At 32.1% G+C, this 72,089-nt stretch overlaps 4 protein-coding genes across 4 annotated transcripts; 1 reads left to right on the top strand and 3 right to left on the bottom strand.

Moving 5' to 3' along the window:
• Positions 1-237: 237 nt before the first annotated feature.
• LOC115978309 lies at positions 238-858 on the bottom strand. The gene has a single exon (XM_031100328.1). It carries the CDS (start codon positions 808-810, stop codon positions 463-465), a length of 348 nt encoding a protein of 115 aa, XP_030956188.1. The 5' UTR covers positions 811-858; the 3' UTR covers positions 238-462.
• A 33,533-nt stretch (positions 859-34,391) lies between these two features.
• On the top strand, positions 34,392-36,589 carry LOC115978345. Its single transcript, XM_031100367.1, has 2 exons — positions 34,392-34,637; positions 36,371-36,589. The coding sequence occupies exons 1-2, from the start codon at positions 34,486-34,488 to the stop codon at positions 36,444-36,446; spliced, it is 228 nt and encodes a 75-aa protein (XP_030956227.1). The 5' UTR covers positions 34,392-34,485; the 3' UTR covers positions 36,447-36,589.
• A 4,677-nt stretch (positions 36,590-41,266) lies between these two features.
• On the bottom strand, positions 41,267-44,015 carry LOC115976416 (squamosa promoter-binding-like protein 16). The gene is made up of 4 exons (XM_031097684.1): positions 43,781-44,015; positions 43,089-43,536; positions 42,804-42,940; positions 41,267-42,296 (listed from the first exon to the last, which is right to left on the bottom strand). The coding sequence occupies exons 2-4, from the start codon at positions 43,499-43,501 to the stop codon at positions 41,671-41,673; spliced, it is 1,176 nt and encodes a 391-aa protein (XP_030953544.1). The 5' UTR covers positions 43,502-43,536; positions 43,781-44,015; the 3' UTR covers positions 41,267-41,670.
• A 12,334-nt stretch (positions 44,016-56,349) lies between these two features.
• On the bottom strand, positions 56,350-58,675 carry LOC115978219 (probable WRKY transcription factor 75). The gene is made up of 2 exons (XM_031100237.1): positions 58,220-58,675; positions 56,350-56,670 (listed from the first exon to the last, which is right to left on the bottom strand). Exons 1-2 carry the CDS (start codon positions 58,585-58,587, stop codon positions 56,493-56,495), a joined length of 546 nt encoding a protein of 181 aa, XP_030956097.1. The 5' UTR covers positions 58,588-58,675; the 3' UTR covers positions 56,350-56,492.
• Between the last annotated feature and the right edge of the window lie 13,414 nt (positions 58,676-72,089).

Here is a 72,089-nt window from a genome sequence, read left to right as displayed (position 1 = left end):
TTATTCCTTGAAGTATTAAACACATCCTAAATCTACTCAATTACAAGTAAAGTGCGTTTTGTCAAAGAATTAGCCAATTCTAAATGACATATGTTTATAACATGTTCCACATATGTCCTAATACAAATAACCAAAGAAAGCAAATTTAAATTGAGGCTATTGGATTCTAAATTAATTTTTGCCTTCATAATAACTCACATAATGATTTCCTTGTTGAGAATAGGTAAGCATCAGATATGGATCCGTAAGAATTTCTTTTCTTGAACTAGATGTAGTACTAACCAACACAGACTACTAAGCATGGAGATACATGAAACAAATACAATACACCTTAATTCTCTACACAATTAATACTCTCTCTCCGGGTAATAGAGGCCTTATTACAAGACTAAGCTATCACTCTAATACATGCTAGCAGGATAAAGGAAATCATGACCACTACTGCATTTCTTGACACATCTTTCATTCCGAGTTGATTCGTTCAAGCTGGAAACGTTCTTGAACAGAAGATATGTAACTTGCAGACTTCATATCGACGCTTTCATCACCAGGCATACCATAGAGGTTATCATATGGACTTATTAAGTCACGGCTGTTATCCTGTACTATAAATGCTACCTTCTGTTTTGGCTGAGCAAACACATAGTAGTCCTGGTGGACCAGAAACTCTACTGAAGCAGTTGATGGAGAAGACTGGCTTGGCTTAACCTTGGTAGTATATTGAACAGTTGAGGAAGGCTTGGCTGCTCTATAGAATGGCATCAACTTTCCCTTAACGAACCCTCTGCGCTTACCGCGATTTGCCTCCATGTTAACCTGAAGTTTGATCACTAATTCTAATTTGAGTACGTATTTTAGTACAAGATCAGGGGTCTATATATACCAGTTGTATGGGTACTTTTTTTGTGTTGCAATTTGTACTTTGTAGATAGATATGAAAAATCTGAATGGGTTGTGGTCCCCCAGCTAAATACATATCTTGAAGCATATAATCTTCTTTAAGATTATTTCCAGGTTAGAAATAAATATACCAGTTTTTTTTTTTTCTAACCGATTAAAAACTTTTCCAAGATATGGAGAAATACCAAAAACATCATATAATCAACATATATATTGTGGCATTTTCTTTATTATATCACTTGTTTTCTACAATGAATGTTTACCCTGTACTGTTACACTTGAAGGAATCAGACTTTGGGGGAGATGAAGGTAATACTTTCAGAGTAAGGTTGCACAGTAAACTCCTATCATGCAGAATAATCTGTTCCCTTTTCACCAGTTTTTTCTTATTTAATCATGATGACATGGTGATGTCAAATTGCAACTTACAATGTCGCAATAGATATATCTACTATGTGATTTTATGATTCAATTTATTGAATTGTATAAAGTAAAAAGTGAACGAGGATGTATATTGTATAGATAAGAATGATGTCTTTTTCAACACATTGTGCGCTTACGGATCATTTCTTTTCAGGTTGCAGGAAATGCTGAGTAAGAGATATAGGCAAGATGATCCAATTTCCACAGATTTGCATTTGGTTATGCAAGTGTGCACTTAACTATAATAGCATGTAATTATGGTCCATTTGGATTAAGAGAAAAAGAGGGGGAGTACAGTAGATTTAATTCAAAATTAACTTATTTTTAGCTAACTCTACTCCACTCTCCCTCCTTCCCACTTCTATCCAAACAGACCCTTAATTAATTGTACATAATAAACACTGTAATTCATTGAGTGACCTTCACATTATGGGTTCAGCCATTCAGGACCATTTGAGCTTGGGAAAGCTTTAAAGTTGTTCCACTCATGTAAGCTCTGAGAATTTTGAATCTTGTCCTCTCATTTTTATTTGGTATGTATATAACTAAATTGCCAATGAAGTTTTGTTATGTTTTTATTATAATTTTTTTTCTTAAAATTCAATAGTTACAATAAAGGAGGGGAATTTGAACCATAAATGTGTTGAAAAAATTAAGATGCCAACCATTGAACTACAAAACTGCCAATGATAAACCAAGTTTTGATGTTAATATATTAGTCAAACTACAGACATACACATACATATATATATATATATATATATATATACAAAATCTGTAAAATGAAATATAAAAAATATAAAATAAAAAGTGTATATATCTGAGTCTACTTTCCTACGATGGAGCAAGCTACGGTTGAGAATTTCTATACTAGTCTTGCAACTTGGGTTGCTTTGCTTTACTCAGAAACTACACCCTGGCAGCGATGAAGTTATTGCGCTTTTTAACGTTCAAGGATAAGATATTCTACTTGATTTTCAACTATGTCAAGTCACACATCGCACCACTGCTAGTGGGTATTTGTTGGGTTCTTTAATCTTCTCTGGAGTTTTGGACCATTTTACATGCAAACCTGACTTATATAATCTCTTTTTTTTTTCTTTTTTTTTCTTTTTTGAGAAGAATGACTTTTATAATCTAAAACTCTACATTTCATCAAGATTTCATGGCATGTTTGTGGAAAATACTGTAGCACTTTAAACTATATGAATAATTATTACATTACAGTGTTTATTATAGTTTACCAAACATACCCTTAATATTGTAATTTAAATGGGGTTTATAATACGATAAGTTGGTCTTTTAGTTCACACTTTTAACAAATTATGTGGTTTCCAGTTAACTCAACTAGTAAAATTTCTAATGGTTGAGTAAAAGATCTAGGGTTCAATTTCCGCTAACACCAAAAACCGATTGGTATCTTGGTATTATGATAAAGAGTTATCATCAGAAATAGATGTCGTAAGCTAAAAACTCTCTTTAAAAAAAAAATGATTTTCATAAGAAACTTAGTGATTGACACACTATCTTATAGCTAGATTAGGATCCTCTAGAGCTTTTAAAATTTTATCCATGAATAAATTGATATATATATTTTATATCATTGATAATTTACATGAATAGTATATAAAATATTTTCAAAAATATTGATAACCTATTTTTTTGAGGAAATAAATATTGATAACTTGATAAAATGAAATATTTAAAATGAATGAAATGATTTTAATAACCCTACCATAAAGTTATTTAAGAACTTTAGAAGATTGTAATCCCTATTTTGTTTTCAAGCAATATTTCCAAGAATGGCATAAGTACAAAAGGTTATGTCCTTCCACCAGTCTTTGTTCTGCTTTTTGATGCTTGGTAAAAAGCCAGAATCTTTTAGTGGACCAAAAGTAATAATGCTTATAATTTGTATATAATCTAAGTTTTAGCTTACCTAGCAAATATATTAATTACTTGATGATGACGCTCTTGTTCATCTGCTTAACTTGCGGGGCTGATGCTCTTTGTCACAATCGTTAAAAGAATTTCATTTAGTTGTCCCTACTACATGTAATATAAAACCACCCTGTCCCCCATTCATCATAAGATTATTATTATTATTATTTTTTTAAATTGAGAATCATTCAACATAGGATTTTAAACAAATACTTTATTTTATTTTTTATATTCTACTTTATACTCTATAAATTACAATTTGTCACATATGATTTGACTTTCTTGACTTTCTTTTAAAATACTTTTTCCGTCCTAAATTATTTGGCCTTTATTTTATTTTGGAATATCCCAAATTTTTTTATTTTTAAGAGAGTTTCAACTTATGACATCCGCTTCTGATAATAGTTTTTTATCATCAGACCAAAACACTAATTGTTTCAAAGCGGATATCCCAAAATTAAGTCCACTTTGAAACATCAAACCCCATTATTTTATGAGTCCAAAATTAAGTCCACTTCTGATAATAGTTTTTTATCATCAGACCAAAACACCAATTGTTTCAAAGTGGATATCCCAAATTAAGTCCACTTTAAAACATCAAACTCCATTATTTTATGAGTCCAAATTTGGCAAGGATGGGGAGTAAAACCCATGTTTTACATCATCCAATGAAAAATTGTCATATCAATTTTTTCTTTAAAACTCAATACATCCTACCACACACCTAATAACACCATATCAACATTTTATTGAAAACCTAAAATATGTTGTTTATTGAGATTTTGTTCTCTATAATCAAATGTATTTATGTTTTAATAATATGATTATGTAGCATATCCTTATTGGAGAGTGTAAACTAAAGGGTTTACACCAAGTCCTTATAAAATTTAATATCTTATTTTATTAACATTCTCATTATGCCCAAGAAGAATTTATTGGTAATTGTATTAAAATTTGATTCAAAGATTTTTTTTTTTTTTTAGAATCAAAATTTATTTGAAATTGAAGGTAAAGATTGAATTTGGATGAGGATTAGCTGTTATAGAATTTAAATTTGAAGATAAGTTTTTAATCTACAACCAATAGAGTTTGTAGTTGTAATAGTACACAAATAGAGTTTGTAATCTACAATAACTTTGAAGATTGAACATTGTAAAACTTTTTTATTGTTTTATATGTACAGTTGTTTAAATTTTTTTATATATTTGTTTAAGGGTAATTTAGGAAACTTTTAACTTAAAATTTATAATAAATAAAATAAATGAATAAATAAATAAAAAAGATAAGACAATTAATGATGTCATCCTAAATAGTTGGGTTTTCTAAGCACACCAAACATTTTGGGACTGAGAGACCAAAGTTTAAAATGAAAAAAATAAATAATTTGTGGAGCATAAGTGGAACACAAAAATTTAATCAGAGGATTTGTATTTGGATTTTACTAATACAAATCTTGTCCTTTTTTTTATAACTTTATACTCCACCAATCTTAACTTACCATGTAGTATTTCACTATTCTTTCTTTCTCAAAAAAAAAAAAAATCACTTTTCTTATAAAATAACTATAGTTTAAAATGATAAATAAATAAATAAAAACTAGACCTATGACATATCATAATTAGTAAAAAAGAATAAGGGAAAAACCCGGAAAAGGGATTTAAATTCCAAATTTACACATCCAGAATTCCATGTTTTGTCATTCACATAAATGAACACATTGGAATACAGTTGTACGATACCTCCCCCTCCCTTTCTGAATTCTCCACTAAAATATACCAAAGGGCATTGCTTGAAACTCAAATATAGGGTGTCCAGTGAACCTGCCAAAACCGACCTGATCCAACCCAATCTACTAGGTTGGGTCAGTTTTTAAAGGTTGTTGGGTTGGGCCATGATTTTTTTTTTTTTTTTTATAACAATGAGTCGGGTTTACAAATCCGCATAACCCAACTCGGCCCACCTATATTTAATATAATTTTAAATTCTAAAAAATATATTATATAATTTTGTTATTTACTTTTTTGCCCCTCTTCTTAAATAAAACCCACACCCTAAGTTCTTCTCATGGTTATTTGGTTATACATTTGCTCTTATTTGTGGTAGCGTTGTTCTAATGCTCAATTTATTAATAATAATAATAATAATAATAGTAAAAAACAAACTATCCAACTCGTGGGTCCAACCCTACCCATACACACCCCTACTCAGAGACATCATTTTAATGATTAGAAATGATTGTCATTTATTGTCTTAAATGGCTCATAGTAGAGGTATGCGAAAACAACAGTCGTTATTCTTGAGAGTGTTCGAGTCACTAATCGTTGTTAGATTTTTTTTTTTTAAATTATTTATTATGAATCTTCATTGATATATTTCAAATGAAAAATAGTCAATGGTTACCGATATTTTCAAATGGTTTGTAGTACCTATATAATTGTATAAAGTACTTATAAAAAAACAAAAACAAAATTCTTTAAGTCAAGACATTGCAAACTAATGGATCCAAGGGCAAAGGGGGGGGGGGGGGTGCCCCCGTAAACTTTCAAATTTTTTACTAATAATATTATAATAACTTGAAATACCTTATTTAGTAAATTCACAGTACCTTTCCTAGTAGTAGTAGTAGTATACTTCTACTCCTACTACAATTCTATATATAAAACCAATGGGTCCCACACTTAGTTATGATTAAAAAAAAATCTTTGCATTGATTCATTGAATAGTAGTTTGAACACAAAAACTTGATGGACTAGACAAAAATGTACTACAAGTCTACAACTATAATATAAAACCATGGGTTCCACTTGGTAATGATTAACAAAAAATAAAAAATAACAACTTTGCTACACATACACGGAATAGAAATCAATACTACTAGCATAGACCTCTGAAGAAAAAAAAGGTATATATAATGCAAATGAAGTACACCTCCCATAAAAAAGAAAAAAATTTCCTTTCATACCAGTCTCTTTCTTTGGACCTCAAAGTCTCTGTGGAGTTTTTAAAAGCATTCAAGTTGATTTTTTAAGTCACACATTCAAATATTCACAAGTATGTATACTCTTAATACTTTTGCTTTGATTTATTTATTTTTATTTTTTTTGAAGAATCAAATTATATGTTTAAACTGTTTATATTTAGATTGATCTCTTGATTTGACTATTCTTAACCATAAATTTATAATTCAAATTATATGTTTAAACTATTTGTATTTATAATGATCTCTTAATTTGACTATTCTTAATCATAAATTGTAATTGTTTTTCTTTATTTTAATGATATGACATATATATTTGTAGTTAATTGACATATAGTTGTTTATTTATTTTGTTATTAATATTGATTAATTTTTTTAGATTAATTTTTTACTTTGAATCTTGTCTTTTAATCTGCCCCCCCCCCCCAACCTAAATTCCTAGCTCCGCCAGTGGATCGGATTTAGTTTTGGAATCATTTCAACAGGGATTAGGTCTAAAATTTATTGGATTAAAATAGTTTGCTATTCCTATAATTTATACTCAAACTTCACACGTTGAGGCAACCCAGAATGACTAACATTATTTTCACATTAAAAATAAAAATAAAAAACTTTAATATACTTTCTAACCTCTTTTTTTCATATTTGAAGCAATACAAATAAAAGAACATAAAAAATAAAATAAATAGATAAGAGTTGAATAACACATAAATCCTTAATTCTATATATCGATAATTAATTCTAATATTCTACTAGTCTAATAATTAATTACAAAAAAAATAATAATAATAAACTTGCATACATGCTACACATAAAACATGGAATAAATTTAAAATAACCTATAAAGTAAGTGTGCTTTTGGATTTGCTTTTCTCTAAAAGTATATTTGTTTATTTGCTAAAAATTGGCAAATTTATAATTGTTTTTAGGCTTTTAAAAAGTTGTGCATAAGTAAATAAGTTAAAATTTTAAATTAAAAAAAAAAACTAATAAAAAATCACACAGTATATAAAACTTTAAGAATAAAATATAACATGTTAGCTATAGAAAAAATAATAATAATTAGCAAGAAAATCTATAATAAACTTATGATAATACTACTCAATGTTAGTAGTAAATACAACACTATATATATATATATATATATATATATATATTTGAAAATTGCTTTTTAATATGACGAGTAACATTATTAGTATTTTCATCTACAATATAAAAAAGTAATATAACTTTAGTACATACATTAAAAATGAGTCAACCAAAACATGAACTTTTATAATAAAGGCTTAAGAGCAGGTCAGGTCAAGTACATATTCAACCCAGTCAGGTTTGGGTCAAAAACTTATTAGACCAAAACGAGTTGGTATTCCTATAACTTATGACTTATTTTTTTGTTCTAAGTTTGGGTGAATTATTGGGTTCAGGTCCAATTATACCATGTCTCCACAATGGCCATTTTAACTTCTAATTAAGCACATGACAAGTTGTGACAAGTTGTTTCTCTTCACTAGCGAAAGGTGGCTCCTATCCATCTTCTCCTAGGCTGTAGAATAGTTGTCCCTTCTTCGAAGGTGATTTTGTACTTTGAGGTAACAAGTTTACCTTCAAAGTTTTGTGGTTTTCCTTTTCTTTTGAGGTAGGGGAAACACTTTCTAGTTCCTTATAGTTTTTTGATTCTATTCGATGGAGGATTTGGCAAAATCTTGGAGCTACCTTACCCTTTCGGATGTTGAAGATTCACAACTTAGCATTACAGAAGAGGACGAGATGACTGATTTTATTCTCGCTGCAAAGTTTCTCACCAAGCAAGCTTTAAATATTGAGGCCATTGCAAAAAAATTCACACCCCTATGGAGAATGAAAAATGGCTTTAAGGTGACAAAGGAGAGTGATCATATGGTCCTTTTCACCTTTGACAGCCAAGCAGACCTAGATTGAGTCCTTAATACCGAACCATGGAGCTTTGACAAGCATCTTATGCTTTTACACTGGTATGATAAGGAGGTTGATGTACTCGATATAGAATTTAACACTGTTACTTTCTGGATTCAAGTACATGATATACCAGTCCGTTTCCGAACAAAGGTATTTATTGAAAAAATCTATGGCACAATCGGTTTGGTGGACAAAAACACGAATGAAGGAGAGACATTGAGAGATGGTTTTATCTGGGTGCGGGTTAAGGTTGATGTTTCCCAGCCTTTGTGTAGAGGCAGAGTGATCTCTTTAGAACACGGTAAGGAGTTATGGGTATCTTTCAAATATAAACGACTATCGAACCTATGCTACTAGTGTGGTAGCCTTACACATGATGACAGGGATAGCGAGTTGTGGATAGAGAATGAAGGTTCGCTGCCTATTGAGGCTCAACAATACGATGCCTGGATTAGAGCACCACCCTTTGTGTAGTTAAGACGAAACTCAGTCTCTGTTCTGGGCTTCTATAAAACAAAACCTGTTGGTCAAAAGACAACCTCAACCACCAAACCGTCCGAGAAGCCACTGATGGTGATTCGAAGAGGGGGACCGACGCCAGAGATCATTAGACCAGATAAGGAAAGTGTGATACCAAATCAGGATGGAAATAACTTCCCTGATTTTTAGGAGCCAAATTCGATGGAATGAAGCCCACCCATACGGATCAAGATATTTTTTGTGAAGTCAAGACTAAAAATCTGGCCCAAAATTTGGGGAGTCTATCAGCTGACCTGTTTGAAGAGAAAATTGAGGAGATTAACCAAGATTTGGGGAGATTTAATGTTGTCACAGAATTATACTCAGAGCTAAACTCCTCTACGGGTAAGGAAAACAATTTGGAGTCAATGACTATCAATGAAATTTTTTTGAAGTCCACTCAATCACGTGCAGCACCATCATGTCAATCTCGTGTGTCACTCTCTACTATATCTGAAAATACAAACATCAACATAGGGAATACAGTTACTTGGAAACGTTTGGCTAGGTCCATCCCTGGAATAGATGTTATTATGGCAGAGGCAGTGGGGTCAAAAATGAGTGCTCGACATACTGGGGGTCAATCTAAGTTACAGAAGAAAAAGAAAACTGTTTCTCAGGATGGCAAAGGTAACAATCTGATATTGGCAGAGGCTGGTTCCCAGCCCTGAGAGGAGCAAAGAGTCTTTTATGTTAGAGCTGTTGGGGGCTTGGGAACCAACGTACAGAAAATCAGCTTGCGGAGTTAGTGTGGGCAAAAGTTCCCTCCGTTGTGTTTTTAGCCGAGACATGGATAGACAAAGCTAGGCTAATTTTAATTCAAGACCGTTTGAAGTTTAAACACAGGTTTATGGCACCTAGGAGAAATAATTCAGGGGGTTTGGTGATGTATTGGAAGGAAGAGTTCGACTTAACAATTGTGACCTTTTCAAAAAAACCATATTGATGCCATAATTTATAAAAACAAGGAAGGCAAGTGGAGATTTACAAGCTTCTATGGAGAACCAAACACCTAACTCAAACATGAAGCTTGGGCATGGTTGAGAAATTTGAAAACTTGAAGTCAAGCGCCATGGTTATGTGCGGGTGATTTTAATGAAATCACGAAGCAATTGGAAAAATTGGGTGGAAGAGTTTGACCTCATGTACAGATGCAAGTTTTTAGGGACATCTTGGATGAATGCGGATTTATGGATCTTGGTTTTGTGGGACCAAAGTTTACTTGGCATAAGCACTTTGACAACTTCACAATATGGGAACGGTGGATAGGGCAGTGGCAACTAATGAGTGGTTCTCTTTGTTTCTAGATACACAAGTTCACCATATAGATGTTACTACTTCGAATCATAAACCACTGTTGATTACTCCGAATGGGATGGAATGCAAGCAACAAAGGCCATTTTGATTTAAGCAAATGTGGATGAGCGAACCAGGACGTGGGGAAACAATAGAAGCTATTTCGCAGAAGACTTGTACAGACCCGGTGGGAGACAAAGTGATAAAAAAAGATAGACACTTGTGGGAAAAAATTGGCCAAATGGGGCAAAACTTGTTTCCGAAACGTTAAAAAGAAGCAGCTTGCCTAGGCCAAGAGACTAGCACACAATGGGGGGTCGATGTATTTGTTGAAAAAATTGGAAAAGGAGATCAATAAACTCCTTGACCGAGAGGCACAGATGTGGGGGCAGCGGGCAAAGGTTCAATGGTTAAAAGATGGGGATAGGAATACGAAGTTCTTTCATAGCAAAGCTTCGTAAAGAAGAAGAAAAAATTATATAAAGGGGCTGTATAACAACAATGGGCAGTGGTGCACAAACCCAAGCCCTATGGTGGACACTGTTTTGGAATTTTATCAAGCTCTCTTCACCTCCCAAAATCCGGACAGCTTTGATGATATTTTGGCACAAGTCCCTCAGGTCGTGACAACAGAGATGAACCATGATTTGATTACTAATTTTAAGGCCAAAGAAGTAGAAACAGCTCTAAAACATATGGCACCCCTAAAATCACCCAAACCGGATGGTATACTACCTATTTTTTATCAACACTACTGGTCCTTGGTAGGTAGCGATGTTGTTGATGCAATTTTATTGTTTTTAAATTACGGTAACCTCCCTCAATCATTGTGTCATTCATTTATAACTTCGATCCCTAAAGTTAAAAATATAGAATATATTTCACAATATCGCCCTATTAGTTTCAGCAATGTATTGTATAGAATTTTTTCAAAAGTGTTGGCTAACAGATTGAAAAAAAATTCTACCCCATTTAGTTTCGAAGCAACAAAGTGCTTTTGTGAAAGATAGGTTGATCTCTGATAATATTATGGTGGCCTTTGAAACCCTCCACTACATAAGAAACCACAGTTCCGGTGAGACAGGGTATGTGGCACTTAAACTAGACATGAGCAAGGCATATGACAGGGTGGAGTGACAGTATATGGAGAAACTGATGAAGAAAATGGGTTTCATTGACACATGGACAAATCTGATGATGCAATGTATCTCCAAAGCAACTTATTCGATATTGATCAATGGGGAGCCACATGGACACATCAAATCCATTAGGGGGCTGTGCCAAGGGGATCCACTATCTCCATATTTATTCTTGCTATGCACAGAGGGGTTCCATGGATTATTAAGAAAGGTAGAGGAGAATGGAGATATAAGGGGTGTCTCTATTTGTCGAAGTGCACCAAAACTAACACATCTTCTTTTTGCAAATGACAGCCTTATTTTTTGCAGGGCAAAAATAAACAAGTGTGAAAAGCTCTTGGAGATTCTAGCCACTTATGAATAAGCATCTGGACAACAAATAAATAGAGATAAAACAACTCTATTTTTCAGCAAATCTACCTCCCAACAGATGCAAACTTCAATAAAAGAGGCTCTTGGTGTACCCGTGGTCCAACAATATGAAAAGTACTTGGGATTACCAAGCTTCATAGGCCATAAAAAGAAGGAAAGCTTTGACAACATCAAGCAAAGAGTGTGGAAGAAGCTTCAAGGATGGGAAGGAAAACTCCTATCACAAGCCGAAAGAGAAATTTTGATTAAAGCGGTTGCTCAAGCACTCCCTACGTACACAATGTCATGCTTTAAACTCCCGGCTGGTTTTTGCCATGATATTGAAGCTCTTATTTGAAGATTTTTTGTTGGGGGCAGCGAGGAGATAGTCAAAAGGTCCATTGGGTTAAGTGGGAAGAGTTATGTAAACCAAAGGTGCAAGGTGGTATGGGATTCAAGGACCTATCACGGTTCAATGATGCGTTGCTTGCCAAACAAACTTGGCGCCTCGTACATGATAAATCTACGCTTTTTTACCTGATTTTTAAAGTGAAATTTTTCCCACAATGTTCGATCATGGAAGCCACATGTCCAAGTTCGGAATCCTATGCATGGAAAAGCGTCATTAAAGGAAGGGATGTTATTAAGCGTGGAGCAATATGGAGAATTGGCGATTGGAAGTCTGTTAAATTTGGGGAGATTGATGGATGCCTCAAAAGCACTCACCAACAATTTTATCACCAAGGGTGGGAGGTTTGGTGGAAGCCAAGGTTCATAGTTTCATTGATGAAGAATGCAGGTGTTGGAAGATAGCATTGATAGATGAAACACTACTGAGTTTCGAGGCAATAGTGGTGAAGAACATGCCTCTCTGCCATACGGAACAACCCAATGAACTAATCTGGCCTCACAATGCCACTGGTGCATATACTGTCAAGACAGGATACCGCTTTCTACAAATGGAGAACCAAAATCAGCAACTTGGATAGTCCGACACTCATTTGCTCAAACCACTGTGGCAAGGTATATGGAATCTTAAGGTACCAAGCAAAGTTAAAAATCTGATATGGCAACCTACAAAAAACTCCCTTCCCACAAAGCAAAACTTATTGAGATGAAAAATCATCACTACCGATTACTATGATCAATGCCAATCATAGCATGAAGATATTCTCCATGCTCTCTATCCTTGTTCGAAACTGGAGGAATTGTGGCTCACGGTACCAACATGGAATCAGTACAACCTACGGCAAATGACAACTTTTGTCGACCTTATAGGTTGTATTTTAGAGGAAAACAAGGACCCGGAGCTGTTTGCTATGGTGGTGTGAGCTCTGTGGAAGAGAAAAAACGAGTTAAGGTTGGGCAAGAGCTGTGACACTCTCGCACAACTCATACAACGAGCCCGCAGCAGACTGCGAGACTTTTTGCTGCATAATACCTCCACAGTATTACCTATGGGGAGACCTCCAACTCAGTGGTAGCCACCAGAGCACCTGTAATACAAAATTTATTTCGATGGGGCACTCTTCAAGGCAGAGAATTATGCTGGAATTGGGGTGATAATCCCCAACAACAAGGGGCAAGTTATGGTGTCTCTATCGCAGCAAATCCCCCTACCCACTATAGCCATAGAAGTGGAGGCTTTAGCAGCAAGACGTGCAATAGAGTTGGCACTTGAAACAAGTCTCAATAAGGGAGTTTTAGAGGGTGACTCACTGGTTCTTATAAATGCTCTAAACACAAACTCTCATAGTCTTTCACAATTTGGTCATATTGTAAATGATATACGATACTTAGCCTCTCATTTCTCCATCCTATCGTATTCTCATGTGCAGAGGCACTGTAATCTGTAGATCACTCACTTGTGAGACAAGCAAATTCCTTCTCTTCTTTACAAGTCTAGATGGAAGATGTACCAACAAAGATTGCAGATGTACTTTAGCTTGATTTTCCCAGCCATAGTTAATAAAGCTTTCGGTATTGATTCTCAAAAAAAAAAAAAAAAAAAAAAAAAAAAAAAAAAAAAACCACTTCTAATTAATGATGGACAATTTTCTTGTAAGTGATAAACTCCTAAATAATAATTGTTTGCACTTTTTTTAATGAATAATTAATCATTGTTTTCTATATTACCTACTAATTAATATATGGATAGCTACACCACCTTTGTTAAGATTTATAGAAAAATGACACACTCTCCCATGCAACCTGTTGAATAGAGATGACACTCCCCTTGAGGTTTGTATAAATGCGACAAGTTAAGTCATGTTCTCTTGTTTTCACTAACGAAATATAACAACTTAAAATAAATAATAATAATAATAATAAACCCATTACCAAAACAATGAACGAAATAACAATCTTCTCCCTTGAGACTTATGGATGAATAGCACTCTCCTTTTGAGGTATTTATAAATTAATAAGAATCTATTTTAAGTAAATGAAAACCTAAATGTTGCATTTATTCAAACTTTAAGGGAGGAGCGTTATTTAGGAAACATTTGAAAGAAGTGTCACTTCAATAAACCTTAAGGGAGGTTGTGTTGGGTCCATGTGTACCAAGTGCAACCCATAATTTAATTAAGTCAATGGCTTATTAAACCATGCCGCTAGCAAAACATCCTATTGTTTTTAGAAATGATGATATTCTAGGAGAACTTGGTAAAAGAGGTAGCTAGAGTTATTATAAATATAAAGATATAATTGTGTGTGATGAATACCAAAGAGAGAGAGAGAGAGAGAGAGAGAGAGAGAGAGAGAGAGAGAGAGAAATGTGCAAAGATTAAAAAAAAATGTACAATGAGTGTATAGAGAGCAAAAAAAAAAAGGCAAGAAGATTTTTTTAAAGTTGAGCCATAAGAAGGGAAGAATAATTTGGGGTTTCTCTAAGGAGAGGCTTTTGGGTACTGCAACAATAGAGAATTTTATTTATAGTTAATGAAGATCTCACTAGAGAGAGATCAAGAGCTATCTCACTCTTTCAAGCCTATTTATAGTGAATGAAGATCTCACTAGAACAAAGATTATGACCACTAGAGTTAGGTCAAGCTAACTAGCTCAAGTGAGACAATTGTAAAACCAGTTTTATGTAGAGATAGAGAGGAAAAATGAGTCATTTGAGTTCCCAACAATTAATAATATGCAAAGTAACTTTTTGAGCGCCAGTGAGTCATGTGAGTTCCCAACAATTAATAATAAGCAAAGCAACTTTTTGAGCGCCAATGTGTGTGTCTATATATATATTGGAAAGAGATGGGAGATTTGATGCTTTTTAAGCACATATAAATTTTGCATACTATTAGAGTATCAGAATCAGCTGTGCTAAAACAATGTCATTTTGACACACTAAAAAGTTACTTTATCAATTTTAATACACCGTTTTACAATTCACCTGCATCAGATATTTTATTTTTCCATACAATACATTAAATAATATATACAACAAATTAAAATAACCTAAAACCCACCCACCACCACCATAACCAAACCACCAGCCACCACCGCTGTAACCACAAACACCAAAATCAGCCCACAACCACCACAACATACCAAATTTAGCCCACCACAACCCATCAAAATCAATCCACAACCACACAAAAAATAAATTAATAAATAAACAGCAAACAACCACAAAATCTATCACCTAAACCACTGTAATAACAGCTTACCGAGGGTGGGAGAGATCCAGCCAACATTGGAGGTTTGAAGGTGGAGGTCCGAAATTGTTAAAGAAGGTGGAGATCCAAAATTGGAGATCTGAAGGTGGGTGAGGGAGGAGGCCCAAAGGTGGGAGGTCGACGGCATGGGTTTGGTGGATAGAGCGGCAAGCTCAGCAGTGTAGCATGGTGGACAACTTGGTGAGATTGATGACTTGCCTGAGAGAGAGAGAAGAAGAAGAAGAAGAAGAAGAGAGAAGCAGCAAACACAAGGAGAGAGAAAGAAAAGTATAATAAAATAAGATTAAAAAATTTTAGCAAGGCTTTCCGTACCTAGAGCTGTAAACAAGCCAAGTTTTGTCGAGTAGTGTGTGTTTGAGCTTGGCTCGTCAATAAAAATCAAATGCTCAAGCTTGGCTTGAGCTTGAGCTTGAGACAAGCTTAAAAACAATGCTTCAACTTGAGCTCGTGAGAGTGCAAAAAAACTTGAGCTCAGCTTGGTTTGGCTTGATTAATTAGTTAAGACAAGCTCAAGCTTAATATAAAGCTCAAACTCGAGCTTAAATCAAGCTTTTTAGATTGGGATCCAAAAAAATTGCATCATCAAATGCTTATATCACCAAAAATCAAGTAAATAAAAAAATATATATTTATATATAATAATATACTCATTTTATCATGCTTTTAACACTCGTGATTGGAATTTGTTTAAATTACAACTTTACATAATTAAATCTATCCATCATCATTCATTGTCTATAGTTTGAGTAATTGTTCAAAATACAATTTTTACATCCACATTTGTCATTCGTGCAACTATAATCTTCACAAATCTAAATAAATTAACATTCCAAAACATATATGAATAAACAAGCTATAAATTAATATTCCAAAACATATGTGTAATGTCATAATAATGAGTTTATTTAGTAAACATATATCAAGCTATAAACAAGCCTAAGCTCAGCATGTTTTGTATCGAGTCCTATTGTTCACGAGCTTGTTCATGAATAATTTTTTTTGCTTGAGCTCAGCTTGTTTATCAAACAAACCTAAAACTAAGGTTCAAGTTTGGCTTATTTGTAAACAAACGAAACATGAACAAACTTTTTATCGAGCCGAGCTCGAGTTGTTCATGAACGACTTGGTTCATTTACAGCCTTGGACCATACCGTTTCAAATATAGGAGGGTACAATAGCAAAATGCCAAATAGTTTGGCATTTGAAACATCTGATATTAGTGGGTTTTTGGTATTTGGTGTGCCAAATACAAAAAATTTAGCATTTAGCACGCTTGATGCTAATGCTCTTAAGAGAGAAATTCAAAAAATTCTCGAAAATTGCTATTTATAGAATACAAGCTTGGTTGTATTATAGAGATGATCTGCCTAGAAACTTATAGTAAATTCAATCGAAAGCACAAATATCATTCTTAAAAAAATGATTAATTTATACCTCTAAGCCTACTTCAAATATTCTATTTTTAAGTTGATTTTCTCTATAAAAAAATCCCCAACGATTTGCCCAGAAAAACTGACCGTTTTTTTTTTTTTTTTTTGGATCGTGAACAAAGAACTTTTTTATTTATTATTATTATTATTATTATTATTATTATTATTATTATTGTTATTTATACAAAATAGAAATTATACTCTAATTTAATCTAAGTGTATATGCGCGTGAAACTCATTCTTAAAGACTTGAACCCTAACCTTTACTCTTCACTACAAACATTTATACTTGTAAAGTGACTATCGTACTAAGGTTGTAAAGAGATAATTAACTTTATTATTAATTACACAGAAGCTACTACCCAAACACTGGGCTTGGACACTGAAAATAGGAGATCTCAAAGACTAGTGTAAAATGGACAGCTAATAAGTGCAATGCTTTTGCGGTTTTGCCTTTACCAGTTCTGACCTGATCTTTCACCTTGAACGTGACTTTGATGAAAAAAATTTCGGAGGGACATAGTGTTAGTGCGTTAGTAGCTAGCTAGGCAATCAACACAATAAAGTAATGGTAAAGCAACAAGAAAGCTTACGTGAAAACCTTTAAATTATTAGAAAGAAAACCACGACCCAAATCAGTTGAGAAATACACTATTTTCTGGAAAAGATTACAAAAAAGTTTAACAACAATCGATTCCCTTTTTTCTCCTTGTCTCTCAAAAATGCTTCCTTTCATTCCAAATTTGTATCTACCATTTTGTAGGTGGACCAAATTAAGAGAAAGCAAAATGGCCCTGTGGCCCTTTTATTACACTGGTCATGGGTACTGTTGCATGGAAACAAAACACGTCTTGTTGTTGCCTTCTTGACCATAATATATAAATGGCGTGCCTCCATGCATGTATCATGGTTGTAACTTGTAACACTCTTAGCAGTAACAGCCAACATTATAACTACAAACACTTAAAACCTCCTTGCATCAAGCCCAGCAAACTAACAATTAATGAACAGTAACTCAATACCTCTATTGAGTTTACTCATTGTCCCTCTCTTTTCTCTCTCATGCACTAATCTACACAGATTGGCGATGGCGTGAAAATACTCTCGAGAGAATTGTAGCGCCAACAGTGGTATGAAGAAAAGGTGGTTTAATTGGCCACCCACCGGTAGAAGTTAGCTAAGTAAATAGAATAGTAATAGAGTATAGCTAATTAACAAAGGGTCATGCTAACAAATGCCCTAAGGGCACTGGTTAAGAATCCATTTTAGGAAAGTTTTGACATTACTTTTATGGAAAATAAAAAAAACTGTCAAAATATTAATTGCTTTTTTTTTAGGCACTAGTTATCATTTCCCATTAACAAAAGCGAGGTCTTTATATTAAACTAACTTGTAACTCTGTGCATATGCACGGATACATTTAAAAAAAATTATAATTACATATATATAATTTAGAATCTAATTAGATCTAAACTCTTCTATTTTCGCATTCAATATACTTAAAAGATACACATTAAGATGCATAGTATAATAATCTTACATATATAATTTAAATATTATTGATAGTCATTTTTATATATTTTTTACACTCTTTAAAAAGTCTTGTAAGAATGTTATTAGGTAGAAAATGTAAATTGTTCATTTTAAAAAAAAAAAAAATTATGTTCATTAATTCTAGACTCTTTGGTTTTTGTATACAATAACTCACTTAAATAGATATTTATGATATAGTCTCACATTTGATTCCAAAATTATAAAAAAAATCATTCAAACTCTAAAATATAAAATCATTCAAACTCTCCCTTCCTATAATTTTATATATCATGTTAGATATATGATTATATTTTTTATGATTTATATATATTGGACTCATCATTTTCTACTCTAAATTAACTCATTTAGCACAAAAATTAAAAAAATTTCGATTAGATGGAACACGTGCCGTAAAATTAAACTCTAATTGAAATCTAATTTTTACACTGAACTAATTAACTTGGTTCAAAATTTTAAAAATTTGATTGGATGGGACATATGGCGTAAAATTAGACTTTAATTGAATTCCAATTTAAAATCTAATTGGATTTTCTTTTAACTTTACTTATTAATATATATATATATAGATGACTTATAAACTTTAATTGTTTCCAGTTCTACAAAAAAAAAAAAAAAACACTCAAAAATAGAAAATCATAGGGCTATAATTGGTTCGATTCGGTCGGTTTTTTTTTATCCGGCCAACCGAAACCGAAATTTTCGGTTTTTAAAAGTCTCAAGCGAAACCGACCGAAATAGTTGAAAAACTGTCGGTTTCGGTTTGTTTCAGTTTCGGTCGGTTTCGGTTCCTTATCATTTATTTTCTAAGAAAGCAAACAAAGAAAAAAAATAAACAAACCCAGGACATAAAAAAGAGAGAAGAAATTTAAAAAATAAACAACCAAGCACGTGGGTTTTTTCAAAACCCTAACTTTCTTTGCACATAAAAATTGAAAAAATAACATTGACTCAATATTAAACAAACCTAGAATATAAAAAAGAGAGAGGAAACTATGGAGAAATTAAAGAGAGAGAGAGGGTCACCAAGATTAGCCGATGAAAATGAAAAGATTAGCCGGCGTAGGGAGCCCGGCGTGTGGAGACCAGCGTGTGGAGGCCGGCGTAGAAAGGCCAGTGTGTGGAGGCTAGTGCAGGAAGGCCGACGTGTGGAGGCGACATGTGGAGGCGTGGAGCGGTGAGAGAAGAGGAGGGGCTGAGCGTTGAACTCTTTAAAAGACAGAAAAAGTTGGGGAAGGGGGCGACTAAATTGAAGAAAAGAAAACGGAAGAATAAAAGAAAGGAGGGGTATTTCTATATTTATCTCATGCTCTAGGGTTTTAAAAAATTAAATAGCAAAAAAACACAACCCCCCACGTGAAGGCTCGAACCTGGAATCACTAGCTAAACCACAAAGTAGCATACCACTAAGCCACTGATCAGTTATGTAATAGAGTTACATAAATATGTATATATATATATATATATATATTCAGTCAGTTCGGTTCCGTTTCGGATGAAAATATCCAGCACCGAAACTGAAACTGAAAATTTCGGTTTTTAAAAAATGAAACCGAAACCGAACCGAACTAAAACTGAACCAAAAATTTGGCAACAGTTCGGTCGATTTGTTCGGTTCGTCGGTTTTTTGCACACCCCTAGAAAATCATTCAAAAATTATGTTTTTTATGGTTTACTTATATTGGACTTCTCATTTTTTATACTAAATTAACTCATTTGGTACAAAAATTAAAAAACTTAGATTAGATAGGACACATGTCGCAAAAATAAACTCTAATTGAAATCTTTTTTACATTGAATTAACTCACTTGGCACAAAAATTTAAAAACTTAGATTAGATGAAACATGTGGCGCAAAATTATATTCTAATTGAATTCCAATTTGAAATCTAATTGAATTTTCTCTCAGTTTTACCTATTATATATATATATATATATATATATATATATAGATTCGGTTAAAATGCATACAAACAAACACAACTTTGTACTCTAGAATATGAGAAAACTCATTGTGTATCAATATATGTAAACATGAGTAAATCTAGTACCACAAACTTTTCTACAATTTTACCCCAATTTTGCTATATGGCGACTCATGAGTGGTGAAATCATAGACCCACTATTTTATTTTCACCACTTACGAATTGTCATGTAGCAAAATTGTATTAAAGTTATGGAAAAGTTTGTGGTACTAATAAACACACTCTCACATGAGAATGTGTGCCTTATAGACATGGCAAAATGGGCAGGGCGGGGCGGGTTGGGTTCAGGTTGAGTCGGGTCAATTGGGTTACGAGTCAAAAACGAGTCATTTTAAGCGGGTTAAAAACGGGTTCAGGTCAATCGAGTTTCAGGTTGGGTTGGGTTGGGTTGACTCGTATTTTTCACATGAATTTTTTTTTATAAAGAAAACAACATGTGTTAGGACATATGCGATTCACTTGTTAGGAACATATGTCACTATTTTATGTAATTAGCTAATCCTTTGACAAAACGCACTTTACTTGTATTTGGGTAGATCTAGGATGTGTTTAATACTTCAAGAAATTTTGTTTCAAGTTTAAGTATTGAAGGCATGCAAGTCTGTCCAAGATTCAAGTGTGAAAAGTGTTGTTCATTAAACCTCGACGGCTAGCTATCTATTGAGACCTGTAGAGCGGTTGAAACCCGTGGCTCGACAGCAGCTTAACAGATAGGGTATCTATCGAGGTTTATGAAATTCAGTTTTTTAGGACTGTTTTTCATTTAATCCGTGATTGTATGTTTGGACTTTCTTTTCTCACAACCCTATACATATAAAAGGATTATTTTAAGAGTTGTAAAAGGTGACACGAGTTGCACAAGTGTTGAGCAAAGTTTGTAGGGGTGTGCTCAATTTGATTTCGATTGGATTTCATAGGTATGGCCAACTGAAACCGAATATTTCGGTTTGTGAAATTCTCAACCGAAACCAACCGAAATGGCTGGAAATCAATCGGTTTCGGTCAGTTTTTGGTTTTCCAAAGAGGGATTTTCAAAACCCTAAGTCCCTAACTTTAATCACATATAAAAAAAAAAGCAATTGAGCAACAGAGAGAGATGTTGAACAAATCAGAACAACAGAGAAAGAAAAACTTCCAACAATATTTGTTCAACAATTTACACACAGATTCCAACATAAAATTGAAAATATTTTGAATTAGCAAAAGGGTCCACACAGAACTTTACCTTTGCCGCATCATAGCAGGAGCCTAACACCATGCTTGAGCCTACCACCATATGTCTCTATAGTGATTTTTCAATAAAGAACAAAGATATGTGACTCAGAGAGAAGAGAGAGGCATGGCCATGGTCCATGGGCTTAGAGAAAAAAAAAATGAGGAGGCGCTGAAGCGAGAACGCCGAGAAAGGTAGAGAGAGACATAGAAAATTGGGGAAGGGGGCGGCTGAAGAAAGGACTATGGGACTCAAAGAAAGAAAGAAAAAAAAAGAAAAAAAAAAAGAAAAGAATGAAGAAGAGGCGCTAAAGCGTGAAGGATAGAGAGAAGAGACACAGAAATTTGGGGAAGGGGACAGTTGAAGAAAAGAAAAGAAAAGAAAAGAATAGGAGGGCATGGACTCAGAGAAAGAGAGAGAGAGAGAGAGAGAAAAAAAAAAAAAAAAAAAAAAAGAATGAGGAGGCGCTAAGTTGAATGAATCATGAAGGATAGAGAGGAGACATAGAAATTTGGGGAAGGGGATGGCTAAAGAAAAGAAAAGAAGGTATTTATATCATGCCACTATTAGGGTTTTAAAAAATTAAATAGCAAAACCCACGCGCGAAGGCTCGAACTAGGGATCAGTTAGCCAAAACGCAGGAAGCATACCACTAAGCTACTAATCATTTACTTCTTAAAGTTACATAAATATATACATATATATATATATATATCGGTCGGTTCGGTCGATTTCGGTTTTAAAAAATCCAGCACCGAAACCGAATCGAAAAATTGAACTCGATTCAATCGATTTTGACCCGTTTTTTTGGTTCATCAGTTTTTTGCACACCCCTAGTTAGGAACATATGTCACTATTTTATATAATTGGTTAATCCTTTGACAAAACGCACTTCACTTGTATTTGGGTAGATTTAGGATGTGTTTAATACTCCAAGAAACTTTGTTTCAAGTTTAAGTATTGAAGGCATGCAAGTCTATCCAAGATTCAAGTGTGAAAAATGTTGTTCATTAAACCTCGACAGCTAGCTATCTATCAAGACCTGTAGAGCTGTTGAAACCTGTGGCTCGACAGCAGCTTGACAGATAGGGTATCTGTCGAGGTTTATGAAATTCAATTTTTCAGGACTGTTTTTATTCAATCCGTGATTGTATGTTTGGGCTTTCTTTTCTTACAACCCTATACATATAAAATGATTATTTTAAGAATCGTAAAAGGTGACACAAGTTGCACAAATGTTGAGCAAAGTTTGTTCAAGCAAATTGTGACCGGAGACATAATTTACCCTAGTTCATCTTTCTTGTGAAGAAACTGTGTGTTTGTACACCGTAAGATTTTGTGACCAAGTATTTTCTCAATCTTCATCGTGTGATGAACTGAAGAATTTTGCAGCCAACAACCTTCTCTAGTTGGTGATTAAAGTCGTGTACTAGGATCCGCGCAATTAGTTAGTCACGTACTAGGAGCCGTGCATTACAAGGAGAGATTGTTACTATAGAACAAGTTCAATTGGGTATTGGGGTAAGGGTCCAACTGTAGGTTGGTATAAGGTACTGGGATTCCTTTACTTGTACGTAACTGCTTATTTTGATAATAGTAGATTCTCAAGAGTAATGACCTTAAAATCACCCAATGGGGTTTTTGCCGTGTAGGTTTTCCTCATTCGTAAACAAATCACCATGTCAAATTTATTTTCCGCTACATATTTAGTTATTTGATGATTTGTTTATGCTATCACGCGTTTTGCATGTAATTAACTTAATTAATTCACTTGGCTAAATTAATTGGTTAATTTATCACAATGGGTCAATACATTTTTGGCTTATCAATATGTATTTGCCATTTGGAAAGTCATGTAACAAATTATTTGATATAAAATGCATTACTTTGAATTCACCACTTATATCAAGAATGAACAAAGTTAAACTTATTAATACTTATTCAATAATTTTTAAATTATACAAATCCTAACATTGCTATCTAAAACAAAATAACACAAAAATAAGTAAAACAAATACACAAGTTTTATTTCTACACAATATCAACGTCCCAAAATATAAAACAAAATTACAAATGACTTATTAGATAACTCATTTAATAAAGAATAAAAACATATAAGAAATTTACAATCTTGAAAATTAATTTTATAATCTATTATCAATTATAGTTGGCACTCTATTTTAATTTGAGATATACATTCAAGTTTGATTATTTACTTATTTATGCATGGTCTCTTTTATGAATATCATATCATTGTTAAGCAAAACACATTCTAGGAAATATTATAATTTATTTTGGACATAAATTGTTAAAAAAATAGGTCTAAACATTCATAATTTATGCTAATTTGATACTTTGGCTTCACTATTTTCACACTTATGAATGTTTCTCACACATGTCTACAATTTTAAATCTATATTCTTAACTCTACTGTAACCAGATTATCTTGGCATGTATTTCAAGGAAGTTAATTCTGTACCATACCAGTCGGTACGGCCAGAATTTTTCGTGCCGGTGCTTGGACCGGTACAGAAACTGGGTTGATTCGTACCGTCTTAAATATCGGTGTGTTTCGGCCATTTCGGCGGATTCCGGTGCTTTTCGGGCGGTATCTTCATTCCAGACCGATTCAAACTGAAATGGGTTTTCATAAAAAAAAATTGCTACTTACAGTGCCTCTTCACCATTGTTGAACCTTCATCCACCAGTGAAATATTGTTAGATCTTGAGGCTTGAGCTCGCTGCCATCGCATAGTAGCTTCTTGAGTTTTCTTCTCTTCCTCGTTGTCACTCTCTTTCTTTTGGCATTTCTGGGTTTCTAAACAAAATGTTAGCAGAGAAACCCAGATGACAGAGTTCAAGATGACTTCCACCTTTTTTACACCTACCACTTTCTGCTTCTTACTGAAAGGTTTTTTTAAAAAAAAATTATTATTCAACAAAAGTTATTAAGGGGTGGACAAACCAACGTGGTTTATCTGCCCCTTGTTTACAGTTTACTATTCTTTTCTTTTTGACCACTCAGAAGTCTTATTATGGTTTAATTTTTTTTTTTTTAATTATATTGAGTAGTGAAATGGGCTAGGCATTAGCTTAAAATATTTGAACAAAAGAGGTAAAAAATTGAAATGTAAATATATTTATTAATTTATATAGAATTTGTCACTTTAAAATTATATATATATATATATATATATATATTAGCGGTAATCCCGAAACGGTACACTGGTATTGACCGGTACCCAAAATATATCGTACCGCTGGCCAAATTGATACAGCCTCCGATACGGTATTGACTTCCTTGATATATTTTGCTATTTGATATTTAAAAATCTTTACTCATTACAGAATGCTTAACCATTCATCTTTCAATTAATTTACATGCAGTTATGTAAATATTCCAATTATTTCCTTAAAACTCATAACAAACAACTAAACCAATATTGTCTTAATTTTATTATTTTTCTACCAAAAAAAAAAATTAAAAATAGTTCAAGTCAGGTTGGATTGACCTAAAAAAAAAAGTCGAGTCACGGATCAACTTATTTTTGCTTCGAATAAAAAAAATTAGATTTAAATCAAATATTTTTCAGATCGAGTTGAATCAAGTCAAAAAATCCTAATCGGTATTGCCATATCCAGCAACATATGCCACCTCCTAGAGCAATGTGATGGGGTGTCAGTCATCTCTATCAATTATCAAAGCATAAAGTTTTCAAAGACGTTGGTTGTTTGGTCTTGAAGGCATACAATTCATGGCACATGTTGGCTGCAGTGTAATTTGTACTGCGGTTCGTGGTTTATACTTGACTTCAATTCTACGTTGTTTTTTTTTGGGCCTTTTGTCGGTCTAGTCTAGGTCTATGTTCTACCTTCCCTAGAATCATTGTTTCATCGTAATGTCCTTTAATTGGGCCCCAACACACCCATTCCATGCCCAACTTTCTGTCTTCCAGTGATCCTTTACCGCCATAAATGCCATAGTTTGGTCTAACAATATTGCTCTTACCTGTCATGTCATTAATATTTCCTTCCTATTTACTTAAATGCCACCTGCATACAACTTGAATATTATAAAATATTTCAAAATTAAAACAATGCTATATTTTTTAATAGGGAATGTTTCAATGACTATCCCTAAGGTTTGGACAAATACCCAAGAGGTTCAAAAGATTTAAAAATTGATCATTTCAATCCTTAAGTCCAAGCAGACTCTAATGCCGTTATTTATTTTTAGTTTCTCTCTCTCACCCCCAAACCTTTCTTCTCTCGTCCTTCTTTCTTCTCACTCTCTCTGACTTCCTCATCTTGCTTCCACTCTCATGCCTCTCTTTGACTCTCTCATCCCTTTCTTCTCTCTCTCGTGGTCTTCGCGAAGACGTCATGGTGTGGGTAAGTGGTGTTCGTGGGTTTTGGTGTGGATCAGTGTTTGTTCTTGTGGTCTTTGGTTGATGACGTATTATGGGTTAGCAGTGATTCATGGGTTTTAGTGTGGATCGGCGTCGGCGTTTAGGTTATTTGTAGGTCAGTAGAGGAGGTGTGGATTTTGGTTTGGATCAATTGTGGGTTGGTGGTGGAGGTTTGTGATTTTGGTTTGGATCGGTTATGGGTCGACAATGGAGGTTTGTGATTTTGGTTTGGATCAACAGTGGGTCGGTGAAGGTTTATGGATTTTGGTTTGGATCAGCGAGGTGGATTTGCTTTGGTTTGAGCAAAGGTTTTATGGGCTTCCTGTGGTTTAAGCAAAGGTTTTCTCTTTCTGATGAAGATGTCGATATTGAGAGCCATTGGTAAGGAAAATGGTTTTGGTGATGGAGTGAGTAGTGTTTGTGAAATTGAGAAGATGTTTTCGGTTTTTAGTTAAGAAAGGTTTTGATTTATTGGGTTTGGTTTTGGATTAGGATTTTGAATTGAGAAGCTGATTGTTTTTGTCACGGTTCTTGATGGTTTTGTGATTTTTGTTGAATCCATTTACGCATTTTCTTTCCCTGTTTGTTTACTGAGAAAGTTATCAGTCAAGAAAGAGAAGAGAGATAGTCAAAGAAAGGGATGAAAGGACTGAGGTTAATGGTGTTAGAGTTTGTTTGTACTTAGGGACTGAAAGGGTCAGTTTTGTAATCTTCTAGACCTCCTTGGTATTTGTCCAAACCTCAAGGGTAGTTAGTGAAATTTACCCTTTTTAATATTATATAAGTTCAAGTAGCTTTATTAGTTGAACAAAAAAAGCATCCTTAATATATGGTATTTCTATCATTATTGGTGAATAATAAAAAATGTCTCTTTAAAATTATACAATTTCTCCCACGAGATCAGATTCTCTCTAGTCAAATTTTCTAATTTCCTCATATTTTTATTTAAATGTAAAACATATAACATTAAAAAATAAAATAAATGTCATGTATCACACATTCCGCGAAAAATAGAAAGGATTTGCTTGAACAAATAAATTAATTTTAGTTTTTGTGATTGTGATTGTGATTGTGGTTGCTTGCATTGAAATGGACAGTCATACAAATCAAATTACCTTAAACATGCATGTACAAATCGCATTAAACTTTAAAATATTCACAAATATAAGTATCAGGACATAAACTTACAAGCATACTATATATGAAGATCTCATAGGCCTAAAAAACTAAGAGACTAATTCCTATTAAATGGTCTCTGAAGAGTGTTATGTTATGTCCTCTAAATAAGTTTTCAGGTTTGTTCGCTTGTTCGTCATGTTTCTTTATTGAATGAGACCTTTATTTATATCTTAAGGATCTGGTCGTTACCTTCCCAAGATCTTTAATGATGGCTACAATAATCTACCGTAAACATTCAAGCTTATATTATTGGGTTTTGACCTTAATTATATTCTTTCCAAACTCATATTTGGTCTAACAGGAAGTAGAAAATTCAATTGAATAATTATATTTACAAAAAAATTTTAATTGACAAGGAGGGTATAAAATGATGGGATTAATGACCACTTTTTTATTGTTTGACCCAAAAAAGGAAGAAACTAAGGGCCTGTTTGGTTTTGAGAATCACTCAAAACTCAATTCTCAAAATTCAATTCCCATCCCTCAAAACACTAACTCATATCTTAATTCTCTATTTTTTCTCCAGACTTATCCAACAATGTGTTTGGCTTAAATATTTGATTCAGTTTTCATCTTAAAAACTGAACTATTACTTAAAATGGTGGAGCTCACACATCTGTTGAGTCAGAATGGTCCATACTTACCCGCGTGAACATCCCACTCTAGTTGAGACAAAAAAACCTCTACCAGCACCGACAACCTAGCCACCCCGCCTCTACCACCACCGACAACCCAACCACCCATTTCCTACCACCGCCGACCACTACACAAATCACAATAAATCCAAACCCATCCACCATAGCAGATTTACCACCACCACCACCACCACCTTCAACACCACAACCGACAACCCCATAAAACCCATAAACTCTAAACGCAAAAATCAAGCCCAAAAAGCACAACCCAATCTAAACACAAATCACAAACCCCAAATGGGAGAAGCGGGTGTGAATAAAGAAAGAAAAAAAGAATAAGCTAAGAGAAGAATCGGTGTGAAAAGAAAGAATAAACTATGAGAAGAATCGGTGTGAAGAAGAAAGAGAGAAAGAAAAGAGAAGAGAAGAATTTAGGAAGAAGAAGAAAGAAAGAAAGAAACAAAAAAGAAAGAAGGAAAGAGAACGTGTGTGAGAACATGAAGAGGAAAGAAAGAAAGAAAATAAGAAAGAGACTTTGTTTGATTAGACAAGACACTGAGCAATGGGTCCCATGAGTGAAATTACAATAGTATCATCATTACTCATAATTAAAAACTCAAATGCATCTAAAATGTATTTTCATTTTCGGTCACTTACCATTTGATAGAAACTGAAAATGAAAATAAATTCAAACAAGCTTCTCAGCGTAAGGTCTACCCTATTTAAGTGATGAGTGAGTGAAAACATGAAATCCAAATACGACCTACATATATATAATTATTTTGCATCTGACTTCATAAAAATTAAGGTTCTAAGATAAAACTAAAGCCAACAGTGAAAGCTATCATTTGAAATTTTATATTATACTCCAAGATTGCCAAGTGATAAGTGAGCGTGATATGGTCTATATATATAGAAAATGAAAATTTTAGGGACATAAAAAGTCTTACAACTAATGTTATAATTCGTCACATAACAAGTTGTGAATGATGAAACTCAAATAATGGGTCCCATACTTTCACTACTCACAATTTGTCAAGTGATAAATTATAATAAAAGTTATAAAGTTTTTTTGTGTGTCTATAGCATTGCTCACGAGAAAATAAATCACCAAAGATGATGGTTTGCTGACAACAACGTGATGACAACTATTCATCAAAATAAGATCTAAAATTTGTGGGACCTTTAGGTACAACGAAAGATATAGTCTCAACTCTCAACAACATTAGGTGAAAATTACGAAATAAGAAAATGAATTTTTCTCATTGGTCACTGCATCAATCACCATCCAAGAAATCAAATTAACGAATTTTTGGTGTACAGAACTCCCTCAATTTCCTATATAAGGCAAATCCATTCTGATCTCTTTTAGTACTACTCATTTTCAACAGCTTAATTCCCCTTGTTGTTTCGTGTGTAGAATCAGTGAATCACCTTTGTTGATTCTGGTAATTTCTTTTCTTTTCTTCTTTTATTTTTTATTTTTGTGTGTGTGTGTTTTCTTGCTTCGCATTCTCATCAAGTCCGGTGTCGCGGCAAAGATCGAAAGCTTCTACTTTCATTCATGCTTCCAACATGAATACATGCATTGACATTGAAGGAGAGGCTAGACGTTTATGGAGTTTAATTTAATTATTTACCTTTTTCATACTTTGGCTATACTTGGTGGAGTTCATGATGTTGGCATGGCTCAATCAAATCATAGCTCTCAATGGTTTGAGTCCTTTGATCTGATTGAGCCGTGCCAATATCACATTGAGTCTCTAAATCACCAAAAGCATGCATGATCAATATATCTTTGGTGTAAACTTTCCCTGCTTGAATTATATTATTCTGGTATAACAACATTTTAATGAACTAAATAGAGAAGAATGAAAAGGAAGAGAAAAGAAAATGTCATATATGACAACAACAAAAAAATTTATGCAAAACATGGATTCTTATATACTTGTTATCTTCCTCCTTTTTCTTCTTTTGTAGAAAGAGGAGAATTCTGATTCCATGGAATTACTAGAGTACTAATAGCGCTTATTCTAGCTTTTTCTTGATTCTAAAATTGGAATCAGATTCTCTTCTCTAGGCTGGGGTTTTAATCAATCTGTATAATATTTAATTTGGTGTTGTTCATGTCTTGTTATGTGTAATGTGTGTGCAATTTGTGAATGTTGAGTGAATAGCAGAGATTATATCACAGGGGTCTTAAATTATTGACAACTTGACATTACGGTATATCTTATTTAAAGGTCATTGGTGAAACGTCTCATTCTATACATATTTTCAATGAATTTGATATGAGAGGATGTAACTAGACATTGTTATTTTATTTTTTCTATTCCGTGAATTCAATAAAGGTCGATTTGGATTGAAGGGAGAGAGAAAAAGAGTGGAGGGGAACAAAATAAAATTGATTGAAAATAAGATAATTTTGAACCGAGCCTTCTCCCCTCTATTCTCCATCCCTCTCTTCCATCCACATAGATCATAAATGTTGTCAGCTTTTCAAACAAACAGCTTTTTCTTGATGCCATAAGTAATCTTTGTACGCACTTGTAATTGAATTCAGCATATGCAAATAAACAGATTTCAGACAAACAGTTTTTTCTTGATGCCCAAGATGCCGAAAGCCTGAAACCATATTTTGTGTCTTGTCAAGTTTTCCAAGTGCAGTATTGACAAAGAAAGATTGTGATACTTCATTTTATTTTCCTGTGTGATGAGGGGAAATGTTGGACTAAAATGCTTTATCCTGACATGGCATGAAAATGCCAGTGATTTACACCAACTTTGTTTGCTCTCTTTATTGACAGCTAGCATACCCTACCAAAGCAGACGAAGATTTGACACAATCATGGCATCATCCAGTGTATTACTTCAAATTTAAGCACTACAATCCCTTAGTAACTTGTATTATTCTTGCTTCTGTTTCTCGATCTGCACAAACTCATATGTACAAGGTTATAGAACCAAAGGGTGTATACCAGGGGCTACTGTACGTTATCTTCAGGGTTTCAATGAACCCCTGACTTGGAAGTTAAAAAATATTATTTACATATACATACATATATAAATATATATATATATATATATATATAATATATTTGTTCTATTAGTTTGATTTACACTTAGAAGTATTTTTGCACTCCCTATTAACAGCCCAATCCAAAACCAAATAACAACACTGATCAGCTGATTTCAAAACCAAAAACAACATAGAATACTCTCACTTTCTCTCTTTGATTTGATTTTGAATCTCATTCTCATGAATCTCATCTCATCTCTTTTTTTTTGTTTAACTTTAACTATCTAAACCAGTATATCTCTTTATTATAAATTTATATTATGTATGTGTGTGATACTAATTGTATGCATTATTTATTTATTTTTTCATAATATTATTTTTGTGAATTGTGATGTGTGTGAATATGTGTGTGTATATTATAAATATAATATAACTTTATAGAATTTGTTATGTGTGTGTATATTTTTAAAAAATTAAATGATGTTTCAAGTATTTGATTAGTTAAGTAGACACTTAGTATATTATTTATGTATAAATGAATGTGGCTATATGGGTCAATAATTAATACAATGCCATTAGGTTTATTTTTGTCATTTAGTTTAAAATATTTTTTAGGGTAAATTGTAAAATACACCCCTAAAGTTTGAGGGTGTTTGAATATTATACCCTTACGTTTTAGAAATTGAATTTTACACCCTAAAGTTATATTCTGTTTGCATTAGCAACCCCTCCCGTTAGTTTTTGCTAACATGTCTGTTAAGTGTCACATAAGCTTATGATGTATACTAATGATCCAATTGAAACATGACACGTGGACTTACCTATTTTAATTATTCCATCTCAAATAAATAACCAAAAACACTTTTAAATAATTAAAATTAAATTCTTTAAAATTCAAAGTCACATAAACTTAAAACAAAAAATAAAATAGTTCAAATATTTTTTCTTTAACATTTTCTGGGCATCCCAAAAATTCCTAACATCAAATCCAACCCAGTACAATCTCAATTAATACCCACATTGGCCATAGAAACTATCAAAATAATAAAAGAACTAAACTAAAACAAAAATCACAAAGGGCTGAGCTACTATGGCTACTGTGGTTACTCAGGATCATCGGCCTTTCATTTCATCCCCAAGTTCTTCAACTTCTTCCTTGCTCTCTCGGGCCTCGCTATCACTACTCATCTCAGGCCTCACTATCACTACTCATCTCAATTTGGTGGTGGTTTCAAAGATTGATGGCTAGGAGATTGACATTGAGATTGAAAAGCCCATATCTAAAATCATGGTCTCTCATCGGTGGCTTGGCGAACACTAGAGAAGAGTGGGTGATGGGCATTTTGGCTTTGTTTTGATGGGTCACGACAGTTAGTGGGTAAATGGGTTGTTGTGCCCTGATGGCTATGGATTGGGTTATTCGGCGAAGTGCTCTTAGATCTCATCAATTGAGATCGAAAGGAAAATGCTCATTTGGTTTTTTTTTTTTCCCAACATTCTTGTTCATTACATTTATTTCAATTTTCCTAGGTTTGATTATTTCTTCATTCTAATCTTATGGTTGTGTTTTTCTATGTTTGAATCTACTGTGGTAATTTGTTTTTTTGTTGGTTTGAATTTTGGTGTTTGATTTTTCTGGTTTGTTCATCGTGTTCTTCGTTTTTTATTTTTCTAGGTTGTTCACTAGTGTTTGTCATTTTTTATTTTCTGGGTTTGTTCATCCTATCAGGTAAAAAAAATAATTAATTAAATTATTGTGTTTTTTGAGGTAAAAGATAGAATTAAATTATTTAATAGTTTGGTAGAAATAATTTAAAGTTTTTAGGATATTTATTTGAGATGTAAAATTAAATCCACGCATTTTTTTCTCAAAAAAAAAATAAAAAATCACATGTTGTGTTTCAATTGAATCATTAGTACACTTCATAAACTTACGTGGCACTTAATAGATATGTCAGCAAAAACTAACATGAAGGGTTGTTAATGCAAACAGAATGTAACTTTAGGGTGTAAAATTTAATTTTTGAAACATTAGGGTGTAAAATCTAAACGTTCCCAAACTTCAAGGGTGTGTTTTGCAATTTACTCTATTTTTTATAAAAACAATGAAATATTTTTTTATAAAAGCAACAACAAATAGGAAATAACAACTGAATAAAAATAAAAATGTTATACAAACTTCAGAAAATAAAATTGTCACACCTATCTACATTAATAATAAATAATGACAATTAATAATGAACTATCATGTAACTATTTTGGAATATGAAAACTTTTAAAAGGAAATGGTAAAATTTCATATATTTCTTCTAAAAAAAACCTTCATATATTTGCATTTTTCTTGTCGATAATTCGATAAATTCAAATTCTCTTTTTACTAAATTATTATTAATTTAAGTTTTTTAATGACACCTCTAGAAAAACAATTCTAGAGCCCCCACTACTGTTTACACAACCAATGAAAAATAGAAATCTTGTTGTTTTCTAATATTTAATAATGTTTGTTTTATATATATATATATATATATATATATAAGTATTTCATAATAAGATTTGAACATAAAACCATCCTAATCTCACCTCACTCATTATTAAATACTATAGCCAATTAAATCCTTATTTTGTCCTTGAGCGAACGGTGAACTTATTTTAATACACTAACATGTCCTTTCCTAAACAATATTGATGCCTCTAATTAAATTCGTATTTGGCTTATTAACAATGGCGACGCCAGGGGTGTAGAAAGGGGCGACCAATTGCCCCCGTGAGTCCGTGACCCACCAAAATTACGAAGCTTTTACTTATTTTTTTTGCAACTTTACCCCCCTCCCATGTTATTTTCTTCTCTTTTTAGTGAATTTAATTTATATATTTTTTGGTGATATATTTCTTTTATATCGTTATTATAATCAACATACTATTAATTTTTCTATGTCAAACTTATTGGCTCGAACAGTTTTGGATACCTTGTTTCTAAATAAAAATTAAAACTATGAGAGAGAGAGGGGAAAGTGAAAAAAAAAAATAAAAAATACAGACATAAACATTAAGGTGGATTGTTACTTCTATAAAACTTGATTTATTTATTATAATTTTTTATAGTAAACAATAGAAATACTTTTAGATATCTATTCTAGGAATCACTACAAATATCACCCATATACTCTATTGATTTATAAAGAGAAGTGTTACGAACACAAAATTTTCACAACAAAAGCTAAGTGGTAAGTTATTACTGGTTTTAATTTGAACTTAGCATAGAAATTACTATTTTGCCCACTAGTAAAAAACAATATGCCACTTAAGATTTATTGTAAAGTATTTGTTGAAAATATTATGGACATAACATTTTTCTTTATAAAACTTTTTTTTTTTTTAACAAACGACTAATGAGGGTGTTTAGACATTTTTGAGAATCTGACTATTCCTATGCAGTTCCACCATCTTACACAAGAGTAGTCTCATGAGAGTAACCCTAAGATACTGGTAAGAAGTTTCAAACACAAAATCTTATAAATATCATAAGTCACTCTTACATTCTCTACTTCTCTTTATAAAACTTTGAATCACAGTTTGCTGCTTACAATATATGCCAGACCTTTATTCCAAATATTGGTGATATTGAATGGTAAATCCAGTAAAGGCATTGTGAAAGCCCAAACCACATCCCAGACAGCGTTTAAGGTGGACTATAAAAATAGACCCAAAAATCTGGACAATCTGGGCTCACTCAGTCATACACAGCTCACAATCACAGCCCAATATTTGGTTCCCGAGTAAAAATCTAACCAGTCTTCTTCTCCAAGCGTAAGAATGTAAGATTATAAGAATAAAGAAACCCTTTTATAAATTTTTTTGGGTTAGAGCGTAACACACTGTTTTTGTACCCAAAAGTTTTTGAAAAATGGCATTGACGAACTTTATACTGACAGTGGCTGGTGTTAGCGCGGTGATTCTACTGCTGAGGAGCGATGTGAAACAATCAGCGGTGGTGTTTAGGCGCAACGTCAAGCACATACGCCATTGGCTCGAACAAGAATCCGCCTCTGCCACCAAGTAAGCTAGCTTCTCTATCTTTTTTCTTTAATGGGTTTTATTAAAGCTTCACTGGGATTGAATTTAGATCATTGTTTTAGTCTTGTGTGTGTGTTTGTGTTTTTGTGTATGTGGGATTGTCACTTTTTTTTTTTATATGAATTTATGAAGAATATGATGTGCATATTTTGTTTTTTGCTCGTATCCCTTTTAAACAATGCGGAGAATGATGAAGAAAACCCAACTAAAAATTGGGTTTTTCGCATTTAGTACTCTGGGAGCTATGCTTCGTTAGTGGGTTCCATTAATTAAATTCATGGCGAGGCTCGCCATTTATGTGACGATGGAGCATTGCTTCCAGAGTATTGAATAACTTTCCTATGAAGATCGTGTGTTAAAGACGCGCTAGGCAAAGAAGGGAATTGTTTAGAACCATTTTTTAAGATCTTGCATTGGCTTATGTCGCTTATTCTGTGACATCACACCAATATTTAAGAGATCCTAGAGTTGAGTAAACCTACTAGTCATGGGATCAGGTTTTGAAATGTTTTATGAGGAAGAATATGAAGCCTTGTTTCACTGACCTTGGAATGTGGCAAAAATAATTAGATCTAGCCGTTAATATGATCTCCAGTCAAGGATTTATCTTCGGTTTTATTTATATATTTTGGTGACAGGAAATGCATGTTTCTTGTCGCATTGGTAATCTTAAAATCTTCAGCTTATGACACAATTGAACCACATATTAGGTTATTGCTTCATAAGTAACATTTTTAATATAATCATAGGGTGTTGTAACCATGCACTTCCTAGCTCCAGTGATGACTAGCTACTGATGTTGGATTTTCTATAATTCACAAGCAAATTTTCTCTTGTTTTATGGATGCTGAGCAAATATAAACTAATCAATTAGCCACTGATGTTGGTTTGAGTAGGTTTAGGAAACTGGCTAAAACAACTCTAACTGCTTCAACTCCTATGGTAGATGTTAAGAATCACTTTTGATGTCCATCTGATTGCTTTGGAAAAATTTGCTTGTTCTTGAACACCAATTGAAACAGTGATTTCTGCAACTTTGGATACTTATGGCACATCTTCCATGAAATTAGTTACATACTTGTTTCTACTTCTCTGTTTCCCTTACATTTACTGGTGCTTATAAATTTGTCATACCTTTTGGTTTGTTTTCTTTCTTTTCCCTTTGAGAGACAAGAGAGAATCAATTTCCTTTGCATTACCTTCATTGTGGTAGGTAAAAAGCAGTCATCAATTACTTGGCTGATTGGCTCTGGAAGGGTTTTCAAGTCTATTGTAGAAGACTTGTCCAGCCAAACATGCATTTGCATGTTTGGGCAATACTGATACAAATCAAAATAATTGTTAGACATTTTAAAATGAAACTTGAATTAGATGATTGGGACTAATACTTAGGAATGAAAATCCAACTTGGGCCTTCCTACAATAGGCTCAGTGGCATGCATGTTTGGGCAATACTGATACAAATCAAAATAATTGTTAGACATTTTAAAATGAAACTTGAATTAGATGATTGGGACTAATACTTAGGAATGAAAATCCAACTTGGGCCTTCCTACAATAGGCTCAGTGGCTGGTTTTGACATGTCTGTTTAGTAGGTGTTATTGTCTATAAGTGTTGGGTATTCCTAATAGCCACACGATATTCGCATTGCTGTCATTCTTATGTTCACTGTTATATAAGTTTCTTTTCTTCTTCTTCTTCCCTTGTCTTTCAGGGCAGCGGAGAAGGCAGTTCCTAAGGAACTAGAATCAAAGGTTCTTCCAAAAGACATTCCCAAGGACAAGCACTGATGTGTATATATAGGGATTACGGAGCCTGATGTTTTCTAGAAGAGAAGAGTTACTTAGTAGTTCCTTCCTTTCTTTTTTTTCAAAATATTTAATGGCTTATTTAAAATAAGTCTCTGACATGTTCAGGGATATATTTTATTTTCTGCCCCTAAGTTCTCTTAATTTTTTTTTAATAGCCTGTTTGGTCTCTTAAGTATTGATTTGTATTTACAAAGGTGGTCATACTTATTTGGAAAAGCAAGTGCATTTCTCCCTTAATTTTAGGTTCTTTGTAACATCAACCTGTAGATAGGCAGCCTTTTCTACTCAGTAATACTATTTGGTAAATTACTTGACCAAATAGTGGTGTTTTTAAATAACTGATTCACCTAGATTTCAACTCTTCAAGAAGAGAGATTCATCAATATTACTTCAGGAAATCTACTGATTCACACTCTTCCTCTCTCACTCACCTAGCCAACCCCAGCCCACCAAGTCACCTCGAGTCGCCGCTGTGCTCCAAGCATCACGAGTCCATAACACACTATGAGCCAAATAATATAAAGTGCTCCACTTGTTGCTCGTCAAATTCGACACTCAATTTTTTATCGACAATTACATTGAAGTCTGATAACCATTCTACCAACATTATCTTGCTTGGCGAAAAAACCTGTTGTCTTTTTGCATTTTTTTTTTTTTTAAAAAAAAAAAAAATCATGAACAAGCTGTGAAATGATTGAATCCCTGGTTTTTTTTACCCCAAAAAAGAAAAAGAAAAACAGAACCCTCGGTTTTTTTTTTTTTTTTGGGTTGCTGTGTTGTATGCATTTGAAGGGATTGGAATGGTTTTCCCATTGGAGTTGGCTATGTATGATTGAAATGTTGGTTGCAAATGTGGAATTGAGGGGTGGATTGAGGTGGGAATGGGCAAAAACTTTGGTGTTGGCAATTTTCTTTTTATTAGTAAACTCAATTCTTGAAGAGTCTAGATATAAGTGGATCCATTATTTTGATAAATGCCACATCAACAGATGTGGCAAGAAATTTGCTTCTTGAAAAGTTGAGTTTCAAGTGGAATTAAACTCTTAAAAGTGTCCAGTTTCAAAATAGGCTCTTTTTTTTATTTTTTTATTATTATTATTTTTTTTTTTTTTTATGTAGGTTTAAAATAGTACTATTTGGTCAAAGAATTCAAAATTTAGTATTAATGAGCAAAAATGGCATCGATAGGATCAGGCTGGGTTGGCCAAGGTGTTCAAGGAGAAATTAGTCAATATAATGGGAGGACTATATTAGCAATTTCTAATTATTCTTTCACTTAATAATAGAGTGACATTTCTTATAAATAAAAATAATAATAATAAAGTGACATTTTTTAAAATTTATTGAATCACACCCTAATCAGTAATCACATATCACATGCAGCATGCAAAAATAAATAATAATAGAAATGACTCCCACCGTCCACACTGAATGATTAAAATGGAAGTTTTCATTTTTCTAAAAAAATAATAACTTTGATTTGATCACAGAACCAATTAAATTCAGCAAAAAAAAAAAACCCATCACTAATCTGTTTTTTGGCTGCACAAAAAACATATACAAACAAACATATAAATCATAATTTCTAAATCACTAACTTTATTTTTGTTTTCCAACATTTTTTCGCTAGAGAAAAAGCAAAAGAAACCGCAACTACTTGTTTTTTTTAGAGGGAGGAAGGGTAAAAAAATGATCTCGATTTCCTTGATGAGAAGGCCATGTTTGTCAGGGGAGAGCTCATCACACAGAGTCTGTGGTGGTGGCATCCCGGGAAGGTGGTGGTGATGGTGGATGCTGCTGTGAATTTTTTTTTTTTAATGGTGCCACTGGGTTCAGAGACAAGAAGAGGAATAGAAGTGCTTTTGGTTTTGAAGCTGCCAACATACAGGGAGAAAGTGTCTTCCTTGCTGTGAATAGTAGCCTAGTTGGAGCAGCAGAGGAATTTTTGCTTGAAGCTGTGGCGGATGCCTGCCTTACAGCAAAATATCATGGGTTTCATAGTATTTTGTTCCTAAGTGATAGCAGAGGATTGGTCAAGCTCTTCAATACCAGGAAGGCTTCTGTTTGGCAAACTAACTATAGGCTTGCTGATTTAAATTTTCTTGTACAAAATGGTCTCCTCTGTCACATGATCCTTGTTCCTCATATGCTGCTTAAAACTTTATGTAACGTTGCTAAAAAGGCAGTACAGGTGCCTATTAAACACTGCTGGTTGAACCCAGCTCTTTTGTAATCTCCCTTTTTCAGTATAAAAAAAAAAGGATGTGACTCAATTAATTTAAACATTTGACATTCTATAATTTGGTGGACTAAATATTATTGGTTTGATCTTTCGATTTATTGAACAATTTCTCTTGGCCAAGTGTGCAAAGACAATATTTCGAGCTCAGCTCAGCCTAAATAGAATTTATGAACCTTAGGCCAACTAAACTCAATTACTGAACCTTCATCATCCTTTTACTGCAATGGCAAATGTAATTTGTTGGCTTACTAGTGTTGTAAATGGGCTTTGCAGAATGTCTTGCTGCCTTTATTTATTATTATTTTTTTTTTGGGTGAAATTTCCATTTAGCCAAAATAAATGATATAATAAACAAAAAACCAAAGAAAATATAGTTGAGATAGAAGAAAGACAAGTATGGTATATGCATAGTTCTCAAAAATCAAAATTCCGATTTGGATCTTACAATCTTATGATTTTACGATTTCACCTGCCCAAAATGATCCAGATCTTTCAAGGTTTTTTACGATCATTCAATATCAATAGGATTGTACCATTCTAACAATCCTAAACAATCCTGCCTTTTTGTAATCGTCTTTAACTTGACAAAAGGCTCAGTTGAACCCAAATGAAAAATAACATCCCAATAGAATGTCATGTTGTGAGGATTTTAGCTTCTTTAAATAATGCTTACAAATGAATGTAGTGATGTATGATAATTACATCAAATGGATGCAATTTTTTTTGTTTTTTAATGAATGTATAATTTATGTGATTATTTAACATACCAATGTGTTTTTTTTTTTTCTCGAATAATGTAGGATCTTACAATTTACGATTCGATCCTACGATCCATGATCTCATCTACTTCACACGACCCTACGTAGGATCTCGATTTTAACAACCTTGGATATATGTGTTAGCTATGAAAACCTCTAGCCATAAAAAAATTATTGCATACTACACCACACCACATATCACTAAAATAAAGCTTAGCAAGTCACCACCATTGTTCTAGCTGTTTTACTTTTTAAATTAATTTTTGCAGTAATATTTTAGGGTAGTTGTTCTTTTGTGCAAGTAATATATAGGGTAGTTGAATTCCTATATATTGTTATTTTTTGGTCTGATGCCTTGTTGGAATTTAATAATTGATTTTATGCTCCTAATTTTCTTGTTACAAGACAAAACAAGGGGTTAAGGTTTGAGATGCTTTGGGACATGAGCATATACCTTAGCTTTATTCATTGTTTCATATTTCTGTTTGCCATGTTTAATCATCAAGTTGGATTGTTTCAGCTTTGGTTATGATTTCAACTAAGCACAGTGCATAGAATAGAATGCTGAAAACCAATATGTGGATACAATTTTATGATTGACTTTGACGACAAACATAGAGTGTTGACCTCAATCTTTATATTATTTTTCTATCAAATTTTGAATTAATGGATATCAAATTGATTCAAAGGATAGAATCACCTGTGATGAAATAAGAGATATGAGATTGAATTTTATGAATGCAATTAGTCCATATAAATATATATATATATATATATATTATTTTTATATAAAAAAAAAAATTCTGGATTCCAATTATAATAGTCAATAATAATTGAATTAGCATAAAAGCTAAGATCAACTGCACTAAATAATATTGATTGATGTCACACCTATCTATCAAACTACAATTACAACAATAATAGCAATTCATAGTATTTTTTTCATTTTTAGCAGTTCTATATATAAATGTATGTGACTTGTAATCTAATAACATTGCATAATCTCTTTCATTCATAAAAGAGAATAAGGATTTGAATCTCCTCTCCCATAAGTGTATTTATCGAATTAACAAAAAAAATAATAATAATAAGTAAGAATTCTTAGCATCCACTTTAATCGAATAATAATAATAACATAAAAATATTACATTTTTCCTCTGAAAAAATAATTTATAGATGAGAAATAATTAGAGAAGCTTGAAATAAAATTTTCAAAATAAGAAGAAAAAGTCTAGCAAATCATGTGATAAAATGAGAACTGATACAAATAGAGAGCTATAATAGATAGAACAGCAAAATATAGACATAATAAAAGTTAAGGTGTAAAGTGTAAACGGACGATCAAAATTATGTCTTAAAATATAGATGACACATGGATGATGCTCACCCACTTCTAGAACAAGAAAGTTTAATTAAACATAATTAAATATTTATCTTAAAGAAATTGAATAGTATTAATTACAAGAATGGGCCCAGACGATTTAATGAACTAATAATAGATGGCTTGATAAGTTGGCTTCATAGATAAATAAAAGATAGACTGGGGGGATATCAAAATCCGAGGATTTTTTTTTTTTCCAAAAGTTGGTGGAGAAATCAAAATCTAAGTTATCCTTAACAGGAACATCGTTTAATGCCAATAAATCGCAAGACTCTTAATTTCGTAGTAATAGATTGTTTGTCAAGAATGTCAGAAAAAGAGAGAGGTCGCTATTCCATACATTTTTTATACAACACTGTATACATGTAATTTCGAAACGAAAATTTGGAACTAATTTGTTGTGGGGTCGGTGCAACTATGATATTCAACTACTCACAACAATTACAATAGCTGAGAGTGACATAAGTTTTACTCTAGGAAAATAAAATGTAGGGATCGTGCCTTTTCTTTCCCCATCAGAACCAAAATAAAATACTCATGCGTTGAATAAATAGCATAGATAAGAGTTTAGCATGCATAATAGTACAAATTGACAAATAGTATGGATGGAGATTGGAGAATAATCTGCATTCCAATACAAGTATCTCAGACAATGCATGCATACTCTATGAGAAAAGGAAATCAACAAACTCCACAAATAGTAGCAAGGGGGCATTTCTTTCATTGTCCTGCTCCCCAATATATTATTGAAGCTGAAGACTGGAGAACATTCCCCAACAGAATTACCTGATGAGCTGAATACTCCCATGAAATTCAAAGTGTTCATGAGGCCTCATTTTCCAAAAGGGCATCAAGTGCCCCTTGAAACAACATATCATTGCAATACATGTTGGTTTCATTGGCATCAGGAACAAAAACTAGACCTGCAGACTTGTCCCTCACTCCCTGGGAGCACGAGTACTGAGCCACTCCGGTTAATTGCTGTCCGGAATCTAATGATTGAATTGGATGGCTCACACTGGACTGGACCAATTGGCTCAAACCAATTGCTGAAGTTTGAGACGTTGGAGGTGATGACAGAAGATAGAGAGCACAACCCAAGTCAATGGATTGTGTCATGCCACTGGATGACATATTATTGTTGCCCCTTCCACTTTCTGATGAAGCAGTGCTATTGGGAAGTGATTGGTAGAAGGAAGCTTTAGGGACTGCTTGAGTGCCTAGCTTAGTGCCATTTTCCTGTGAGAATGAGAACAATTTATTTTCCTCATTGCAAATGAAGGCAAAGGAATTTGGAGATCTTTTTCTGTCAGTAATATGCAATCGTTGCTGACTATTATAGATCTTAGATTCTGCTTCACTTCTGGGAATTCCAGGCCAGGTACTTCTCATAGTAGTAGTTCCACTAGCACATATGTGTGGACTACAGAATTGCAAGATTCTAGTACCTGATTTATAGAAAGACCTATCAATTCCAAAAGCATTGTACCCAAGTAGAAAACAAGAAATTAAGAACTGTAGAATTAGATGCTATCTTGAATTTTCATTAAGACCAAATCAGTAACTAGCAATTCCAAAGTTTGTCCATCCAAGATCATCTGAGGAACTTGGGAATACCAGAAGTTAAAAGTACCATGAAAAATTGGTGAGCAACTTCAACTTAAAACTAAGCAAAACCTTAAAAATAGACATGGTAGAAATAAATGGACACCCTAGGCAGGCCAAATCAATCGCTGACTTTTCTAGGTGATTCGATGAACTGCAGAAGCTTCTGAGAAAGCTCAGCAATTTGCTTATACTAATGGTGTGTGAGAACAAGAAGTGTAATACAGTAATGTATAGTTCAATTTCATCCTCGGCTTCAGAATAAATAGCAAGCAAAATAACCCAATTCAAATCACAATTAGAGACAACAAGCAAATAGTCTTCTTAGAACTTGGACAAGAATCCAAAACCTTTATAATTGGACAGAAATTTCTCAGAACTCAGGTAAAGGGATTCTGATTGAGATTTTCTTCGACGCATGTTGTGTCCATCAAGACGTTTCCTGCAGCTTCTCTTGACCTCATCAAACTCCCCCAAAGAATGGAATCTACAATACTTAAAAACATAAACCATATGAACCTTGAAAAGAAAATTATACAACAATCAAGGAAAAAAAAAAAAACTACACAGCCAACATTAGAATTGAAACAAATTCCTTGTCCATCAAAACCATGTTGTTGATTTCGTACGTATACCTGCTGCATTGTTGGCAGAACCTCTGCTCTTTGCCCCCTACAATCACAGCTGGGGTCTTAGAGTGGCGCTCGCAAACCCTGTGGCGCCGATGATAGTCCCTGCAGTTACTGAGGTCTGACTTGCATCCATCAACTAAACATAAAACAGATTGTGTTCCACCGAGCACACGAGCCCTTTTTGATGACCCTGAAGGTGATGACACCATTGTTGAAGCCCCCAAGTCCTTCAACCCAGCTGCAGATCTCTCTTCCAAATCAGATATTCTACCAAGCTTCAAGTCGACCATAAGTCCTCCTCCTCTATTCTTCTGCCCTGCCAAGCTACTGGAATCAACCAGGCTAGCAAGGCTGCTGTCCTCTTTTGGCTCCAACTCAATTGAATCCCAAGGAAATTCCTTCCAATCCCAGTCCATAGCAAGCAAGTAAACCTCTTTCACAACTTATTCACCTTAAAAACAATAACACAAAAGTGAATACTTCAAGCAGAATGAAAATGAAAGAATATAGAATCAATGCCTTTTTTTTGTCTGTTTTGTCAAAAGAGAATGAACAGAAATGAGTGATTCATAGAAGCCAAAAGGAAAAACATCAAGAACAGTGAATTAGAGTTTCTTGAAACTTATGATGGGGCAACAAAGATAGTCAAATTGAAGAAAAGCTGTAAAAGAGAACAAAAAGATTAAAAATTCAACCTTTTTTTTTGTTTGGAGTCTTGGAGATACATATCTGATATGCCATATATAGAGGGAGCAGCGTACTTAATTTTTCAATAAAAACTGACAGAAGAACTTCCAAGAATATGGATTAAAAAACATGCAATATCCTTGTTCCGTCCGGCAGAAGGCAAAGACAAAGGATTCATTCAGGGGTCAATTTGGAATTATTGAGGAGCACAACAAATCCAGCTTGATGAGCTATAGGGACACAAAGAAAGACAGAATACACTAAACATTATAATATAAAGGGAGCTGAGAATTACTGCAAGAAAGTCCCATCATCTAAGTGCCAATAAGCATAGAAGCACCCTATTTTTTACATTATTTTTTTTCTTCCGTAACCGCTGACATAGTTTGATGTAATTGGTGCAAAATAAAAGTGGAACCAGTAGTCTAGAAGAAAATGATGTTTCTCCAACTAAAATAAGCCATGTCAGCTGAAGAAAGTTGTAAAAAATGTTATCCTTAAAGCATTACTCTTTTTGAGTATAATTGGTATTGTGAGATTTGTTTTCTCACTTCTGTTGTGTCTCTGTTGGTGCCGTTCTCAATGCCTGGTTGAAATTTTTTATCAGGTGGACTGTTGGTGTGGAAACTAAATAACTTGAATATTAAAATGTGAAAGTGAAAGGAAAAATAACAAGATAGAAGCCCATGGATAGACAATAAAATATGAGAGAGAGAAGAAAAAAAGTACAAAACAGAATAAGGAAGCTCCAAAAGGGAGCCAGGCAAGCACAAGGTTATCTGTATAGAGTAGTTTTTTTTTTTTAATGAGTGTATAGAGTAGTGTTTATTACACACAAACGACTATCTTAGTTATTTTTTTAGTGGGTGTAAAACAGTTTGTATGCAACAAGTATAACCTCTATCTATCTATATATATATATATATATATATATGTTGTGCAATGGATGACAAAGGTTCCATTTTGTTTCCAAAGCAGTATGATATATCCCAGTAATGGTATTGAAAAACCTTCGTACGAGTAGTTGTTATTGCAAGGGGAAAAAATATATTAGAATTCGATCAAAGTGATGGAAGCCATTCTCTCGTGTTTCTTGGACAACCCATTCCTTTCGTGTTATGTAAAATTGTGAGTCCCCAGGTTAGTAGCAGAATTTTGTTTTTAAGGGTTTTTTTTTTTTGGGGGGGGGGGGGGTGGTGGTCAATAATTAATAATAGTTGTGAGAAAATGAAATTGTTTGGTCCCCATCTTTTGGCATAAACATATTTTCTTTCTAATGTCATTTTTCACTGAAACAGACAGCATCATTATCTTTCTTATCAATTAAGGATCCACTCTAATTTTTTTAGCAGTTGAATCTCTCTTTCTCTGTAGACTTGCTGACCTTGCCAATGTGTCATACCAAACTTAGGTGACTTTTACTATTTTGGTTAAAAACTTTTGACAAGATTCCCACTGTGAAAGCTTAATTTGGTGCGGAGACCATTGCTAAAGCTACAAATTAGTTGCATCTTGATGCTTCAAGTAGCCTTTCATGGGTTACATCAATCTGTGGAAGCAATTATATCAGTTAGCTAGCTAGGATAAGATAAATAATGTGATTAAACCTTTACTTTTATTTATATTGGTAAGATTTGGACTTTAACCATCTCACTTCCTTGCCTCTCTAGCCTAAGCCCAAGTAGGAGGGCTACTAGCCTAATACCAATTATCTTATTCGTGTTGGTCAGTATTCAATTGTACTAGTATTTTTTTTCCCCTTAAATTAAAAAAGGGTTCACAAGTATAGTTATTATCCTAACATCACTTAAACTTTTCATATTATATTATGACATGAGACCACCTAATGAAACTTATCACTACTCGAACCCACAACTTCTAAACTCGTAAATGTAATTGGTCACGAAAACTTCCTACCACTTGATGAACTCTCCAAGTGGTATTAGGCTAGTGTTTAAGCCTTAAAAAGCTATCTTTGCCTAATTTACAAGCCACTGGTCTACTTTCCTCAATTTTCTTTACACCAACACCATGCATATGCACAGAGAATGTCTTATTCCTTCATATTCATATTATGTGGATAATCTAGTCAGTCTATAATCATTTGTCGGCAATAGCTTTCTTATTAGGCTGTGCAGGACACGCGTTCACATTCACTCGCGCACATAATCCTTTTGATTGATAAAAAAGGAAAATTCAGCAAATATTCACTCCATAAAATAAAAAAAATAAAAAAATAAAAAGTGGCTTTTTTTTAATCTTTTTTAATTCTTATAACTTCTAAGCAAAGTGGGTTGGGTATATATAGAATCTTCATACATCATGCCACATTTTCTTCTCTCTTTTATTTTTTTTTAAGTTTCTTTTTCCTCTTTAGCATGTATCATGGATGAGTCATAAAAACAACTTCATGATGCTTATATTATATAAGCATGGTAGACTTCTAAAACATAATTCTCTATCAATAAGATATAGAATATACCTCTTTGCTTTGGTGTCCAATACATTGCTCTATGATCATTGGGACTTATAAGATATAGGAGATGTCTATTTGCTTGTAAGGGAATATCAAGTATTAGCATTTATGTTCTAGATATAATAGGTCTCAGTTAGTTCAATTGGTAAAGTTTCATGATGGTTGAATAAGAGATCTGGGGTTTAATCCCCCATTTACACCAAAAACCTATTAGTGACTTGGTCTGATGATAAAAGGTTATCATTAGGAGTGAATGTCATAGATTGAAACTCTCTAAAAAAAAAATGTTCAATGCATAAAAAATTACATAAATGAGGTTCTATTTCAAGGATTTATTAAAGAGCTAAGCCTGATGACCTAATAATGTTAAATAAAGAAATTAAGAACCTAATAACTTTTGTAAAACTAGCAACGTTTATTCTCTTATTATCTGGGTGGTAAGAGCACCTGAAAGTTCATTTGACTTATACATGGTAGTGTTTCTTCCAATTCCAAATACTTGGTCTTTACATACATATATGTCGCCATACACCAATGAAGATATATAGTTTTATATACATTAGGGATAAGCACAACGCACACACATTATATATATATGTAAAATACTTAAGACCAATATGTACAATAAAAAATATTGCTCACATGAATATTAAGCGTTAATTTAATGTTAGAATACCCATAAAAACCAAATCAAAAAAAGAATACCCATAAAAAAAAATAAAAAGGTAGCATATCTATTATATTATGTTTATTTGTTAGGTTTTCCTCTTCTTTTTTTTCTTTTTTTAGAGAGTTAGGTTTGTTTAATTTAAATAAGTGGTGTTGCAATTTTTTTTCATATTCAAGATTCTACTTAAAATTCTCATATAATGATTTTAAAAAGTAGGTTTCAGTTGGTTCAATTGATCCTATAAATTGAAATTCTATCATACTTTTTTTTTTTTTTTTTTTAATGCAAGTAAAGTTATGTCATAGTTTCAGGATTTTGGCTGGTCCAACAGATTGGGAAACTTGTGGGGTCAAATTTCAATAGATCAAAGCACAAACTTATGCACAATTTTATGAAAAATAATAAGTTACTACATAAATAATTTATGGTCCCAAAACTTTTGAAAGGTAAAAATGATTTTATAATTTTTTTTCTTGGATTAAAACTTTTGCTTTATTTTTCCCCTTTTTTTCTATCCTCATTTTTTCTTATATAACTTTTGGACCCCCTAAGGAGAAATATTTTATTTATATTTTTTCCAATGAAATTTTTATATATGTAATAACATAAAATAAAAGAGAAAAAAATTTAAAAATAAAAAACATATGGGGTAGGTGGAGCAATTGCCCCCCTCAACCCCTGCCTTTGCCATTGCATCTAAACACATGAATGTAGATCATTTTTTCCTCGACCCATCCAGTTTTTCTCCTTTTTTTTCACTTTTTTTTTTTTTTTTTGGTTGGGTCTAGTTTTCTTGGAGTTTTATAGCAACTAGTCACAAACCTGCGTGTTACGCGTGATTATTTTTTATGGTGATCTCATTATTATTATTATTATTATTATTATTATTATTATTTTGTAATTTGAACTAATTTAATGAAAAGTAATGCATTTCATAATTATATTTATCACAAAATAATTTTTTATTATTGTAGAATTGTTTTATTTAAAATTTGAAACCTTAATTCTACCATAGTTGGTTGACTAATTTTACATCTCTAAGTCAATTAAACACGTTTTGCATGCTACATGTAAACCTTATTTTCCATAAGGGTTAAAATAATGTGCGTAATATTTTTTTTTCTATGGAAGTTAAAAAGAATAAAATTCACCTTGTCTTGATGTTTTCTAAAAATTAAATTTGGAGATTCTCTTTCAATAATTGTGAAAATTCCAAGTAATAATTCAGAAGGTAATACATGTTACATGTTCGTGTTTTGATTGTGTAATTGTATGATTGATTTGGGTTATAATTTATAAGTTGAATATGGTGGTGTATATCCAAAAAAGCCTAACTATGTTGTTTAGGATATTGAACATAGTGTTGTGTGTGATTTATAAAGTAGCGACGGTTGTAGTAATTAAAAATTGATTTTTCATTGTCTTTTAAGTTAATAAAAACCTTACATCTACTTTTTTTTTCAAAAATCTTTACATATTTTTTTAACGTGAATCTTTACATATACCTTAATAAGTAAACCCTATACATTTCATTTTCTTAGATGCATAAAAAAAAAAAAAGACATCTATTCCATAATAATAGTAGTTAACTAGTTTTTTCATGTTCTCATTTATAACGTTTCTTACTATTATCATATTTTACTGGCTGTTGATTTTCATAATAGATGCATTAAATGAGAGTTAAATTCTTCGAAGCTTTCATTAGATTTTAAAAATCATGGTGTGTGAAGAATATAAGCATTTAAGGACTTTTTCATATATTTTATTATTTATAAATAATGTTAAGTGAAATGTCAAAAAAAAAAGATTTTGAAAATTTTCATATTTATTTCTTATATATTTCTATTATTACTGAAGAACGTTTTCTTTTTAGTTTTGATAATAAATATGATTTTCTAGATTAGAGTTTGATTAGTTTCAAGTTTAAATTTTGTATGATTTTATTTAATTGTTGATTATATGATTTAATTAAGTGAATTTAACGATTTATTTATTTGCATTGTAAAGTTTATAATAACATTCGTAGGGTCATCTTTAATTAATTTTTTACTCCTTTAGCCGTCGGTCTCTTTGTTTTCCAATTAACGGTTACTAATTAATTTATTTAATTGACGTTTGATTTCTTTTACTAATCTCTTTCTCTCCCTCTTTGTTAACATCCTATTGTTTTCCCAAATTTGATGATAATTCTAATGTACTAAATATGCATATTGTAACGTTTATTTTTATTTTTATTTTACTCCATTTTGCTGCCATGAAGTTAGTACATCCATAACTATTAGTTTATTATTTTATGATATGTTTGGTTTGATATTATTATTATTATTATTATTATAAATTTAGTGTTTCTAAAATAGCATGTGTTTTGTATTCTCTTTTTCTATTAATGCATTGTAACTTTTTATGGGAATACTTTATAAGAAATTGTTTAATTTTTTTTTTTTTAATTGAGTGTTTCTAAATTGATATTTGTTTTGTATTTCATTTTTCCATTGATGCATTGTAACATTTCATGGGAAGACTTTATAAGAACAATTTTTATTTATTGAATAAAATATTATACGTTTAATTTTTAAAAAAAAATGAGACAAAATATAAATAATTATGATATGGAGGATGTTGCTAAATTTAAATGTTGAATAAAATAAGATGAGAATAAAATAATAAAAATGAAATGTATAGCAATAAACACCATATTATTTTAGTTATGCTATGTAATAAAATAATATTATATTTTTATATACTATCTTTATAATGCAATAATATAACATTTAACAACCAATGTGAATAAAAAAGATAACAACATAAAATATAAAACTAAATCGTATCAAGCTGGATTACCTGTCAATTCCAATTTTAGCAAACTAACTGACTTCTAGTAGTCTAAAACTGATTTCTGCGATGCATTTGGTGGAGCTTTCAATACTGCATCAGTATGTTTTGATGGTCAACCTGTTACACTAAAATTTAAAAAATATATATAAATATATATATATATATATAAATACCAAAAATTGAAGGAAAATATAAATATATATATATATATAGAGAGAGAGAGAGAGAGAGGGGGGGCTTTTATGTGTGGAAAAATAGAAATTATGCATGGAATAAGAGGGAGAATGACAATTTTATAGCATGAGGATAAGAATAAGAAGAGTCAAAAATAAAGGAAGATAAAAAGATAGAATAATATTAATATTGAGAGTAGTGGGGATATGAAAAGTTGAAATGGAATGAGAAAGGTTGAAGAAAGTTAAGGTAGAGAGTAGTGGGGATATGAAAAGTTAAAATGGAATTGAAAATTTAATAATAAATAAGAATAATTAAAAATAAGATAAATTAAATATGATATTTTGATTGTAATATAATAGAGTTTTTAATTCACTTTAAATGTTAAAAAATTGTATAAAAAAATTGGAAAAAAATTGATAATGACATGGCTATTGACGTGGCTCAATGGAAGCGTAGCAACATTAAATGCTACGCTTTAGCTTTTAGTAATATATTAATTGATTGATTTGTGATGGTTGATTTATTATTACCACTTTGTATAATCTAATCATTAATTATCATCTGACCATGCTAGTGGCTTATTTAACACACCATTGTGAGAACCGTGACCCAATATATATATATATATATATATATATATATACTCATGGGATGACCATCTTCCACCACTACGGTAGAAATCTTAAGTTGAAAATTCAACTACCACTATACCACTAAGTTAAGGGACTTACAATGAAGCAACTACTTAATTTAATTCCTAAGGAAAATTAAGAAAAACTCTAAAACTTTCGTTTCCTTTTTTTTTTTTTTTTTGTTGAAAACTCTAAAACATTCATTGATAATTTAAAAAAAAAAGTAAAAGAAAAATACATTAAATGCTTGAATAATTATAAGGCTTTAGTCCTAAGTACTTTCTATGAAAAGAAAGTAAAAAACTTTATTCTCTAGTTACAATTTAAAAACAAAGTAAAAAAAAGGAATTACAAGTAAAGAATTAATCATAACATCCCAAAGTTTAGGCTTGGGGGCTAAGTAACCAATTTGGAAGATGTTATGCACCCAACTTTCTTGACCTAAGTTAATCTATTCTCTAGTTACAATTTAAAAATAAGGTAAAAAAGAAATTACAAGTAAAGAACTAATCATACATCCCAAAGTTAGGCTCGGGGGCTAAGTAACTGGTTTGGAAGGTATTAAATACCCACCTTGCTCAACCTACGTTAATCTCCTAGAGTAAAATGACCAATATAAACAATTCACTATTCCAACAAACAAATAATTACAAAATCATTCAAAGCAACACGTGGAAATAAATAACTCCATAGTTCAAACTCGCATGATGCATGAAAACGACTCACAAGGAAGGTGATATGAGGTTATTCATGAACATAAAATATAGATAACATGAGAAAACAGAAATTATTAAAACAGAAAATATCTTTCTTTTTATTCATATTTTATATGGTGCCAAAATTATTAAAACATGCTGGAATTTTAATTATTGATGCATTGATATGTTATAAGATGCATGGAACTCTAGATCTAAAACATGTGACTAATTAAAACCCTAAATCAATATGTTTAAATTTGAATCCTAAATCTACATAGTTAAACTATGAATCTTAAATCTACATGTTAAGTTCTTCTTAAAAAAATAATAATAATAATCTACATGTTAAGTCATGAATCTTTTATCATAGAATGAGACGCTAAAGACCTTGTAACTGAATTGGCACCTCCCCATGCACAAAGGGTTGAAAATCTATTCTAAAACATATCATGATTGGTTGACGGCCACAAGGTGGATTTTGGTTCTATTCACTCCTAAGATCGTACTTGATCTTGAACTTGTTGAGATCTCCTCCTGATATGGTTTCTCCAGAATAATTAATGACAATTGTGAATGGATCTTTCCTTACAGATAAAGCAAGGAATGAATCCTCTGAAACTAAAGTGATCACTGTGTATGATGTGATGAAACTATTATGAAAATATGCATAAAATAAAAGAAAATTTGTAGCTATGGTGATGGAGGGCAAAAAATTATGCATTAAAAAAGAGCTCTACTATAAGCATATGAAAATTTTGATGCCTTTTGAGTTGGTATACCTCTCTTATTTATAGAGAGAAGTATTCTCCTTATTTTTAGGGACTAAAAGTTATGCAATTGATGGTGAACTATGACGTTTATCTCCCTTAAAACTATGAAAAGTAGAGATAAAATCTTAATTTTTTTAGAAAATAAACAAGTCGGAGACAATTGTTGATAATTCAGCGTTTTCAGGTTTTCCAATTTGATTTTGACTTTCAGCCTTTTTTAAGAGATATGTAATTCAGCCTTTTAGGTGTATTTGGAGTCTCCCTCTGGCCTCTGGTAGTGTTCTTCCATGGTTCAAATTCTAATTAATTAAATAAAATAAATTCAATGTCTAAATAGATAAATACATTTAATTAGAATTTCATTAAAAATACAGCATTATCAATATGAAATAGTTAAGTGTTTTTATGTGTAACATAGAAATCATAACAATAGGATTAAATCTTTCAATTTAAATTAAATTAATCTTTTTAGGACCTCTAGACACCCTATTCTGTTAGGGTCTATACCCGAGGTCTCCAGTCTCGATGACAAAAAAAAACCCTCAATCACTACCAAAATGAACAACACCATATATTAAGCTCACAAATCACTACCAAGCACAAATGGGGAAAAAAATGTTAAATATTTAATATTTTTATTGAAAAATAAAATCTAAGAAACCTAACTTCTAACAAAAGAAAGAATATTGTCTTACTAGGAACTAATTCTGTCTGTTAAGCGCTTGCAATTGCACTCTTGGGTAGTGAGCTTATTAAGACTTTTGATAGTTAACCATTTTTAAATTTGTTAATTGAAGCCAAGACTTTTGTGAATCAATAACATTGTTTGGTTCTCCCATGGAGAAATTAGATTAAAATCCCCTCTCTCATGTGTTGTAAGGGCCGGACCTTAAATCGATCAGTTTGGTCAATGTTCTATAACTGGAATTTTTCAAAAACCAATTAATACCAGAAAATTGACAGTTCAACCTCTAAAACCAAAATGCGAATATGGTTTTAATCATTGTAATTTTTACCCAACAAAATTTTGACTAACACGCAGAATAAGGAGAATATGGGTCTAGCAACAAGTCTTACATTGAATTAAAGAATGTTAAGGTCCACAGAAAAGCTAGCCTACGCATTCAATACTTGAAATTCTTGAAGGAGTATGATATTTATAAAGGAAGAAGCGTAACATCGTTCTCTATTTTCTCAATACAAGAGTATAGGACTTCCGAGAAGTTTTTCTCACAACAAAACTAGTCCTACATTGAAAAAAAAAAAAAAAAAAAGTTAAAACTAGTCCTACATTGGAAAAAAAAGTTGTTAAATATGTTTGGGAAAGCATACTTAGATTAGTAGAAGAAGAAAGAGGGGAGTTGGTGGATAACATTTCATTCATACTGCTATCAATAGACTGATGAAGTCACAAAGGCATAATTGAAAAAAGTCGGATACCTCATAAAGATTTCTTTCCAGACTAGTTTGAAGTTATTAGATATAAATTTTAAAAATCCAATAGTTAAATTAAATGCTCTTATTTTTTCTTTCATACTTGCAAAATTTCATGAAAATTAACGATCGATAATTATATCATCATGAATTAATGTTTAAATTTCTAGTTTTTGTGGTCTTAAATTATGCATAAAAAATAAGATAATGAACCGAATAGCAACTAACATCCTGTTGGAATATTTTTATAAAAATTACAATTTTTTATTAAATGCTTATTTTAGTGATTTGATGAAATAAGTTTTCTCTTTACCAAATTCAAACTCTTTATATTTGTAATAATTTGTGACTTATTTTGTATATAATGTTAGCATTTGAATGACTATAAATATTATTGACTATGTGAACATTTAGTGGCTCGATGTATATACATAGCAATATTTCCTTATCAAATACATTTCCTAATAAAACGCTTGTTTCCTTTCAAATGTTCTGACTTTTCAATAAGGGAAATTATTGACATAAATGAATATTTATTATTTGATTTATGAGAAATTCAAACTGGTTGTCAATGTTCACAAATCCTTAAGTATAAGGCTATTTTGTCTCAGCATGTATAGAGAAACATGGACCTCTAGCTATGTACGGTCAATGGGATGTACAAAAAACAAGTGTAGTTTTCTCGTCACTTTTACATGCAGCAACATATTTCTAAAACACTTGTATGATTTTTTTTTTCATCTTCTTTTAATGAAATATATATATATATATATCCCTATTCCCTACTGCACTATATTTCTGGATTTCTGGGTAAAAAAAAAATTACTATTTTGAGAGTTTTATATCCTACAAGTGATGTAGGCTTGTAAGAATAATCGGCAAAGTAGATGGGTTGTTGTATTCCAAGAACGACACACGTAATGTTGTTAGTCTACTATACCGAAAACCCTACAGACGACGTGTATTGTCTCAATATAGTGACTTAGACTACACCTCAACTCTGTCATCTAAAAACATTCATGAATTGATGGCAATTTGATTCTCATGTTATTGGATTAATTTAAAGTATCATCGAGAGGTGATATCTCTTAACTGTTCTCTAATTTTATCGTAAATCTAATACTTATGCAATGTTATTATTTAAATGTTTATTTGAAGATTATCTATTGATGAATTATTGTTTTTTCCCTATTCCCTACTGCACTATATTTCTGGATTTCTGGGTAAAAAAAAATTACTATTTTGAGAGTTTTATATCCTACAAGTGATGTAGGCTTGTAAGAATAATCGGCAAAGTAGATGGGTTGTTGTATTCCAAGAACGACACACGTAATGTTGTTAGTCTACTATACCGAAAACCCTACAGACGACGTGTATTGTCTCAATATAGTGACTTAGACTACACCTCAACTCTGTCATCTAAAAACATTCATGAATTGATGGCAATTTGATTCTCATGTTATTGGATTAATTTAAAGTATCATCGAGAGGTGATATCTCTTAACTGTTCTCTAATTTTATCGTAAATCTAATACTTATGCAATGTTATTATTTAAATGTTTATTTGAAGATTATCTATTGATGAATTATTGTTTTTAGGAATAGCATGTCCTATTTGAATGAAATTTGATATGCATATTAATATTAAGAACATAAAGAATATACAATCTAACTTTATATGGGTTGAGATCTATACCTAACATTGAGATTTCTACTTGTATGGGTTGAAGCTGTTCTGACTACTTTAGCTGGGCTCCTGATCCACGTAGACCAAGCTTGAGAGAGAACACCCATCAACCCGCTCCTCCCCACCCTGAGGCACCATAGCATGTCGGGAATAAGGGAGGACATATTGGAACCAGCACTCTTTTTTTTTTTTTATCTTTTTTTTTTTATCATTCATTCTTGAGATATAAAAGTCTCATGCATATTGAGTTTACATGACAAATTTCAGTTAATCTTTGTATGCTCCCTCTCCCAAGTTAGGAATAAAGAAGTATATTTAAGCGTAATTGGATTCACAAGTTAATGAATTGATCAGCATATATAAAATCGATATATTTATTATTTATGATATCACTATTTGACTACCGATGAAACCACTATCGTATCATAAAACAAGAACCACTCAATCTTCCAGTTTTTTTTTTTTTTTGTTCATTCTAGTTTTAAAATTGTGGTTGTTATTCTTAATCATATATGAAATATGTTCTCCCAAGCTAGATCTATAAGAGTTGCATTATTTGTTGGGAGGAAAGAGATTTTTAATTAGTTAAAATTCTCCACAAAATATATATATATATTGCAACAAAGGAAAATATTGCAACTTAATGGTGTGACGAGGCCTCTCATCAAGTACTCAATTGGGAGGATAGTAATATTTTTTTTCTTTGGTATGATAATTGGTACATGAGGGTGCTTTGTTCCCAAAGTATGGTCATAGAGCGATTTATGATATAGCTAGCTCTATATCTGCAAAAGCTTTAAATGTCATTTGAGAGGCCTTGACACATTAGCATGGCGGCCATCTAAATTAGAAGATCTTGTGGATTTTAGTGTGGTCTTCATCAAGTGAGATTGAAGCGTAGGAAGATAAAATGCACTGGTTTCCAGCTGAATAAGCCGCTTGTGTTTTCTAGGAGGAAAATAAGCTAGTAATTTATACAGCTGACTTTATCTGCTTGTAGTATGATGTTTCTAAAGCTTTTGGTAGTACTTTGTTTGCTGGTGTTTGTCTTCAGCTTGCATCAGCCGATTGTAGTTTTGGTATTATAAATCTTTTTGTATATCTTTTTGTTTTGCTAGAGTTAAGATAACTTATTCGTCCAAAAGAAGAAGAAGAAGAAGGTAAATTTTCTCTAGATATAAATTATAACCAAGAAATTTTTTATACATATAAGTAGGCAGCCTCTGCCATTTCTGCTAGCATAATTTTTATTTTTTGATCAGGAAGTAAATGCGAAATGTATTGTCTCTTACAAATTAAAAAGTTTGCATAATTACATTACACCTATTCAATCTGAAGAGTTCAAAAGGGAGTATAAATTTGCATCTGGCTCAAGATATGTTCAAAATTGTCAGTTGGCTTCTCTATTTGATGGGTGTGCATCCCTTCATAAGTAGTCACTACAATGGCTTCATCTTTGGTAAGGCGTTGAACTTGCTTCTTTACGTTGCAACCTTGATACGTACACCGATAATAGCTTCTACAAAAGGAGAAAATAGAATTACAGTGCTTTCTTGGCATCTGTTCTAGCTATTTTGTAAAATAGGAAAGAGAAATATATTAAATTTACCATATCTTAATAATTTATTATTTTGAAAAAATCAATAATTTACAAAGTACCATATAAAGTAGGCATGATCATCATGTTATATTTTCTATATCACTGTGAAATGTGAATTAATTTCTCATCCTAATTTATGAATGCAGCAACCCATTGATATAGAATGTTCCAATATGGTTTAATCATTGGAAAAATTGCAGTCAGCAGTGTTATGTGAGAGTTAAGAATAACAAATTCTTCATTATCTAGCATAGGATAACCACTTAGAATAACAAAACAAATTGTGTTTAACAAATTAAATGATATGGCATTTATATCTTTTCATCGTGACAAACTCAAAATGACCATCATGGCAATTGGCTTCAAAGAAGTACTGTTTCAACTTTCAGCATCAAACAACAAAATGAAAATTACAATGTTCATACACGATATAGGTATTGATACCTAATTTTGAGAATGATACATTAATTTCCAAGCTGATAAAAACTCATCATTTTGATTTCTTTTTGTGTCGAAATAAATAAAGCTTAAGCCACCAAGGTTATGGAGGGAGATTTACTAGAGGAGAGCAACGTACCTATTTTCCATTATGGTTATGATTTTTTTTTTTTCACCCAATTTTAGATTAGGATCTAATCCGATTTCTTTTTCTTATTTTTGTTGATATTTTAGTAAAATGAGATCTATTAAATTTTTCCAGACATTCAATTAGATTCATCAATTCTAAATGTAAACCCTAACTGTCAGTGTGTAGAATTTATCAAAATTACAAAATAGAATTAAAGATTTTGCTGTTTTGGTATAGTCCTCCCTAGCATGCATATGTATACGTATTTTCTTTCTTTCTTTCTTTTTCTTTTTTTTTTTTTTTTTTTTTTTTTTTTTTTTTTTTTTTTTTTTTTTTTTTTTGTAAAATAAGAAAATAACTAGTACTAAAATTCACACGGAAGAATGTTCACGGAGAACCAATTGAACCATATAATGAGAGGTGATTAGAATTGAAATGTTTCTCAGATGTAATTCTTGAGATCCTCGTTTGAGTTACCGTTGTCTTTTAGAGAAAAAAGAATAAGAACTTACAAGGAAAACCCTAGCTAGAATTAAGAAAAACTATTAAAAATGCATCACGTAATGAAACTGTCACTGAATTCTCATCGATGTGCACCTTGGAAGGATGCATGTGCGTGTATGTTTTGCAATGTGAAAAGAACAATTGCACCAAACTCGATCTTCTCAACTAAGTTCTTTTTGTCTAGTGGGAAATCAAGGAGGATCTCACTTTTTGGAACAAGGGAACGGTATTCATTTTTTTGGTGGGTCTAATCACATGTTTATTACATATAATTCAAATCTAAGAAGAATCAAGAAGACACTTACCAGAAGAATCCAAGAAAAAAGAGTGTCCACAAAAACTGTGATGGATATGTGAAAATATAGCTAAGAAAATAAAGAAATGAAATCAACTAACCTGGGAAATTTGTTGTTCTTAACTGCCTTTTGGCCATATTTCCTCCACCTATAACCATCATCGAGTATATCAACCTGACTCCTAGTTTGAAAAGCATATCTAGGCTTCCTTATCTTCTTCTCCCCCTTCTTTTTACTTGGTTTCACCTCATCACTCTCATCTCTGGCAAAGCTTTCAGTCCTTTGAGAAAGTTGTTTATTAACTTCATCCCTAGGAACATGATGATTCTCTGTCCCCAACCCAATGAACCCTTTGGAGCTCTCACCGTGAAGATTATGATAAGCATTAGAGCTTCCCGTGTTTGTTGAAAAGGGATAGGTTGACTGCCCTGTAGATGAACAAGGGAAGAACATTTGGTAGTTTTCCATGGAGAGACAGATGAACTTTTTAAGGAAGAAGAAAAATGAACAAAAACAAAGAAGAATGTGTCTATTATAAGTGGGGGCGGCGGCTAGTGTCTATTATACCCACAACATTCATTCACCATATGTGTATATATATTTATGAAGTGCAAATTGTATGAGAAGAAAAGTCCAAAGAGATATATAGATCAGGTCACTGATGTCGTAAACGGCACGAGAAATGTCGCAAGGGTTAAGAAAATTAGCGGATTGATTTGAAAAAGAAAGGTGGAAAATGGAGGCGGCTTCATCATTGGAGTTAGAAGTTAAGAGGATTAAATTAATTCTTAAATAATTGAGTATATCTTGAAACTCCTAAACTTAATTATAACTTTAAAATTTACATTTTTTTTTAACATGAAACACCTGAAAATGTACATGCATTTATTTATTTTTTGAGAAACACATGCATGTAATTGGCATCAAATCAATAACATAATAAATATATTTTTTTGTTTTTTTTATTTTAAAATTAACTCTTCTATTTTTATATATAGATACTATAGGATTTAAAATTTATGATGTTAGCGCCATGATAATTACTCTCAACCATCATAACTAAACCAATATATATTTTTATATAGAGAGAATTTGAACCCAAGTCAATTATTTAATGATGATATTTGACACAAATAGAATAATGTTTTTTATTTAACATAAATTTTGTAGACAACATCTATACATAATGTTTATCCCTACTATTTAATGTGGACTACTCTAATTAACTCAACTAGTAACATAAAGATGATCAGGCACAATTATATGCTACTCAACTTTCAAATCTTATCATAATGTTTGTAAAAAAGAATTTCCTACTATTTAACTATTACAAAAGATAAGTATGCATGTGACAACTTGGACAAAATTTAAAAGAGTGAAAACCTTTTACAAATACTTTGTACCAATAAGGTTCATTCATGCTAATTACGCCTACCATAAAAATTCACAATAATTTTATAGTATTCTTAAATGGAAAATGTTCTACTTCAAACATGGAGCCTTGGACTCCCAACCTCTAATAGATTGATGACTCGTGTCCTATTTTGTATAATACATATCACTCACTTAATTAATCAAGAGTACGTTTGATACACTGAATGTAGATTACATTAGGAATAGTAATCTTTATTACTGGGAATAAAAGACATTGTAATGGAAAAACTATTACTATTCATAAATTTGGTTATTACATATGGAAAGATTGTAAAAGATTATGTATAAGGAAACTTTATATTTTTGGAAATATATTAATTTTAAAATCTATTATATATACTAAGGAATAGCTATTACATCCATTTTAAAGATGAATAACTATTTTTCAATTTAAGGAAAAGTCATTCCAATGTAATAACTAATCCATGTAATAAAGATGCAACCAAATAACCGAATTGTTATTACACATGAATAACTATTCTATTACAGGAACTATTATAGCATACCAAACGTACCCTAAGTTATGCAATCATGTACAATATATATGACAAGTACAAATGTTATTTTTCTATTAGTGGTTGAAAACAAACTCTATCCTTTTGAAATTAACTTACCACCTTTATATGGGTTTGCTATAATATTTTTTTTTTAATTCAATAATTCATATATAAGGTGATATGTTAATTTTGAAATATTGTGAATTAATTGTAAATATTTATTGACTATCTGTAAAGACTCATATTCCTTTTTTGAGAAAATTATAGATGAACGACATTCAAGTTTGTAACTTTAGTCACGGCGCGAACTTCTAGCTGCTGTCTTCGGACTGATACAGAAATCACACGTGTAGTGGACCATTGATCATTCATAATAGAGTAAAAAGTTCTCTTTTCTTAATTATTTCCATTTTTATCGGTGGTGGGTGCAATATTCCAAAGGTGTCAATTCAAATTAGTATATCCGGTTCATGTCATGATGTTGTGTTAGATTGACATTACTCGACTTACTTGACATACTTAATAAACGGGTTATATTTGATTGACACCAATATCATATAACTCATTTCAACCTGTTTAATGTTAAATATATAACATTTATATAGAATTAATTTTTTTACGTCCCAAAATTAATGCATACACTTTAAATCTTCAACCTACATTCAAAATAATATAGTTAAATAAAAATATAACATTCATTTAGAAATAAATTTTTTACATTTCAAAAGAAGTGCATACACTTCAACCCATATTCAAAATATCACAGTTCAACAAAAATATAACATCTACATAAATGCTAAGAGCATTCACATCAAGAATGCTAAAAACTCCACACACACACACACACACACATACACACACACAAAAACCATTTTAGCAACTCTTCCCACAAAAACACACTACGGGTGTATTTGAATACCGTTTATTTTGCTGAAAACTGAAAACACTGTAGCAAATAATTTTGAAATAAAACTAAACAGAGCACACGTGGGTCCCAGCAAAGATGGACAAACTATTTACGCAACTAAATGTTGAGACATGCATAGTGCACAGTGCACAGTGGCTGAATTGCGTGAATAAACAAACTGTATAGTACATATGGGTCCCAGCAAGGATGGACAAACTGCGTGAATGGCTGAACATGCACAGTGTAAGCTGGTCCCACGTCAAACGCAAAAACGCAATCCAAACGCATACTACATCAATGTTTCTATACTTCAATTTTTTGGCAACTTAGCTACAATAAACTGTCATTTTTGATAGCCTACTGTAGCTCAAAACTTATTAAAAAAATATATTAATATTTTATTACTCCTTCAATTAAAATGTCATTTGTCTCTATCTCTCTCACTATTCTCAATCTTTTCTTCTTGCTCTTTCTTCCTCTTCCACTAGAAATAAGTTATTTACATTTCAAAAGAAGTGCATACACTTCAACCCAAATTCAAAATAACATAATTCAACAAAAATATAATATCTACAAAAATGCTAAGAGCATTCACATCACAAATGCTAAAAAATTAAATAAAAAAAATAAAAATAAAAATAAAACCCATTTGAGCAACTCATCCCACAAAAAACACACTACATCAATGTTGCTATACTTAATTTTTTTGGCAACTTAGCTACAGAAACTACCATTTTTGACAGCCTATTGTAGCTCAAAACTTATAAAAAAATATTAATATTTTATTACTTCTTCAATTAAAATATCATTTCTCTCTCTCACTCACTATTCTCAATCTTTTCTTCTTCCATTTTCTTCCTCTTCCACTGGACTCTCTTAACTCACTTTTTTCTACTTTCTTTCACCAGCCTCTCTCTCCCTCTCTCCATAGATTTTTTTTTTTTTTTTTTTGAGAAATTTTCTCTATCAGTTTATGGTGGTTGATGGTACGGTTTGTGGTGGACCAGTGGTGGTGGCTAGTAGTGGGTATCTGTTTGATGGGTTTTTGTGGTGGACCGGTGGTGGTTAATGGTGGGTGAGTATGAAGTTCTATGGTTTTTTTTTTATGGGTTTGTGATTTGGTCTTGGGTTTGTTTTTGTTTGTGATTTTGGTGGCAGAGGTTAGGGATGACAATGGGATGAGGCGAGTCCGAAGGATGGAGCTTCACCTCCGCCCCGTATGGTTTTGTCTTACCCCATCCCCACCTCGCCCCACATGACGGGGAAAACTTTTTTGTCCCATCCCCACCCCTTGGGGCCCCGCAAACCTCCACCCTATCTCATAAAACTCTACTTCTTATTAATTTGCCCACAACTATTACAATTGTTTTTAATAAAACCTGTTTTATCAATAAAAATATACTTGAAATTACAAATAAATTTATCCCATCCTATCAAACTAATTTTTCGCAAAAACTGAATAATATTATTAAAGTGTATGACAAGACAATATCACAACAAAAACAAAAATCTCATAATACAAAATCAATGATTCAATAGTATATAAATTTGTTTATAATAAAGACAAAAGAAAATGTTAAAATTGGTACCTTATTTCCAACTTTGCTAGAGAGAGAAAAAAAAGAGGCAGAAAGTTTTGTTAAGTAGAATAAATAAGCTGATGATATGTTTGTTTAAATGGTAGGGTTTTAGGGTATAAAACATTTACAATTTAACCCTTATCAATGCAAGGCGGGGGCGGTGCAGGGATGGGGCAAGTTGGGTCTAAAAAGTCTAAACCCATCCTCACCCCGCCCTGTGGTACGGGACTAAAATCTCACCCCTTCCCAACCCTACCACCTTTGCGGGGCGGGAAAAACCCGCTTGAGGCAAAGCAGGGAGGGACGAGTCAAGCGGGGTGGGGCAAAATTGTCATCCCTAGCTAGGATTAAGGTTGTGGGTGATGATGGCTATGGCAGTTGGTGTGGGCGGTGGTGGTGGCTAGTGCCTTGTGGCAGTGGGTGTGGGTTTGAGTTTGTGATTTGGTTGTGATTTGATTTTGGGTTTGTGGTTTGCTTTTGAGTTTGTTTTTGTTTGTGATTTTGGTGGTTGGGGGTTGGAGTTGTGGGTGGTGGTGGTTGTGGCAGTGGGTGTGGGTGTGGGTGGTGGTGGGTGGTAGTAATGGGTTGGGTTTGAGTTTGTGATTTTGGTTTTTGGTGTGGGCAATGGAAGATATGAGATTAAGACTAAAAAAGAATTAAAAATATAAAAAATATTCATTTGTTATACGAGTTAAACGGGTTCTATTAAATAGGTCATTCCAAGTTAACACAATTAAATTGGCATATCAAACGTGTCTAATGCAGGTCTTGCAGGTTGACCCGCCTATAATATGTTTCTTATCATGTCGACCTATTTATAACCCAAACCCACTAAGAACCAACCCTAACCCGCAAAAACTCGTGTCGTGTTCGCGGGTCAGATCAAACATTGACACCCCTACAATATGCTTCCATAAACATTGACATGAATTGACACCCTTCATAAACATGCACTTATAACTTACAATTATATCACTTATAACTTTTTTGTTATATAAGTTAAATAAATTGTGTTAAATAAGTCATTTTGCGTTTACACGAATAAATTGGCATATCAAAACATAACAATTGCGGGTCACACACATTGACCCGCTTATGACACATTTTTTATTATGTCACTTTCAAGTCAATCCATTTATGATCCAAACCCACTAAGGCCCAACTATAACCCGTAAAATCTCATTTCGTGTTCATGTTGAGCTTGTGAGTCATGTCAAATATTGACACCCCCACCCCATCTATTTCAATGAAGTAGATTAACTTTACCCTTGAGCCTTACTATGTACCTTTCGAGCCTTGAGGCATGTATTTTAATTTCCTTATTTCTAGCCGTACGGATATAATGGCAAAGCATCACATATATCATGTGATTCCATTTTTAAATAATAATAATCGTGGGTTTGTAGTGATATTTTCTTTCCATGGAAAGTGGGGATTAATACTCTATTTGTTTGGTTGCATTTCGGGAATGAATGGAAAAGAAAAAAGGGAAGGGAGAGAAAAACTCTATTTTATATTTGTATGTTTGAATATAAATAACAATAAATTATTATTCACAATACTTTCTCAATAAAACCTAGGTGGCAGGTTGTTATTGGATATTACTGGTGCGCAAAAAAATAATTTAAGTGTTATGTTCAAATTAGAACCAATAACAACTTACCATATGGGATTTGTTGTAAAAGTGTTGTGAAAATATTATGGATATAACACTTTTTTTTTAAATGTCAAAAATCTCATAATTCAATAGTATTACCTAGTTCCTCTTATGAAAGAGAACTTGAGTTTGAATCCCCTCAAAATATGGGCCCTAATAAAAATTGTATCCATTCACATAGGCCAATTCAATACAATTTGAGATTAGGATGGCAACTTTGAGTATAACCTTGTTTAAATAAATATTTTTAACTGATATATATATATATATAATTTATTTAATTTTCTATATTATAATTTCAAGTTAAAATCTATTTTTCTTATTTTAAGAGATGCAAAATTACTAATTAAGTTTTTGTATTAGGTTTTTTAAACATATCATTTTCAAATAATAATATGGTTAAGTCACTTAATCTTCTTGTGACATAATCGACTTTAAGTATAATTTCATCAATTTTAATTTTGAATAACTTTTTTTTTTATAGAAATAATTGTAACATGTAATGTAAGTAAATTGTAAGACTGCATTTGGAAAAGAATCTCATCTTTTTATATAATAAAGAAGTATTATATTACATGTTTGAATATCACTATAATTATTTACATTATTATTTTCCTCTATATTATATCATTATGAGAGAAAGAGAGAGAGAGAAATTGTTTGGTATGTGGTCACGTGGGAGATGAGATGGCTTTTGTTTTTTTAGCTAGACCATTAAGGGATTTTGATTGTCAATAATAATTCGGCAATATCACAAGTCACAACTTCTTTTTGTAACCTAAGGTTCTAATTTGATTGGATTCTATTAACCCACAATTTCTTAGAAGTAGCAAAGAAAGTGCACATGCCACCAATGCCTCTTCTTCTTTTTTTCCCTGGCCTCTCCATAAAGCTAATTATTGACCCATTATTTCTGGGAGGTTTTTAATGGGGGCCTTAGATAACAGCTTAATGGCCTATGCCTAGAGTCTGACCCTACATTCATGTCGAATTTGTGGAAATGCTTCTTCCTTCTTCTTTTTGTCCTCTCTTTCCTTTCTCTCTTATATCTACTAAACCAAACGTATGCAGAGTTAGATTTAAATGAAGTTTACGAATTTTAAAATTCTTTGTATTACTATAAAGAAAATGAACCCTCCCTCCTATATCTTTCGAACCAAACGTAGAGTAAGATTCAACTCGTAGACTCGATATTTATAAATCTAAAAATTCTTGTATTATTCTATTGGGGGAAATTTTTTTGAAAGGATTAGCTTTTTCTTTGATTTTTAAATACAATTGTATTTTTTTTTTTTTCCAATTTCTAGTATATGGGTTTAAAATAACAAATAAATAACCTAATTCAAACACACACGAAATATTATCAACATATATCATGGAAAGCTTTGGCATAGAACAAAGATGGTTTTGAATATATAGATATAAAGTATCTTATTTTTGTGGTAGTTTTACAAACATCATGGACTAACCACCTGGATTCAAATTCAGAAAAGTTGGTCTTAAACAAGTGGTTGACATGATTTTCCACTCTAGAACATCCCATTAGGGCCATGACCATATGGTTTGTTGCTCTACGACAAAGTTTTATATCCTCCTCCTTTTTTTAATTTATTTTTATTTTTTTTCTAGTAAAGGCACCAATGGGGGTAGATTCTTTGCCTTTATACTATTCTTTCTTTATCACATTTTTCTTGGATGCCCTCACTTTATCACATCCAAACTCCAAAACAAAGCATATTTTATGCTACCATAACTCTAGAGATTACTGATAAAGGTCCATGGATAGAGCACTACCCATTAGTCTATTAATTTTTCTCTCTAGTCATGAAGATTATTAAGATAGGATAGATAGTTATAGTACATGTATTATTATATATTAGTTCAACCTTCTTCTTTTTTTTTTGGTTAACAGACGTTATATTCAGCAAAGAAGAAATTTACATACTGGCCACAGAGGCCAAAGTATTGGCTACCTGCTTATAACAGTACAGACCATTTCTATCAAATACAAGATATCTATCTAATTTTTTGTATCCACACATTTGCTAATAGGATGCATTGAGCCAATTTCTTAAAAAGAGAAAGGGACACGTGGGTTTTTTCTAAATTTTGGGGAAAGAGGAAAAGTTGATGAGGGCATGTGGGTTTGAATCTTGAAAAGGAGGCCTGCAGATTAAGACCTCAAATAATTTTGGTTAGGTCTGCGCAGCCCCTTATTCTTCTTCTTCATAGTAAATTTGAAAAGGAAAGCTTTGCTTGGATTTTTCAAACAAGTTTTGAAATGTCAAATAATCACATGCCACATTTTCTGTGTTAGTTGGCAAGAGCTCATTCTTTGAGCTCAACTGCCCCTTCAATCTCTCCTTTTCAAAGATCTATTCCATTTCCACAATTTTCACCAATTCTACGTCATAGGAGAGAAAATCCACACTCCACTGCATAACTATTCCATGTTTCCGGTGCCCAATTTCGGTCTCTCTGCATCTACATCTGCATCTCCCCCCTCCAGATAGACCAAAATTTACGTGTAGTACTTTAGATGCAATACAATAGAACAATAGATGTTCTTATTAAATGTGCGTGTTTTTTACGATAGATGTTCTAATTCAATTTTAAGACAGAGTTGTACAAAAGTTAATTGTCTTTGCAAAACAGCCAGGTTTTGCATTTTGTCTATACAACCATGTATTTGAACTTAATTAGGAAACCTAATGTACTAGATTTATAATAATGTAACTTAGGGTGCGTTTGAATCGACTTCAAACGAATTTCGGAAATCAATTTCCGGAAAATTCTGCGTTTGGCTGTCACGGAAAACATTATTTTCCGGAAATTGATTTCCTGTTGGCCGAAATTTTCAGCCTTGACCACGGAAATGAATTTTTGCCTTCATTTTCACTTCAAAGCATTTCCGGAAAAAGAGAGAGAGAGAGAGAGAGCGCGCGCGCGCGAGAGAGGAGAAGAACATTCCAGTCAGTCCGATGATCGCCGGCGGACTCCGAGCTCCAGGCGGCGCCAATCTCGCGAGCTCCAGTCCGACGCCGCGAAGATCGCGATCGATGGCGCGATCTCACCTTCGCGAGATCGCGCCGTCGCGAGATCGCGCAGTTGATCGCGATCTCGCCTTCGACCGAGATCGCGATCGACGGCGCGATCTCGCGAAGCGTCGATCGCGATCTCGCGACGCGTCAATCGCGATCTTGCCCACGCCGTTGATCGCGATCGACGGCACGATCTCGCGAAGCATCGATCGCGAGATCGCGCCGGCGAGATCGCGATCGTTGATGATTTTTTCTGGATTTGTGTTTTCCTTCTTCTTTTCCACACACCAGAAAATATTTTCCGGAAATTTTTTTGAAATGCAACCAAACACATGGAAACATTTTCCTTTTCCGGAAAACGTTTTACAGCAACCAAACACAGCCTTAGGCTCATTTGGTTGGAGGATGGAAAAATAGGGATAAAAAAATTTTAGTTTTATCTGGTTTGTGTTTGGTTGGTAAAATAGAAAAGTAGAGTGATAGAAAACTCTTTTTGTTTGGTTGAAAATAAAAGTGAGAAGATAAAAAATGTAGTTTGTAACTTTGTAAAATTACATTCACTCTCATATCCCCGTTACATAAAATAAAAAATTAATAGTTAGCAACCAAAAAAAAAAACTAACGCTGGAAGGGAGAAGAGGGACAGATGAGTAAATTCCCAGTTAAGCCTTCCTTCTCCTCATTTACTCTCCAATTCAAGAAGTCGGTAAAATCACCCCAAATGGTGGGGCTTGGGTAAAAAATAATTAGGTCCCACCAAAATTACCCTCCCTCTCCCTCTCCCTCTCAACCAAATAAGCGCTAAGTTTAATTTGTTCCTTTTTTTTAGTAGAAACGATAGTAACTTTCGTTTATTCAGAATCAATTTTTACAATAAAAGTGAGAAATGAGAGATATTCTTCTAGCTAAATGCTCTCCTCATTCTCTTTAACAAAACCGACAAGGGCTAAGGCATCACAGTTACAAAGTTACACTAACAAATGAAACGATTCCAAAACACTCACAAATCAACGAAATATCTTCCGTATCCAAGCAATCTCCAAAAAGGACACACCTTATTTGAATTTAGCAGATCTATTTAATTGTTTAAAGCCGGCATAAATAATGTCAAATTAAAAACAAAACATAAAAACAATACAAAACTTTATAAAATTGTTTATAAACAAAACAAAACAAACTAATGACAATCACAGGGTCTTTACTTTTTGTCCAAAAAATGGTCTTTTTTTTTTTTTTTAATAAATATTGGGAGAAGGGTACTTGTCTATTTGGACCACTGATTTTTTTTTTAAGAATCATATTTGGACCACTGAATAAATTAAAAAATCGGTTGCGCAGGTTTGCTTCAGCCCATAATCAATTTCCAATAATGAGACAAAAATCTACAAAAATAAATAATAATAATAATAATAATAATAACTATCTGCTAACCCGTGCGATGTACAAGATAGTTAAATTTAAAATCAAATATATTTAAAAAATAAAAAATAAAGAGTCCTATATGAAAAAACTATTAATAAAAAGTTAATAGAAAAATCATTTTATAATATAAAATAGTTTCTCATAGGTATTGTATAGGTATTAACCAAGTAGGATGCATATTTTAAATTTAAATAAATAAATAAAATAAAAAATATAAAAAATACCGTAATAGTGAGCAGTGACTGCTTTTGTTTTATTACTTATCCAAAAAAATATATATATTTGATAGGATATGAACAAATAAATTGTAGTAGAATTTGAATAGTTTCCCATAAGTATTGTATAGGTATCAACCAAGTATGATGCATATTTTAAATTTTTTTTTACAAAAAAAATACCATAATGGTGGGCGGTGGCGGCTGCTTTTGTTTTATTATTTATACCAAAAAAAAATTTTGATAGGATATGAACAAATAAATTGTAGTAGAATTTGAATAATTTCCCATAGATATTGTATAGGTATCAACAAAGTAGGATGCATATTTTAAATAAATAAAAAAGACAAAACTTTATCTGCTAACCCTCACATATACCAACGCTACACCACCACCACCATATGTATAGAGGTCAGTACACGTCCTTGTTTAGTTTCTTATCAATGTGAATTGCCACTTTTAATATGAATAATGCACCTTCTCACTCCATATTATTTTACTAATCAATCTGAGATTCCAAAATCAAGTAGGAAACATCTAAACCATTCCCATATGGACTATACTTCTCCTCTTTTTTTTTTAAATACCTATGGACTATATCACAACATTCATAATATTGATGACAAGAAATTTGTGGTTTTGATGGTCAAGAATAAGCTCTTCTTCTTGCTATTGATGACAATTTTTTTTATAGAGTGGTTTTTCCATGATCATATGAGGGTTCTATATATAACATACATAGTAGTACAAATTAGACCAACATTAAAGAAAATTTGATTGATGAAATTGTTAATTATTAAATAAAAAAATACGATTAAATCTAATGTTTTAATCATTTAAAAAAAATTACAATTGTTAGATCACTTCTTTCTTCTTGCAGGTTGATAATTCAAGCGTACGAGGATCGTGTTGCTCACTGGTGATTACACCTCTCTAGCACTCTAGAGTTGAGAATAGTTCTAACTTGACCTTCAGAGGGTATTTGGCCGGCACCACACCGATGCCCTCTGTTAGATCACTTCTTTCTCCTTGCAGGTTGATAGTTCAAGCGTGCGAGAATCATGTAGCTCACTGGTGATTTTACGGCTTCATCAACAATTAAAATTTTCACATGTAGATTTTTCATACTAATAAACTCACTCACAAATCACAACAATAACAATATTATAAAGTAGTAATCATAGAGAATTAAAGCATGAAAGATGGCAATATGTCCTTACCTTTGCATTTACTTCGAGCAACTCTATGGATGCAACGTTACAAAGTGGTCTCATGAAGTGTCATACCCTCTTTGCAAAATCTTCAATTTGTTGTGTGTGTTTTCTTTGTGAAAAATTGAGTGAGTATGAAGGGTTTCAACCTTGGCGGGAGTTAAAATTAGTTGAAATTTTTGTTATAGAATTTTAGTTGAAGTAAAATTTTCAAGCACTTGAAACATATATCTAATAGAGTTTTCTTAAACTAAACTATTGTAACACTTGATAAGATAATTACACGTTAAAGAGAAATAATAAATATATAAGATATAAAACCTAAAATAAAAAGAAAAAGAAAATATTGGTGACATGAAAAGTTGTGGGAGCTCCAAAGGTTTTGGTTTTATATATATATATAAATATATATATATATATATATATATATATATATATATATACTAGTATTATACCCGTGTGATGCACGGCTTAATCAAAATTCATATGTAAATAGTTTTTTTTAATTAATTTACTTAAAATTAGATAATAGAATAGATAATAAAAATAATTAAATATTTTAATTTTAAGTTATATAATAAATTCATATTCTGTGAAACTAAGGTATTTTGAAATGCACACACACACACATATATATATATATATAAGTAATAACTTATTAAAAGAATGCAATAAATATGTTTGTTTTCGAAATGCATAAGATGATTTATTCTTTTTTTGGTATATTATTTTTTTTCAATATCATGAAACAAAATTTGTAAGCTTTTCTTCAAACTTAAGTGGATTTGAATTTGTAATTTTTTTTTTTTCAAAATTTATCATTATTTAAAATATATATATTAGTTTTTTTTGGGGTTACTTTATTCTAATTTTTTTTTACCTAAATTATATATGTTTTAATTAAGTTTACATTAATGTTAATACATTTTAGCTATCATTTTGATATTTTATCCACACACAAAAAAACAACAATTAACGTTTAAATTAGGCTAAGAGTATAATTGGTACTTTATCAAAAAATTAATATAATATTTATTTTTACTTTATCCAAATAAGTCGATAAGAACAAATAGAATAAGAGTCTTACTTAAACTTAAATTTGTTTGTTAAATGGATTAGATGAAGAATTTGAATTGTAATCAAATTAAAATTTTTATCAACTTAGAAATTATAGGAGAAGAAAAATTATATATATATATATATATATATATTAAATCTAAAAACCTTAAAATAAAATAAAAATTGCAATTAAAGATGCATTAGAGCGTGTAGTGTAGTAATTCAAAAAAATAAGAAAGTTGTTGCTTTTTTTATAATACACTATAAGTAAAAAATAAGGATTAGATGAAGAATTTGGATTTGTAATCAAATTAAAATTAAATAAGGATTAGATGGATTATATACAGAGAGATTAACATGCAAAAAAAACAAAAATAACAAATAAATAGGAGCAATCTAAATGTTAGCAATGACCAATGAGGAGAACAATACTCGACATTTGCTTTGAAATGGAGCAATTTAAATTGGGGGATGCATTCTCTCGTATCAATAAAATTTACTCTTTTTTTTTTTTTTTCTTTTTTGATAATTTATTAGTAAATATAACAGGGGAGAAGGATGGTATGACTTGAAAAGCCTCATGAAGGTGCACCTCAACCATGTTGCTAATATTGGCCTCTAGATCTATTCTGCCTACAATCATGTCAAATGTTCCTGCTAATTTAAACTTTGAATTTTGCTCCATAAATCCTTATGATCTTTTTTTCTTTTTTCTTTTTTATTCACCTCTGATCCGATCGATCCAATCTATCTCCCTTCTAGATCCTTCTAGAATTTGTTCTATTTAGATTTGAATTTTAACTCAGTTAATTCCGACTCCACGGCGATTGGAGGAAGAGGCTAACAAAAGCGGGGTCGCGAGATTGAAACTGAAGGGATGGAAAAAAAATGGGAGGATTGTGGGGTAAAAAAACTTAAGAAAAATTATTTAAAATAATTTAATGAGA

Source organism: Quercus lobata, chromosome 2 (genome assembly GCF_001633185.2).
Source record: "Quercus lobata isolate SW786 chromosome 2, ValleyOak3.0 Primary Assembly, whole genome shotgun sequence".
In the NCBI taxonomy this organism is placed as follows: domain Eukaryota; kingdom Viridiplantae; phylum Streptophyta; class Magnoliopsida; order Fagales; family Fagaceae; genus Quercus; species Quercus lobata.
This window is presented reverse-complemented; position numbering and strand designations above follow the sequence as displayed.

What these genes read in the sequence shown, in the direction of transcription:
- LOC115978309 (XM_031100328.1), bottom strand. Translation starts at nt 810, where the DNA reads ATGGAGGCAAATCGCGGTAAGCGCAGAGGGTTCGTTAAGGGAAAGTTG.
- LOC115978345 (XM_031100367.1), top strand. Translation starts at nt 34,486, where the DNA reads ATGGCATTGACGAACTTTATACTGACAGTGGCTGGTGTTAGCGCGGTG. An exon ending in GAATCCGCCTCTGCCACCAA is followed by an intron (nt 34,638 to 36,370) that starts GTAAGCTAGCTT and finishes CTTGTCTTTCAG; the next exon opens with GGCAGCGGAGAAGGCAGTTC.
- LOC115976416 (XM_031097684.1), bottom strand. Translation starts at nt 43,501, where the DNA reads ATGGACTGGGATTGGAAGGAATTTCCTTGGGATTCAATTGAGTTGGAG. An exon ending in TTCTGCCAACAATGCAGCAG is followed by an intron (nt 42,941 to 43,088) that starts GTATACGTACGA and finishes TAAGTATTGTAG; the next exon opens with ATTCCATTCTTTGGGGGAGT. An exon ending in ATTTCTGTCCAATTATAAAG is followed by an intron (nt 42,297 to 42,803) that starts GTTTTGGATTCT and finishes TCTATAAATCAG; the next exon opens with GTACTAGAATCTTGCAATTC.
- LOC115978219 (XM_031100237.1), bottom strand. Translation starts at nt 58,587, where the DNA reads ATGGAAAACTACCAAATGTTCTTCCCTTGTTCATCTACAGGGCAGTCA. An exon ending in AAGAACAACAAATTTCCCAG is followed by an intron (nt 56,671 to 58,219) that starts GTTAGTTGATTT and finishes CTCCTTTTGTAG; the next exon opens with AAGCTATTATCGGTGTACGT.